Source organism: Camarhynchus parvulus, chromosome 12 (genome assembly GCF_901933205.1).
Source record: "Camarhynchus parvulus chromosome 12, STF_HiC, whole genome shotgun sequence".
Classification (NCBI taxonomy): Eukaryota; Metazoa; Chordata; class Aves; order Passeriformes; family Thraupidae; genus Camarhynchus; species Camarhynchus parvulus.
In genome coordinates, this window is record NC_044582.1 from 8,691,777 (window position 1) to 8,762,542 (window position 70,766).

Consider the following 70,766-nt stretch of genomic DNA (forward strand, 5'->3'; position numbering starts at 1 on the left):
ACAAAACCCAAAAACCCCCAAAAGTCCTGGATAAACATGAGAGTGGAAGCAAGATCCCAAGGAGAACAGAACTAGGCAAGCACTGGGACACAAAGTCCTCCCAAGCAGCTCTGTCACTGGCACTGTGGGTCTGGCTCAGCCCCGGGGCTGGACTCAGTGCACTCCACATCTGTGTTTGGGCTAAATAAAGTATTTAATTAGCACTCCAACTAGCAAAGAAAGTATCACTACCTGATCGTGGGGAGCAAGAGGTATTTTTAAAAACAACCTATTTTAATCCTTGGAGCCATAGGGAAATTACAAACCAGTCACCTGATGATCAGAGGAAAATTAAAAGTCCAACTTCAGTGACAACAAAAATAACACAAAGTCATGAAGTGCGATAAACAGCATGGGGACCAGAAGGCTCTTTAAACAGGTTTTTTAATCTCCTCTCCCCTCTGCTCATAATATTGCCTTTATTATTTTCTGATGTGGAACCTGATTCTCACAAGTGCGGTGGATGCTGACAGCAGGGTAATGGAGCAGCAGCAATTTCTCCTGGGCAGACCTCGGTGATTTAATATGCCTGCAGAGAGAGAGAGGAGGGCAAGAGGCAGCTCAGGAGGAGAGAGTGAGCTGGCCAGGAGGTGCCAGCAATAAACCACGGTGATTAAGAGCTGGCCGTGCTGAGCAGGGTTCAGCAGGGAAGGGTAAGCGATGGCCACTCACAGCAGCACCGTGTCCCTTCCCAGTGCTCTGCCATGCCTCCCACAGCCCTGGCACTGGTGAGGAAGCTGCCCCAAGGACAGGGAGGGGTAAAGGCAGTGAGAACTCTGTGCTGCAGCCCATTGCCCAAGTCTACCCATAAATGAATGTTTCCAGTCCAGGCTCATGTTCCTGGCAATCCAGGAGAGCCAGGTTGTTGCACAAGTCCCCCTCGCAGCCAAGGCCCCATTTATTTGAGAGGGGATTTAGCAAGAAACCCAGAGAACAGAGGAGCAGGATGGATCACTGGGAGGAAGGTGTCCTATTGCCTGCCCAGCACACTGTACTGACTGCTGGGCCTTGGAGCCAGTGGGAAGGTCTCTGCTGGGTTAATGTAGCCATGATATTTTCTGAAAAATCCTTTCCTTAGGATTTTTTCTCCTGAGAAGCTGAGAGGCCTCAGGAACAAAATGTAAACAATGATTACCTGCTGCTGTGGAATGCAACAGGTGGATCTGTGATTGGTCTCATGTGGTTGTTTCTAATTAATGGCCAATCACAGTCCAGTTGTCCGGACTGTCTCGGTCAGTCACAAGCCTTTGTTACTCATTCTTTTTCTATTCTTAGCTAGCCTTTTGATGAAATCCTTTCTTCTATTCTTTTACTATAGTTTTAATATAATATATATCATAAAATAATAAATCAAGCCTTCTGAAACATGGAGTCAACATTCTCGTCTCTTCCCTCATCCTAAGACCCCTGAGAACACCACCACAGGTTTGTAAGGAGGAAACTTGGGATCTGAGCAGCAGCTTTCCTGTTGCCATCCCACATCTGGCCTCTCCGAGCTACTATAACCATCATCTCTGCTATGTTGAGCTTTCCATGGCCATTCCCAACCACCCAGATTCTGACCACTGGTGTGACTCCAGCAGCAGTGACAGACCCTGAAGGAGAATATCTAATGGTGGGACGTTGGTGGAACACAACAGAGAAGGTCTGAGAGGTGAAGGGACCAGGAGAGAGCTGATATCCATCCAGCCCTGCGCGAGAGCACCCACTGAGAGGGAAAGCCCTCTGGTGCTTGCAGTCCCCGTGCTGCTGTGCCCTCCTGGCTGACAGTGGGACACATGACTGTGGCTGGAGTGATGGATGGGCTGGAGTCCCTCTCTGAGAGTATCTCGCAGTGGTTTCCGTAAGTTGATGGAGATTGCACAACACTGCCAACTGCCATGCCGGATATATTTTGCAACCAAGGCTTCTATGGCACATCTGTAGGATGATATGCCAGGGTCTTCTGAGGAGGTCTGGGGAAGTTTGAGCACAGGAAGAAAAAAAAAAAAGAAAAATAAAAGGAAAAGAAAAAAGTCAACAAACCTCTTTCCATAGCAGCTATTTTGGTGAGGCACCCTGGGGTGAGAGAGGCCAGCTTTGGAGGCACAGCAGCCCAGCAGGCGTGCTCAGAGCTCTGCCCACTCCCAGCTGGGAGAAGGTCCCTTTCCCATGGGTGGGTGGCATCATGAGACACCCAGACAGGAACTGCACAGTCTGTGCTCACCAGGAGTAGCTGCAAGGCAGGGCTTGAGGTGGCAACAGCAGTGGGGAGGTGTAGGACAGCTGCTGAGGGTGGCTGTGGGCTGTCCCAGCTGATGGCCCTGGGAAGTGCCATCCTTGTCATGCTGGTTCAGCAGCTCATGCCAGAAAGTCAAAGCCCCTAGAACTTGAGCTCATGCCATCTCCCATCTTCTTGGCCTCTTTCCAGAAGAGCAGGAAGGACTTCAGGATACAGGACTGGACTAGAGGATGCTGGAGAAGATGTTCAAAGTGCCTAACCTAGCTAGTAGCTCATGTCTTGGACATCGGCAGCTCCCAGCAGTGACCCAAAGTAACATTGACTCTCAACATCAACCTGCGCATCAGCACCACACCACAAACCCCTCAACAATATTAATTAAATTCACAGCACAATCACAAATGCAAGCTAGCACACCCCACTGCAGTGTCTCCACAAAATCACCTTTGCAAAAAAATTTGGGCCCAGCAGAAGAGGCAGCCTGTTGATTCCATCAGGTTAAGGAGGCCAAGCAAAGAGAACTCTGGGAATCACTGTGTTCCTGGACTCAGACATGAAACCATCAGCTTCTGATTTAGGAGAAAAGAGATGATCTCTGACACAGGGAACATGTAGGACTTGGTAGAGCAAAGCAGGCCATGGGGACAGGACAAAGACAGGTGCTGAATTCCCTGTGCAACAGCTTCTCATCAGCAAGGAGATGGGGATGCAGAGGGATGCAGGGAACCAAGGCTTCAAAGATGCTCAGAGTTTAACTGTCTCAAAATTAAAGTGCTGGGACATTTTTTCAGCCTGCACTTAACAGTGGGGATGAGATAATGTCAGAAAGCTGAGCAGAGAGCATCTCTTGCAAAAGATTGATTATGCCAGCAAAGAATAAAGCTGAAAACTTTATTGCAGTGCCTCCATCACCTTGGAGCCAAGCTCTGCCCTGTGTGGGATCCCTAAATGCTGATCAGTATGGGTCCAGCCACATGTTCCCCATCACTGATGAGAAATGGTGCTGTTCACATCACCCTGCCTTGTGATGGATGTCCCTGCTCCCACTCCCACAGGAGCAAGCAGCTCTTTTGTCCCCAAATCTAATGGGTTGGAGACTCCTCCTGTACCAGTGAGTCTCCTGTTCTTCATGGGCACTTAGAAAACCTTATAAAAACCCAGTAGGACAAAACACAATGGTAGATCTTCTAAGGGCTCCCCAAGCCTTTTACATCTCACCTATTTTCCACACCTCTGCAAACAGACACCCTCAGTCCTGCCTTGGAATAGCCATGGCCTGACTGTAACCAAAGAGAGGAGAGTTTATTAAGCAGAGATATCTCACTGCTGTAGGATGGGGAAAGTCTCATGAATTACCCCTTAAATCGGATGCAATGGAGTCCTGGCCTGCTTCTCTAAGTCTCACCACCCCAGTGGTGCCCTGACAACCTGGCCAGTCCTGACCACACCACCTGTGCGTGGGTTCTCGCATCTTCAGTGTCTTGGTGCCACCTTTGGACAAGCAGGTGTCCAGCTCTTGGGCTGAGTGAGGCTCCCCTCTCCCCCGAATTGCATGGGTGAAACGAAGCTGGATCATCCTCGCTGTAGCAACTTCACCCTCATCTTGAGGAGCCACCTGGGAACACCCAGGAGCAGAGCTGCCCACGTGGGCAAGCTCCAGCTTCTCTTTGATGCCTCTGTCCAGCCTGGTTTCAGTCTGTTCAGAGGCACAGATAACACAAACCTCGCTCCCTGGGCACTCAGGGTGCATTGCCCAGGTTCTTCATTCAGGGCCAGCCCTTCCCAGCACCACCACACCAGCATTCCCCATCCCACGCTCCTTGTGATGCCACCAGCAGCACCCACAGGTTATTTGTTCCTGCTGCTGCTCTCTGGTGCCCTGTAAGCAGGTTTAACAGCCAAAATGCTCCCTGGGCTCAAAGCAGCAATAATTGTGTATGTCTCAAGCATAAGCACCAAGATCCAGCAGGGAGTGGGGACCACAGACAGACCCTGTGGCACAGAGGACATTGGAGGATTAACATGGAAAACACTCCCTTCAAATTTCCATACACACCCTCACTCCTGGGAGAAAGAAAGGAAAGAAAAAAAAAGGAAAGGGAAAAAAGTATCCTTTTCAAAGCAAGGATGTGGTAAGGCCCAAACATTCTCCCCTGACACATGAGCCAGGATGCAGAGATGCTGATTTTCCCAGGAGGAAAGCAGGGGTCTTGCTGTATCCTCCACTTAATGAAAAATTCATCTTACATCTCCACAGGCGAGGGCAGCTTAGCTCCACATCCCTGACTGCTGCCCCATGCCTCAGTTTCCCCACCAGTAAATCAGGCTGACACTCACCTATGGCAGAGCCTTAACCTGGAGCTGCAAAGCCCTTTAGGGCCTTCACAGGCTCCCCCATCCATCACTGTCCACAGCACCAACACTGAGCTTCTGTAGTGCCAAGAGCAGGTCCCAGACAAGGAGAGACTCTGCCCTGTGGGGCTCAGGCCCTCTCCCCTCTCCTCTCCTTTCCCTCGTCTTCCTCCTGCACAGGCCAGACACAGAGCCAAGCTAATAATTCAGATAACAGAATTAAACTGATCCTGATTAGGAAAAGCCTTTCCCCTAAAGAAAGCAAACTCTGGCTCGGTGCTGCCTGTAATCCAATAGTCTCCCACGGCAGGCAGCAAACCCGAAACCTGCCTGCAGGCAAAGGCACTTTGTCTTGGAAGGAGGGAAGTTAAATGTGTCTTAATGGGAATTTTGACGCGTTTTGCTTTGATTTCACTAATGTTACAAAAGTAACTGTGAGAAAATATTTCAGCCCCCCATGAGGAGTCAGGTCCTCGTGTGTACGGACCAACTGCCCAGAGGGGAATTTGGAAAGGGATTGTGGCTGTGGGGAGATGAGGTCTTGGTGTCAAATCCCTTCACACTTTCTGGGGGGAACTGTTCCTGTATGGGTGAGTCAGGAGGCAGGGAACCCTTCAGCTCCCCCAGTCTGCACCTGTGGGGCAGCCAGCATCACCCACGGCACCTCTTCTTGTTTGCACATACAGACAAAAACCAGAGATAATCCAGGCTGGGGGCCTGTGACTGCCAGGATGGTGGGTCTGGCACAGTCTCAGAGGGCACTGAGGATGAAGGGCAGCTGGGTGGGCATCCCATGGGGCCCACAGAAACACCCAGCACAAGATGCAGGATAAAAGGACATACACTGGAATTGCTAAGAGGGAGATGCTAAACCAGCACCCACCTGCAAGACCTGTCAGGAGGCAAAGATGGGCTGTCTGCAACACGCCCTGGGGCAAAGAAGGATCCTTCTCTGTTTATTTTCCACTTCACTTGGGCTGTTTGGGTATGATAGGGCAGTCATTCCTTGCAGAAGCAGCACCAGCTCCTGGGCTCTCTTAAATGCCATCTCCCCTCTCTGTGGAATGGAAAACTAAGTCACTGGGTGCCCTTCTGCTCAGGCATTTGTCACTGTTAAGGACAGTAAAGGCCACTGCCATGTCCCTGAGGGGGTAGGAGAGGTGTCTCCCCCCCAACCCCCTGCACTGTTTCCAGCCCCAGGCTCCATTTCATCAGGCCCTGGCAGAGCAGGGTAGGACTCAGTGTGGGCAGGATGGTGACAGGAGCCCGTTAGGAACTCCCTGAAGCCTCAGCTGCTGCTTTTCATTTGGCACCAGAACAGGACCTGGTGCTCCCTGGCCCTTGGGGCTGGGGGATGTCCTGTGTAAACAAACCCCAGGGACATTTTGGGTGCATTTGACTCTGAAGCACCTGGGGAAATACAGGAAGAGGGAACCAGATGCCTCCCACAGTGAGGCACTAAGGTTTAGGTAAAAACCTGGGGGAGCAGGGGCAGGACATGCTCTCCCCAGTGTCCAGGTGCTCCTCCACTCCACATTCAGAGACAGGAGCATCCCTGATGGATAAAGTCTGGATCTTTACTGCTATCCCAATGAAATGTGCCGCACAACCCCTAACCCCAGATATTTAATGGACAAGAAGCAGAATTTCCTTGGCTTTCCAGCCCAGTGGTCATTCTATGGGCTTGCAGCACATACCTGGCTGAGCTTTAGGGTGGAGAACTGGGGTACAGTACACAGCAAGGCTGCTGACAGCTGAGCAAAAAGTGGAGAAATAAACCTGGTGCAGTTAGGACAGCACTAATTTTAGCAAGGCTGAATACAACAAGCAAACTGGAATAAATCAGACAAGCAGCCAGGGCTGTGGGGCTGCAGGAGGAATCTCTGTGCCTCCATGGAGAGAGTGCTTACTTGCAGCAGCTTTTCCCACCCCTGCTCCAGTGGCCCCATCTCCACCAGGCCTGACACAGCCCACATTTGAAAGTTATTTTTTGTTGTTTTAACGCAACGCTGCAATTCTAACCCACAGCCTCAGATTGTCAAGCAGTTTTTCTTTTCTTTCCTTCAGAAAAAAAAAATACAGCTGAACTAATTTGATGAAAGGAGAAAATAAAATGTAAGCCAGACTAAACACATGCAGTTCCTACCTACAGCCAGGGCCTGGCTTCTCCCAGGCCAAAGTCAACACATGTCAATTTTTAACATGACAGGGCTTTAAAAGGGAGGTTTGAGCCCTGGATGAGAGGCGGCTGGAAAACATTAATAACAAGGTCTGTCAATTAAAGGCAGGCATGACAAGTCACCAAGACAAGAGCTGAGGGGTTTCCCTTCCTCCCCTTCTCTTCCCTCTTAGTTTGGTGGAAAAAAAAGTGATTTAAGGAAAAAAAAAAAACAACTCAATTCTGAAAAAAAAAGTAGCCACATTATCTAGTGAAGGATGGGTTTATGGGTTTTGTTTAGGAGCCTTGAGAACAGCCCAGCAGGCAAGGGCTGAGATCAACAGGTTAAGGAAAGCATTGCTGTGAGGGATGCTCCCAGTGGCTCCACCCATCCCTGTGCCATTGCTCCCCATTCACCTGGGCATGCTGGGCAGGAGCAGCAGCCTGGCTGCCTCCTCCAGAGCATCCAGCATCACCATCCAGAGGGATTTGCAGTCACTGCACCGAGGTGACCTGGTGGTGATGTATCTGTTGCACTGGAAAGGGCTATTTTGGGTTCTGGTCAAGGGAAAAAAAAAAAAAAAAGGGAAAACCACCACCCTGCTTTTATCAGCCCCATAGGAAGTGTTTCTATGGCTTTCATGAGCTGGGCAGGTTTCTGTCCCAAGCCACCCACTGGGCTCCAAAACAGTTGGGGAAAACAAGGGAAAGAGGCAGAGCAGCGGCAGCCCCACCAGCCTTTGGAAATGAAGGCAAAAGTGGGTGAGGAGAGGGGTAAGGGGGAAAGGGGGAGTGAGTGTTGGCACTGGGGGCTGTGGAGGGAAAAGGGCTTTACTCCCAAAACCCAGCAAACACCCCTCTGAGCTGGGAGGACATTCCCATGGTACAGAGCAGCAGTGCTGCCTTTCAGCTGGGAGAGCAGGGAAAGATTGAGCCCAGAGGGAATGGCAGGGATTAATTTCACCTCCAACACCTAAATAAATACTGCACCCACAGTCACACACTCTGCACATTTTGTGCTGTGTGCATCACACAGTCACAGCAGAGGAACCAGCTGGTGCAGCAGCTCCAGCATCCCCTGCTGCCATGTCCTGTGCCCAGCCAGATGCTCCAGCAGGTCTGAAGAGCCCACAGCAGTCAAAGGCAACGTGCTCTGCCTCCCAGCATCAGCTCTCTCAGTCTCTGAAGGGGAGAGGGCCTTCCTGGAGACCCCCCAGTTACAGACATTGCATCCCCCACCCGCCTGGCTGGTGGCTGTGTGGGGCTGGAGCAGCACACCTCAAGTGGCTCAGGCCTGCAGGGCTTTGAGGGAGGAAGCTCTGCCCCTTCATGAGCCATTTGCCTGAGTGTGGCAGGTGAGCTGGGCTCCTGCCCTGCTCTCAGGCTGTGTTCCACTTTTTCTGGCCCAGCAAACAAACCCTCCCTCTGGCACACATGGGGCTCACTTTGCAAGGACAGGCAGAACATGCCAGGCTGATTTATTCCAACAAGCCCTGGGCCAGGCCCCTGAGGCCGGGAAAGGCTCCTGGGCTCTCTTATTGCTCTCTACAAGTGCCATCTCCCCTCTTTGTAGAGTGAACAGCAAAGTCATTAGGTGCTCTTCTGCTCAGGGATTTGCCACTGTTAAGGACAGCAAGAGCAGACCAAGACCAACATGCTGAGTGAAAGCAGTGGGGAAGGTGATGCTTTCACCCCAGCAGAGATTCAATGCACTGGGATGGAGAAAGCCCACAGGAGAGCCCACCCCTGAGCTCCTGCACTGTCAGTCCTCTCCATTTGGGGCATGCTGGCCTCACTGCCCAGCTCTGGCCACTGCCACAGCAGCACAGGCCACCAGCCCAGGCAGTGCCCACCATGCTCAGCACCAGAGAGCTGTGATGATCTTTCACAGGAGCCACTTTCATCATCAAAAGCATTTGAAGGCAGAGCTCAGAAAGACTTTGCCTGTCCCTGTTCTGTGCCCATGGCTTCTGGAAGCTGCTTCGTTGATGCTCCCACTGCTGTGGTCCTGCTGGGACAGCTCTTGGCAGCACCACTGACGAGTCCACAGGCAGGGGCTGGAAAACATTGCTCTGAGCAGTGCAAGCACTGTGGCTGAAGTCAAGAGCAGCTGCCTGTGCTCCTGGCCTCACTCATGTAAATCCTTGGCTCTGGTGGCTGCCACCAACCCCTCTGCACCACCCACACTGCTGAGAGCTGGCTCCCAGCTCCCTCAGGCCCTGCACAAAGCCAGAGCACTCTGCACCATAACTGGGGCACAGGTAGGCGGCACCTGGCGTGATTTGTGCCTTTGCTGCTGAGGCACTGCTGGGGCTTGTGGAGACAGGCTGTCAGTGCAGCTCAGAGGAGACTGAAGCAGGGGGATGATCCCTCTGTGGCCTGCAGGGACTATCTGACATCTCCATCCCCATGGCTGCCTGTTGTCACTGTGCTGTCCCCACACCCACATCTTCTAGCACACAGGTCCCACATATCCAGCACAGCCCATCACACTGTCCTCCCTCCTCCCCTTCCCTTCCAGGCAGGGAGAGCAGCCCCTGCTCCCCAGAGAATCATCCAGCACTGGGGAACAAAAGTGAAGGAAAGCCCTTTTAAATCAAGTTCACACCTAGTATCAAGCAAGGTGAGTCTTCCACTCCCCAGATAATGGATACAGGTGTTACACTGATGCCACATTTGATTTCAGCCAGAAAGCCAAGCGAGTTTAAAACATTCATTCATCTCAAACTGTAAGCAAAGCTTATTCTTGCTAATCTCAATAATTACTGGACTTCTCCCACATCACAAGGAGCAGCCATACAATGGCAAGGTTTCCTTCCTCCATAGGACCCTGCTCAGAGCAGGAATCAAAGATTTGCAAGAAATTCCCTCCTTAAAGAGACATTGCTGGGGTTGCTGAACTGGATTCAGCAGAATTGCTTAAGACTCAAAGCAGGACTGGGGCCCAAACTCTTCCCATTCAAGACCAACATCTTTGGTCCAAGAGCAGCAGGGCTGTTGGTGCCACTGTAGGACCAGAAATGTACAAAGTCATGAGGGATCAGGAGCACTGAACTCCCTCTCTAACTCCCCAGGATCTCTTTAGGCATACAATGGGGACAAGGATAAATTAACATCTCCAGTGCAGTATCAAGTGAACAATTAGCAGAGAAAAGCTGCTCATGAGGGCCTGATGGAACAGAGCAAAGGGATTTTCTTCCGAGACGTGTCTGCTAGAAACAGCCTGAAACATTTCCATTTCTGTTGCCTTTTAATAGCAAGGTCAGCTCCTTTCTTCCTACCCTGACATCCTCCATCAGGGCCTCTTTCTGGGAACTCACAGCAATGCACCAGATGTCACTGAGAGACAGAAAAACAACAAGGGGCCAAGCTGGGGCATTCACCATGGCCCTGAACGAAGCACACAGCATTTGGCTCACGGGGAGGGGAGCAGAGAGCACCCCTTGGTGGCACTGCCAAGCCTCCCAAGGCCCTGGGGCTGGAAGGAGCCCCCTTGTCCCAGCAGGAACAGCCACCCTGCTCCTGGAAAAAGCCAGCAGCCCACATCCTCCAGGCTCCCCCCAGCACTAACTGGGCACTGGAAATAATCTAAATATTTGCAGCCCAAAGGACTTGTTTTGCCCATTTTTGCTGGGTTTGAACAGCACTCAGCACAGTACCCAGCACTACTCCAGTTTCCAGCAGCCCCAGTGGGCACCAGCACACAACCATCCCCACTTGCTGGAGGACAGGAGTGCTCACAGTGAGCTCTGTCACAGACCCTCCATAGCACCCACACTACCAGCCCTGGGGCAGCTTAGCCCCACCTGGCACAGCAGCAGCTACCACAGGAGAGCCAGAGCTCTGAGACAAGACCAACACCACCACCCCAAGAAGAGGGGGCTAACACTGTACTCAAACATGGTTTTTTAGCTGAAGGGTGCAATTACTCCCAGATTTCTAAAGGCTTTCTCAGGACCACAGACCTCAGGTATGCAACCACCGTGTCAGCTGCTGACCGGGAGGGCAAGGATGAAGCAGGGGAGAAAAGAAACCACAAGATTTAAAAAAGAAACCCACCTGTGTTTGGTGATGGGCTCGGTTCCTCCTTAAAATATTCAGCTCAGGACACATTTCCAGCCTTCTTCTCAATAGTCCAAACTTTGACACTAAAAAATACATCTATCTTAAAAAACCCAAACCACCAAACATCCAAATCCCAGGATCCAAAGTTTAAAAATCTGTGGGTTTCTATTCGTTCTAAAAACACAGCCATCTGGTCTGCCCCCAGAGGAGCAGAAGGAAGCAGAGAGCAGAGGAAGGGGAGGGGAAGGTGCAGGTGTGGGTTTTTATGGGTGCACAGGTGCCCTGGGTTAGCAGGTGCCCAGCTGGGGAAGCCACCTTGGCATCCCCTCCCAGGTGTGCTGCTGAGAGCAGGGCCTGCTCCCTGCCTTCACAACGTGGGCATGGCTCTGGCAGCTGCTGTGCAGCACCTTCCTGCAAACGGCTCATTGAGAGCACCCCTGGGCCTGTGCTGACCTCTGGCAACACCTCTGTGCCCTCACCCAGGCTGGGGGAAACTGAGGCAGTGGGGGAACGCGGGGTCAGGCTGGGATTTGGCTTTGCCCATGCCAGCTCCTGTCTCCCAGTCCCATTGCAGGTGTAGATCATCTCCAGGGATAGCCTGGAATACACCATCCCTGCTAAACCCCCCAGCTGGCCCCTCCAACAGCATGGCTGGGACCCCTGGGACACCCCTGTGGGGCCTCCTGGAGATGGGGAAAAGAAGGAAAAAAAAATCTTCCATCTTTTTGCCACCCTCGAGCTTCTCCCCATTTCCACATATTTCCAGAGTGTCTATTTTTCCCCATTAAAAGGGGCTGGAATAAATGCCACATTGCAGCACATGTCTGTGAACAAAGCCACAAGTGTGAATGGCCACATGCACAAATTCTGTCCCCTGATTTCCCAGCTTTTCAGGAGTGACCTTGGGAAAAGAGTGAGCTGTAGTTCTTCATGGCACGGGTGATAACGTGTTTGTCACCATTCAAACTGTCTGAAGGCTGCCCAGGTTTTACTTTATTGCGTTTCCAGGTGTCACCAAGACCTGGTTGAATTACGTTGCCAACTCCTTCATAAAAAAAGAAAAGTGACTTCACTTTGCTGCAAAGAGATCAGGGCTCATGGGAGCCGCTCAGTTGTGTGTAACGCTTTTTTTTCCTTTTTTTTTCCCTGCAAGCCTGCAATAGCTAAAACTTGCGGGTGAAAGGCTTTGGGAACCTACCTAAATAAAGATGTTTAATCACGGCGGAAAGCAGCAGATGCAGGCTCAGAGTGCTGCAGCCCGCCGCGGGGTTTTATGAATTGTCGCGATCCGGGCAGAGTCGGGCGGGGCCGTCCCGGGGTAGCCGTGAGGAGCCCCCGGAGCCCCGGGCGGGCCCGGTTTGTGCCGGGGATGCGGAGCGGGCCCGTGCCCGTGCCCCGGCTCCGCCGCGCTCACCCGCCGCTGCCAGAAGGTGCCGCCGTCCGCCTGCGAATCGCTCCCAGCCCAATTAGGCGGCAGGTATCGGCTGCAATCACGGCTGCTGATAGAGATAAATGGGGAAGGCACTATCTGCCCAACAATAGTGGGGTTTTTTTAAAGAAAAAAAAAAAGAGAGAGAGAGAGGAAAAAAAAAAAGGAGAGAAAAAAAAAACAATTGAACTTTTCATCAGCTGCTAATCATGATTTTTTTATTGCTTTGCTTAGCATTTTCTGGGGAATAAAACCTCAGAGGGGCCCAGTCTTTTGTGGAAAATGAAAGGGCATATAAAAAAATGAATGTACATGGATTCTAAATATTTCAGGTTGTATGACTTTGTGTTTGACCTTAGCAGAAGATGAACTAATCCTGCAATATAATAGACTTTCATAGAGATATGGAAAATGGCTGCTTTTTTATCTCAGTTGCCATGGGAACCATCAGAGAGAAGGCCTAGCTGAGATGCAATAGAAGGTTATTAAATGTGTGCTTGTGTATATTGGAAAAATACAGCTTTTTGTCATCTTGTGTCACTCATAGGTCTTTAATGCGTAATGTTTAGGTTATTAATAAACTAACACAGGTCCATTTTTTACAGAGAACAACTGTGAATACAGCCATACAAAATTAGTACAAGTTGAACATTTGCAAAACTTTCAAGCGCGGGCAGGGGCTGCTGCTTGCCCGCAACATCCCATCAAAGTTTCTCTCTCTTTCCAGGCAGGGATGAGATGAGCTTTGCTGGACAGGCAGAGGGAACCAGGAGACTGTGGGTGTCCTGTCCCCAAGCCGGAATCTTGCTGTCCCCCCAGCCTGGGGGTGCAGGGCAGTGCTAGCAATATGTCATGGGCTGCAGTGGTGCAGAATAAAATGTTTCCTTGTCTGGTTCCTGGCACAAGCTCAGGTAGTGCCAGAGGAGAGAAGGGCTGGGTGAGCCAAAGGGACATCTGTCCCTGGCTCTGGGTTGGGGGATCTCCTCTTCTGGAGCTGGGGGCTGCACACCCAGACTGGGAGGCATTTTACTGTTATATAGATAAGTTTTGGGAGGGAAAAAAAGAAAAAAAAAGAATAAGAAACAAGGAATAAAGAGAAAATTAAAGAAAGAGAGAAAGAGAGAAAGAAAGGAAAAAAAAAATCTGATACTGTCCTGAGCTGGAAGGGACAGACTTCACACTAACTCTAGGAGCAAATAACTCCCTTTCTGTAAGGTTTGTTTTTGTCTCTCAGAATCACCAATTGCTTCCCGAATTTGGGCTGTCTCAGATGCCCTGTTCTGCCTGTGGCTGGGAGGTGGAGGGATCGCCCAGCCCAGCCCGTGGAGAGCTGGCCAGGGTTTGGGGGGAACAAGCTGGGGAAGCCCTGGGGGTTTTCACTAGATTGACCCAGCTGGACCCTGAGGGCTGAGGCAGGACTGGGGCACAGCTGAGCCTGGCCGTGGCTTTCTGCGTGGGGACAGAGGTGCTGCCTCACACTTGATCACTCCTGCAGCACGGACTGCCCAGGGATGCAGGTGAAAGAGGCTGTGGGTGCAGGAGTGAGTGTGAGCGCCAGCAGGTGCCTGAGGATGATGTTCACAACTCCTCTCCCTTCCCTGCAAATCCACCAGTGCCTCAGCAGAGCAAGCCCAAATTTCCAAGCATGCTGTGTGGCAGCACCCTGCACGCTGAGCTGCTGTCCCACCCGGCTGCCCCGGGTCGGGGATGGGCAGGGGACACTCCTGTCACTCCACAGAATGCACAGCGAAAGCCGCGTGTGCCAAGAGCCTCGGGGGTGTCCTGGGCCCGGCCGGGGACAGCCCCCGCGCACAGCAGCCCCGAATCCATGCATACTAAGTAAAGCAAGGAATACATAGATTTTGCCTATCTGCCGATCAAACGCGGAGATCTGCTCTGGTAAATGATGCATTAGATGCGGTGGCTGTATTTGTTGTGTGAGTTTTGAAAGGGTTCCGATAATCTGGAAGCGAGAGATAAGGAACACCATTTATTCAGCAGCACTTTGGAACCAATTTTCAACCCTGTTCAACCCCATTCTCCAGCAGCCTCCAGGAGCCCAGGAGATAAGGATTGGGCTATTCATTATCTTCACAAGGAACAAAGATTAGCTAGCAGAGATGAAAAATTACCCCTGGATAGTAATAATAAGGAAGCTAACCTGGAGAGCTGCTGAGCCTATATTCTCCTTGCTGCTGGTGCTGCTTCTTCTCTTTTAAAATTCTCTCCTTTTTTTTTTAATCAATATTGAAAAGGTTGGAGTTTTTTTTTCTTTTTTTTTAATGGGGGAGGAAATCTTCCCCCACTGTCTATCATATTTTTCAATATGATATGGTTGTTACCGTGAAAGAGAGCAGAGCACGGTCCCCCTTCCTCCCAGACTTTCAGATGACATCTTTAGTACGAAAGCTTAACAGGAAAGAAAAACATCCTTCTTTTCCAGCGGGCATGAGGGGAAAATCCTGACTCCCTGTCCGTGCGACCCCCAGTGTCCCTGGTGGCACGAGGAGGGGTGACCCCGGCTGTCCCGGGACAGCGCGGCTGGAGGGCAGGCAGAGCGCGGTGAGCTCGGGTGGGCACCGCTCCGCTCTCAGCCCCCTGAGCCCCCGGCTCGCACACCCCCGCCTGACCCCGCTTGGGGAAAAATCTGCAGCCTTCAAACCCCGCTTTTCCCGTAGTTTTTCCGCCTGAGCGACAGTTCCTCGTTTCGGAGTCGTTCCGTGCCGGGCGATCCCAGGACGCGGCTGCCGACAGCGTCTCCCTCTGCCTGGGCACAAGGGAAAAAAGAGGGGATATATGCATGTATGTATTTTAATACCACATTCTTTTGTATTTTTCCCCTGCATAAATCTGGCGATGTATCTTCTCTCAGAGGATGAAGGGTAATACAGGAGGAGTAATTAAAACACTTACTTTGGAAATGGGCTGCGTGGGGCTGATAAGAATTATCTGCCGCATATCAAGGACCCTTTTTCCCCCGAACCATATCACAAAGACAGACAGAAAATGCCAGCAGAATAGGATCCCCCTCCTCTTTTCCCTGCTCACATTTTTACCTCCATTATGATGATAATTCCTCTCCCGCGAAAGTTTTCTCCTTCCCTTCCCGAACCATATTTCGTTACCCCACCACCCGCAGGGCCCCCACCGGACGGTCCGGCCTTTGTTTCTGTATTAATATGGTTTTCCTGCAGCCTCGGGCGGGGGTCCCGCCTGTCCCCCCCTCTCTGGAGAATCGCGACGCGGTCCCCGCGCCCCCGTCAGCCCACGGAGGCAGCGGGGCTGGGTGAGGGAAGCCCCCAGCCCTGCACACGCACGCACCGGCAGGGAAATACCCGGCAGGTGAGGGCTGCCAAGCCAGGGCTGGGGCGAGCAAACATTTCCCAAAACATTCGTTCTGGCTGCATTTCTTAGTGCTCTACGAAATGTGTATTTTACCGTCTCTTTCCTAGCTATAACAACGACTCGCAGCGTAATATCTGCTTATGCCTCTTCCAGCTTCTCTGCTGCCTCACTTACGTGCAGGTGCATAGCCTGAAAGGCTGAATTTGGAAGGGAAAGGTGTGAGAAGAAACATGAGGTTATGCAAAAAGCAGGCTGGTCAATGGAAAAAAAATCCAAGACTCCCAAAGCATTTCCTTCACTGGAGGGGGAAAGAAAATTAATACGACTAGGAGTAATTTATAAGAATAATTGATCCTACGAAGGGTCTCCCCCCAGCCCACCTTCCCTGGGATCAGAGGAAGAAACGAGAGGCTCGGGAGAGGCTGGGGCTGCGGCGCCCGCCGCGCCGGAGCCCGGTTTCCCCGCGCCGGGGATGTGAGTGCGTGTTGTTGGTATAATATCAATTCATTTAAAATATGAAAGTCAAGTCGCGTAGACTGTGACAGCAACCGTAACAAAAGGTGCAAGCAACAGACAATGTGATGTGCTTGTACAGATATTGTAATGATGCAAATGAAGTGGAGGGGACGAGCTGCCGTATTATGTACATAAATACACAGTGGCTCGCCGTGCCATCCGTGAATGCAGGAGAGTGAGAGAGAGAAGGGGAGGGAAAGAAGGGAGAGAGGAAAGGAGAGGGAGGGAGGAGGGAGGAAGGGAAGGGGGGAAGGAGGGAACGAAGGAAAAAAAAAAAGGGCTCAGCTCGGAACTGCTGCCAGTTTTCAGCGGCGCTCTCGGCGGCAGCCCCTCCGCCGGGCTGCGCGCACCCTCCGCCCGCCGCAGAGCCGCGCTCCGGTCGCGGGCAGGCGGGGAGGCTCCGGCGGCCGAACCCCTCCCCAGCCCGCCGAGCGGCCCCGCCAGGAGCAGAACTGACGCTTCCCATGCACCGTGCGGAGAACTGAAAGAAAAACGAGGATAGGCGAGAGGCAAGGTAAGGAGCCGCGGCAGCGCGGCTTTGCGCGGCCCTGCCGGTGCCGAGGCGCGGGTCCCGTTGCGGGAGCGCTTCTCTCGGGGCAGTTTTCCCCGGGGACAAATCTGGCAGGGTTTGTAAAGAACGAAAAAATGTCCCCAGTGCGGCCGGACCTCCCGGGCTGCCGCCTCGCAGCCGGCCGGGCGGAGCCCGGTGCAGCGCCCGCCTGCCCGGGGGCACCGAGGGGCTCCCCCGGCTCTGCCCGCGGCGGGGCTCTCCCCGCATCGCGCCCCGCGGGGAGCGGGGCCGCCGGGCCCTGGCTGGTTGTTTTGATTTGTTTTTTTTTTTCTTTCCCATTGTCACTGGGGTGATTATTTAAATCTCCATCTTGGAAAGTTGCATTTCACCCAGGGCGGCCAGGCAGAGATTTCCCGGAGACAGGGTGTGCAGAGAGCCCTGTGTCCCCTCCCCGCAGCTACATCCTATCTCCTCTCCCCCTTTGTTGGCAGATTTGGGCATTAAAAAAAAAAAAAAAAAAGATGCGAGGGTTTGTTCTGCCCCGAAAGCCGGCAGGGCCCGGCCCCGCTCTCTCTGCACCTGCCTGCCGGGGAGTCCTCCCGTCCCAGTCCCGTGCGGCAGCTTTACGGGGCTTTGCATGATTTAAAATTACCCAGGCACATCGGGGCACGGCCGCTCCTCTCCGCCGACTCTTTCACCCCTTCGCCTTTTTTTTTTTCTTCTGTTTTTGTATGTGCAAAGTTCCCCTCTTTATCCTCCTTTTGCTTTGGGGTGCTCAGGCTGGAAGGCAAGAAAAAAAAAATAAAAAAAGAGAAGCGTCCAGGAGCGAAGCCTGCTTGGTTTTGATGCGATTTCAATAAGAAAAGCGATTTCACTAAGGGAGTGCGAGTTTCGGTCGCGGGGATTGTTCTTCCCCGGCGCACGGAGCATCTTTATTAAACGCAAATATTTTTTCCTCGGAAGTCTTAAGCTCCGGCCTGGCTCAGCCCCGCGGCTCGGGGCAGGCGTGAGTCGAGTCCCGTTCACCGTACCGGGTCAGTCTCTCCCCACCAAAGTTTTGCCTGAGGAGAAACAAATCAAACCTGCGGAGTCGGCCTTGTTCTTCCCTCCTACAACAGCTCCTTCCAAAATAACCTTGAAAGAAAAAAAAATATATAGATACATAAAATTAACGAGAGATCCTGCAAACGAAATCTTTCCTGGCAGCACCTGAAAAAGAAAATTATACCTTTTTCTGGACAAATCTGCGCGTGTCCAACCTCCCCCTTCCCCACGCACGCATTTCTCTTCGGGAACTTGCACAAAAGGCGGTTTTGTGGGCAGGCTGGGGTCTGCTTGAGGCTTTTCCTCCCCTTTATTTTGCAGCCTAGCCAGCCGGGGGGCTGCGGGCACCAGGCAAATTGCGGACAAAGCGCAGGTGAAGGCGCGTGCGGGAGGTGTCGGGAGCGAGAGTGGGACCGAGGTTCCCACGGTGGGGTACAAACCCCGCAGAAATCCTCTGCGGGATGGGGGAGAGCGTATTTACCAAAACAAGCAAAAAATTAAATTTTCCGTGATTTATTCCCCTAGTCACATCTCTAGCGCTTTTTTTTTTTTTTGTTTTTCCTTACTGCAGTTTAAGTAAGGGTCTTGTGGTTACGAGGTAACTGTGTCACTTTATAACCCTATCAGGAGCCATTAATACGATTTAGTAACGAAGGACGGGGGAGACGAAAAGCAAAGTGGAGACAAGACCGGAGGGCCGAAAACACCGAGAATTTTTTTTTTTTTTTAAGGCAGAAAGCAAGAACTTTCTCTCCCCCAAAAAGTCCAAGGGGATACACCCGATGCGGGTGTGGGGGCTGCCCGCAGGGACGGCTGCCCGGGGCGCTTACCCGCGGGGCGGGTGGGAGCCGCTGGCAGAGCCGGCTCCCCCCATTCTGAGGGGGAGCAGGGGCGGGACGCCCACGGCAGACCCTCCCAGCCCCTTCCCCAGCCCGCCCGGGGCTCTCACACCGCCCGCCGGCACCGGCAGCGCCGCGGCCCCGTGCGCCGCTAAGCACCGAGCACTTCTCTCTCTCCCTCTTCTTCTTTCTTTTCGCGGAGTTTTCCTGCCCTCCCTGCTGGCGTCTGTGGGCTGCACCCCGGGGAGGCAGCGGGCAATGCTGCACGGGAGGTCTCGGCCCCCCACTCTCCGTTCCCCGGGACACAGTGTGGCCCTGGGGGCCTCCGGGAGCACCCCAGGAAAGGGGCGTCTGCAGGAACGTGCCCTGGGGTCTGCGGGGTCTCCTCTGGTACAATTTTTCCCAAATCCAAATACCCAGAATGAAGGGGGAAAAAAAGAGGAAGAATCCATCCCCTCTCCGGACATGTAAATAAATGGTCCGTGTGCGGCGCCGGCTTTTTTGTTTTCTGCCTTCTCCTCTGCCCAAGAATAGGTGTCAACTCTATCACATGGCACTACTAACTGTTGCTAAAACATGTTGTCGTCTCCCCCCTCCCTTAATGATATGACATCACTTGTCAATCAAATCAAAATAACCAGTTGTGCTTCCAGATCTGGGAAAGCTCCCTTATTAAAAGAGAAAAATAAATTGCAACAGCAATAATAATAATAAAAATAAAGGTAATAAAACGGAGCCCGTAGTGCCCGGGGGAAGAAGGGGGGAAAGAAGGTAAAAAGGGCTTGGCAGGCGCGGGGTGAAGGAGTGGGGCCCGGCCGGACCCTCTCCGGGGAAGCTTTGGCAGAAAATTGAGGGAAGAGCTGCTTAACCAGCCGTGTGAGCGGCGGGCTGCGGAGCGGAGCTAAGCCGCTCGCCTCCAGCAGCCAGCGCAGTTCGCTGCTGCTCCCGGCGGGTGCATTAATTCAATTAAAAACCTCAGCCGTGCCGCCGGGGCGGTGAGCGGCCGAGACCAGAGCCGGCACTCGGTTCGCCAGAACCAGGCAGCGGGGACGGGACACGTCGGGAATAAAAAAAAAAAAAGGATAAAATTATAAAATAGAACAAAATAAACCAACATACTGCGAGCCGGCCGGTTAGGAAGTCTCCCAGCTCAGCCGGGCTCTCAGCAGAAATCTTTCATCCCTGCTGGAGGGGTCATTTATTTTACAATGTGTTTGAATGGGAGGGGTTGCAGAAGGCGAGAGGTGGGTGCGAGGAGAGGCGCCGGCCGCCGGAGGAGAGCACCGGGCGGCGGGAGTTGGTAGCCGGACCCCCGGGCCGGAGGTGGGGCGGGCGCCGGGGAAGCCGGTCCCGGAGCCGCCGCCGCCGCCCGCTCGCCCCTTTTGTTTTCCTTCGCCTGCCGGGCCTCGAGTAACCCGAGACGGGGGCTTCAGGGAGCCCTGGCCGGGCAGCGCCGGGGTCTGCCTCGCCATAAATCAAGCCGCCTGATTAATCTTTACAATTTGTCTTTTAAAACAAACACGAACGAATTATCAGCTCGTTAACTGCGATTTTATCACCTGCCTAAAACAAACAGCCCACCCCATTCCCCCCCCCCCCAAATAAAACCCCAAAATCTCGTCCCCGTGCTGATGGCAGGAGGACAGTAATTAAAACATCCAAATTAATTAATACGCATGTAGCGAGGAGATGGATTTCGCTGGCGGCGGGAGCCGGCGAGGCCCGGGTGATCCCGGCTGGCCGCCGCCCTGCTCCGCCGGCCGGGGCTCCACGGGCACGGCGCACCCGGCCCCGGCCGCCTCCGGCGCTGGGCACAACGAGGCGCCGAGGGGATCTACCTGCAAAGGTCCGCGTTTATTTTATAGTCATCATTCTTTCATAACATTTAAAAATCTATTTTCGCCTGATACTTGGGTGATTTTAGAAAGAAAATGCTTCGGAGGGAGAAGCCGGATTCTTGGAAAGCTCGCTTGGTTTTCTCTTTGCTTTTTAACTTTCCCTTTTTTATTTCTTTTAAAAAAAATTGTTTTGTTTCCCTTTCCTCTCGGTCACCACCGGACTGAGGCTCCCGGGCACTCTCCGCATTTGCTCTCCCGAACCCCGGCCCCTCTCCCACCAAGCCCGGCCCAGCGCCTGTCCCCGGCCTGCCTGGGCCAACCAGCCCGTCCCGGGAGAAGCCCGGCTCCATCCACCGCCCCTTCCGCGCCCGGCAGCCGCCGCAGGAGCTGCCCGGCCCCGCCGCTTGCGACCCCCCCGCAGCGGCAGGAGGGGGCGAGGGGCGCCGCGGTCCCGGCGCCACCGCACAGCCCCGAGGTCAGGGGGCCGGGAGGAGCGGGACACCCGGGCTTGGGGTGGAGGAGGCGTCACAGGAGAGCATGAGGAGGGGGAGGGGGGCGAAGGGTAATCGCCTCCCCCCGTCCCAACCTTTAGGTCCCCCAGTATGGCCCCCGCTCCCGCGGGCAGCGCTGTGCCTTCCCCCCGGGGGGCTGCGTTGAGGGTCCCATGGGGGAAGGTTACAGGGGGACAACGAGTGGTGGGAGGGGGAATAGTAAGAGAGGTAGCCCCGTGTCGCTCCGACCAGACGTGCTCCGCAGCGAGGAAAAGGAGCTTTATTATTATTATTATTATTGCCATTATTATTATTATTATTATTATTGTCATTATTTTTTAAAAAGTTCATTTCCTGGCGAGTTTGGCAGTGACGGGTGACGTCAGTGCCCCGGCGTCGTAGTGACTGGGGCGGTCGGGCCGGGGGAGGCCGGCTCCAGCTCCCAACCCCCAGCGCTGCCCGCCGCGGGGGCGGCCCCGGGGGCAGCAGCCGCAGCAGCATCCTCGGGGCTGCCCCCACCCGCAGCCCCCGGTGGGGCCCGGCGCAAACCCGCACGGCCCGGACGCTCCCGAGCCCCCTGCCCCGGCCGCGCCGTCGGGCTGGAGCCGCGGCCGCTGCCCCGAGAGCGGAGAGGCTGCTCCGAGCCCCGGGCAGGGACGGTGTCCTCGCCCGCGCCCAGCCAGGAGGGCTGGAGGGTTGCGATCAGCGTTTCCCTTTTTCCCCGAAAGCAGCGGCTGAGGAACGGGGCAGGAGCGCCTGGGAAACGGGACACGCAGCAGCGCCCGGCCTCGCTCCGGGGAGTTGTTTGTGCCTTTCCCATTATTATTATTTTCCGCCCCAAAGGCGGACCGGTTTATCCGCACCTTCGCGGGTGGCGAAGCCAGACCGGCGCCCCGGCTGCTGCCGCTGAACTGCACCACAAACTCCGCAGAAAACGCCTGTTGATTCGGGATGCACCTCCGCTCCCCGCCCCAAAGCACACGAATAATTGCAAATAGTAAAACTGTGATGTTTGATTTTTGTTATTAATTAAGAAAAACTTGTGAGGTTGGGGAAAAAAGGAAAGCATTAACGATGTCGCAGCCCCACTGGGAAGGCTGCACTCCGTCCCAGCGTCCTTGTGCCCGGCCCGCCTCTGTTCGGCTCCCCGGGCCCAGGGTTGCCAGCCAGCCCCGGCCCGGGTCCGGCCCGAGCACTACGGGCCGGGTCCGTCTCTGCCCTGCAGCCGGCTCGGAGCGGTCCCACTGCCCGGGCCCTGCTCGTCCCGTCGGTCTCCGGGGTCGGCGCGGAGCCTCGCAATTATTTGTTTTTAATTATTTTTTTCCCGATCCAGACAGTTATTTCAAACTAATGTGACTGAGGTTTGTCCCGCTCCCGGCTGCGCGCTGCTGTGCCTGATTTAAGGGATTTTAGCATATTTATCTCCCCGGTGCCGATTTCCAGCCGCGGGCATCCCGGCGGCGGCGCTGAAAGTCACGGCTCAGCGGCGGGGCAGCACCCGGCGGAGTCAGCCCCATCGCCGAGCCCTTCCCGCACTCCATCTCCGCTCGGTCCCCCCTCTCCCCGCTCCGCATCCCCGCACTCCCCGGCGGGACCCCCTCCGTTTTGCCGTCCCCGCCCCGCAGGGGCGTGCAGCGCCCGGGCGGGGAAAGCCCCCACGGCGCTGCCGGGCGAGATGCTGCGAGCGGGGGAAGAGGGGCGGAGGAGGGGGGTCTGCCGCGCTCCCCCCCCTCCCCGGGCCGGCTCCGTTTGGGGCCGGGGGTGCGGTTGGGGGCGGTGTGGGGCGGCGGGATTGGCTGGCCCGGCCGCCGGCCCTGCGCACCCCGGCCCGTCTGCGGCGCCGCGGCCAGCTGGCGCCAGCGCTCATATAGGATGCGCGGGGATGGGACCGAGTCGGCCAGAGCAGCGGCTTTGCCATCTGAGTAACACTCTCCATCCAATCTTCTCTGCTCTTCCCGCGCTCGCTCTGCCTTTGCCCCCTCCTCTCCCTCTTCGCCTTTTTAATTCCCCCTCGGTTCTCCCCCTCTTTGCCGCACTCGCATCCTCCACGCCGGCATTCATCGCCACCCAGCCTCCCGCGCCGGGTAAGTGTGGGGCGCGGGGGGGTCGCCGCGCCACTGCCAGGGCGCACTCGCTGCTTTCTCTAAACACTCTTCTCTCCACTCTTCTTCTCTACCCCCTCCTTATTTCTCCCCCTCCTTTTCCTTTTGTGTTAGTTGGAGTTCTTGCTAGAACTACGCTGTATGAGTTCTGCCGTTCTTCCTTTTTTACCCCGCTTTTGAAGCCAGCTGGAAAAACTCCTATTGACGTTTCTAGCGAGGGGGGAGAACGAAACTATTTCCTTTTTCCCCTTTTTCCCTTTTTTCCCTTTCCCGTCTTTTTTCCTTTTTGTTTTAAGTTAAGAGTTTGAAATGGATCTCTGTTTATTTTGTGGGGCAATGAGCAGGGAGAGAGCAAGGCAAGGAGTTTTGGGGACAGGATATTTTTGGAAGGGAGGAGGGGCTCTGCTTCCCCCTCCCCTTCCATGTACCTCTGGGAAAAGAAGCCGGCCGGGAGCCGGCCCGGCAAGCAGCGCACCCACGGCTGCCGAGCTCCTAAACCCTCCTGTCTCTCCCTACAGGTGCTGCCCCGGCGCTTCCCCGGACCTGCCTCCGCTACCCGCCTGTTGACGGAGGGACACGCTGACTTCAGGGGTCCTCTCCCACGCCTCAGAGGGCGCGCTCCAGTCACCCGGCGGTTTTCTTTCGAAGAAAAGCCACCCCAATCTCTTAAAACCCACCAGGCAGCGTCAAAAGCGACCCCCCGAGCAGCACTCCCCGCCCCCACCGAGCGCCGCTCGCTCCTGGCCTGGGGGTGGGTGAGAGGGGAGGCCCACGGCCATGGAGGTGGCCACGGATCAGCCTCGCTGGATGGCCCACCACGCCGTGCTCAACGGGCAGCACCCCGACAGCCACCACCCCGGGCTGGCTCACAACTACATGGAACCAGCTCAGCTCCTACCTCCGGATGAAGTCGACGTCTTCTTCAACCACCTGGACTCCCAGGGCAACCCTTACTACGCCAATTCGGCCCATGCCCGGGCCAGGGTCTCGTACAGCCAGGCACACGGTAAATCAGCGCCCCGGCCCCTTCCCCGCCGTGCGAGCCGCGGGTGTCCCGCGCGGGGCTGAGAAGTTTCTCTCGGGGCCGCTTCGGTGCGTCGGAGCCGGGGAAAAGGAGATCGAAAACAGGATAGACAGGCAGGCACGGGTGGATTTTAACCCTAGGGATAACCAAGGGCTAGCGGAGGGGAGGGAAAGAAAGGGGGGAGGTGAGAGAGGAAGGGGAAACAGTGTGCGCACGGGCTAAAACTTCTCAGACACGGCTACTTCCCGGATGCAAAATACAAACCGATTCAAACCGGCGATGGATTTTATTTGGGGGTGTTCTTAGGAGCCAAAGAGAGAGCATTACGGCAGCTCATAAAGATAGAGCAGAAAGGGGGTTGCTGCATTTTCCTAGGAATGGGGTGGGTGGAAAGGGATTGCCTGAGTGCCCCTCCTGCTCCCCTTGCTCCTTCTGGCCGGGCTGGTTGGTATGTCCCTCAGATGGAACAGGGGGAAGGGGCTGCTGCACCAGCCTGGCTGCTCTTCCCTGGGTTGTGAAGTCTCTCCCGTGGCCGCCTGTCCCCCGGCTGCCCAGCCTCGAGGAGCTTCGGTCTTCCCCAGCCGCTCCGGGCTGAGCCGGCACACGCTGACCCCAAACGCTCTTGTGTTTCTACAGCCCGCCTGACCGGGAGTCAAATGTGCCGGCCTCATCTTATCCACAGCCCCGGGATCCCTTGGCTGGACAGCAGCAAGGCGGCACTGTCTGCCCATCACCACAACCCCTGGACCGTCAGCCCCTTCACTAAGACACCCCTTCACCCCTCGGCGGCCGGAGCGCCTGGGGCCATCTCGGTGTACCCGGGCAGCAGCACCTCCAGCACCGCCTCCGTGTCTTCGCTCACCCCGGCCTCGCACTCCGGCTCCCACCTCTTCGGCTTCCCCCCGACCCCTCCCAAGGAAGTGTCCCCAGACCCCAACTCCACCAGCGCCGCCTCCCCTTCTTCCTCCGCCGGGGCTCGGCAGGAGGACAAAGACAGCATCAAGTACCAAGTGTCGCTGTCGGAGGGGATGAAGATGGAGAGCGCCAGCCCGCTCAGAAGCAGCCTCACCAGCATGGGGGCCCAGCCCTCTACCCACCACCCCATTCCCACCTACCCCTCCTACGTGCCGGCAGCCCACGACTACAGCAGCAGCCTCTTCCACCCGGGCAGCTTTCTGGGGGGCCCCGCGTCCAGCTTCACCCCCAAGCCGCGGAGCAAGGCCAGGTCCTGCTCGGGTAAGTGTCCAGCCTGGAAGGGCCGCGCTCCCGGGACTTCGTGCGGGCTCTTGGGGTGAGCATGCGGGCTGCTGCGAGGCTGGGTGCTTGTGTTGGCCCGCTTCGGGACAGAGGGACAGGTGACTGCTTGGTTCTGCTTTTCTGGGTTTTTAGAAGTAGGAGATGGAGCCTGGACTGGGCTCCTGTGGGTGCCGATGAGCACAGGGCGCTCGAGCGGGCCGCGGGGCGCGGGACCGGGGCAGGCTGAGCCAGCAGACCGCGCTGTACAAAAAGGGATTTATATGGAGAAAGAAACCCGAACCCTTTTCATCGGAGAAAAGCAGGCCTCAGGCTCCCGAGGGGCTCAGGCTCGACCCTGCTCCCTCACGTCAGGCAAGCCCCCATGGATGACACATGGGGACTTTCCAGCCATAGGTATTTCTCCCTCCGTAATTTCCACGTCTCTCCATTAACACCACCCGAAGCTCCAGTGCAAGATGAAAGCGAAACTTCCCTGGCCTGTCCCCTTCAGATCGCAAAGGGCCTTTTTCCCTTCGTGTTTTACAAGAGCAAAAGTTCAAATATAGTTTACATACCAGTGCAGAAGACTAAGGTGTCCAGTCACTGCTAACTTACTCCAGCCTAACTTTAACTAGAGAATACTTTCCCCCCGCTTTTTTTTTACCCTGAATCAGACATATCTCTGCTTCCAAACAACTGCCTGCAGACCTTTCCCATGCTCACCCTTCCTTGCATTTCTTCTAAAAGTGCGGTCCTAAATCTGTAAATTAGGCAATGAACAAAGTTTTGACCCCACTTTGAAATCACAGTAGTTATACATCTAGACACAAATTATGACAATTTATGTAATTCTACTGATCTTCTTGGTTTAGTATTCTCACCAATGGAAGGATATTAACTGCAATATATTGGGGCTGAATTTAGACAGTACTTTAAAAATAAATGGCCCTATAGGCATTTGCATATGTATTCCATTGAACATATTTGCTTATGAATTCACTACATGTTTTTATTTAAGTAGACAATAATTTAGAAATGTGATCTCTTATGAGTTTTGCAACAAAAATACCAGCTATTTTACAAGCTCATCAGTAGTATTTCAAATGATTCCTCGGAAGGGAAAAATGCATTCTTTCTCTCGTTATTTCCAGGCAGTTGCCACTATGCGTATGCATTTTTAGTGCTTAGAGAAGCTACAGGCAATGGGTAGCCCAAACCTCCTGAGTCTGGAATCTAGCTCAAGATCCAGGTGTCTAAAGACAAGAAGGATCCTGAGTAGCTTTTTTAAAATTTGTGTCCCATAGCTGCTGCTGACTTTTAGATGGGGGAAACAAGGACCTTTTTTCTTTTGTTTTACTGTTGCTTCTTTTTTTCCCCTCTGTGAGGGAGCTCCCAGTGTAAGGAACTGGGGAAAGTTCGTGACCACTTAGTGTTTTTGTAGGAAAACTAAGACTCACGACAGGACGACTCCTGCAGCTTCCTGCCCTAGGAGGGACAAGAGCTACAAAAGCAGAGCCGCAGAGCTCCCCTCATTTCTCACTCCAGACTGTGTTGTTTAAAAGCTACCCACTCCCTAGATTAAGGCAGACACGAGCCCCGCTGAACTCAACATGGCCTGCTTCAGTTATTAGCAAAAAGAATTTCCTTTCCAGTTAGATACTGTAGGATTTGCATAAACGGTATTAAGAGAGATTTCTATATTAAGCAGACCTGCCCTCAAACCATCCAAGGCAAATGAACTTTTAGCAGGAAGCTCTCTGATGCAGAAACAGATATCTTGGAGTTACATGTTGTGTTTTATTTAATGCAGCCGTTCTACAATGCTATGTTTACCACATTGTACTAAAACTAATAATGAAGGTAAACTGCTCCTTACCAAATCCAAACTGGATTGTTGAAAAATCACAAAAACAGAAAAGAACTCAAGCCTCTTTTTTACAGTAATGTCCAGTGAAACTGGACTTTCTCAAAGAACAGCATTAACAGCGTTTTTATGCCTTTAGAACAAAAATCATAACTGAGACTCTGGTATTTTGTATCCATTCCCAGTCTGCTCGGCTCTACTTTCTCATCCCGTAGCGTTTGGAACAGAAAAGAAAGTGCAGAATTGGAGGTCTTTTTGCTTAGATTTATTTCTAGAAAACCTCTGACTCTGACTCTAAGGTGTTGTGTGTTTGCAGGTGTGTGTGTTGGTGTGCATGTGCACGGGTGTTTCTGCGGCAGGGGAACACGGGATTTCACCACCGGAGTGCAATAGGTCCGGGACGGGAGCGGTGCCCAGTGAAGACCCAGGGAGTTCTGGCTGAAATGATAACTTCCATCTGACACAATGAGAGTGTCAGTCTTTCTCACTTTGCAGAGAGCGCTGCCTATCCCTGATCATGACATAAAATACTCGCTGGAGCCTGGGAGTTCTTGAAACACCGAGCTCCTTGCTGCCTGTACTGTAGATGTCACTGCTGTCTGGTTGTGCTTAATTAACAGAATTAACACACTGTTTTGACTTCTGAAAAACGCCTAAAAGACAATACAGAAAGATTTTGTGAATTTGTTTTTAAAGAAAGAAATCTGTTTTCTTCATGTTTCCATTTAGAAGGCAGAGAGTGTGTGAACTGTGGAGCCACTGCTACCCCTCTCTGGAGAAGAGACGGCACCGGGCATTACCTGTGTAACGCCTGCGGGCTCTACCACAAAATGAACGGGCAAAACCGACCTCTCATTAAACCCAAGCGAAGGCTGGTAGGTGTCTTTATTCCTCCTGGGTTTGGGGATAAATAAGGCAGCGGGACCACCCACAGGCACGAGTCGGTCGTGCCTCATCTCTGCTCAGCCCCTGCGTGGAGCCGAGCTCTGTACTGTACCGGGGGTCAGTCACGGCGAGGTCACTGCCGTGCCTCGGGGCACATCTCCCCCTCCGCCCGTCCCGGCAGGAGCCCCGAGCCTGCCGCTGTCCCGAGCCTCCCTGCCGCTCACAATGCATGCGGGATATCGTGTGTCCTTCGCCCCGTTTGTCCTCAGATGACAGCTTTTAATTTAATTCCTCATTTACTTGGTCTCTTGGGACGGTTTGGGCGCACACTGGGAGCGAAAGGGTTATGAGCGTGAATGTCCTCCACCATGGACTAAAAAAAAGTTCCAGCTCCAGAAAAGCAAAACAAATCAGATGAGTCAAAGCTACTGCTCCCCACTCAAAAATTATTTGTATAAAAGCCATGAAGTAATTTTCACTCTTATAGTCTCTGGCAATATTAATATTGGTTCCCTCCCCAGACAATCCCCTACTGTTAAAAAAAATCCTATTATTTTTCCATGGAGTCACCTATACTTTGTATTTTCATTTGACTGATTAAAAAAAAAAAAAGTCCTTTCTAAGCTCCTGGTAGTAGTTTCCTATCCGGATATCTGTACGTTAAAGATAATGAAACTTTGTGTATCTGTTTCCTGACTCTAAAAGCTTTAGAGAGTTTCTATAGGCAAGCCTTGCCAGTCATGCTTGCTGTTTTGAAATTTCTAATACACTCTACTCCGCAAATAATGCGTAAAATGCTAAGAATAATAAATATATTTTTTGGAGCTTTGTGATTTATGGTGCCTAAGTCTCCTAGCTATTCGTGGGCAAATATCAACGAGGTTTAGAGAGCAGAAAATTGGCATTACTGTTCTAACACTGGGATGGGATATAGAAGATTTCTGTCCTGAGTCAGAATTTCAGCTATGTAAGCTTCTTAATGACTTGCCTTCTAAAGTGACTGACATATAGAAAAATGTTAAGACAACAGTGTAACATTATCGTCTCTCAAGCTCAAGTGCTTTCCAGACTGAATGGGACAGGCCATAGAGTTAAGCAGCATAGTTGAGTATCAGTAAGCCATCTCAAATATGCAAACATAGGTCTCCACCTTCCAGTGTGTTGGGAGACTGTTATACTTAGCTCACTGTGCAGGGTTTGGGGGGCACTAGAGAGGTTTTCTTTTGGTGTTTAGCTGTTTAAATGTTTAGTTTTAATTGATTTACAGCTTTGTTTATTGCCCCTTTTTCCACTGTAGTTTGCTTGTTTGCGGGGGAGAGGAGGTGGCCATCTTTGGGAATTTGTTCATCTGCCCTGCAATAACAAAGTGATCGTATTAATAATGTCAGCATTTGGACGTCTGGCATTAATTGTGTCTGGGTTGCATGAGTGCATTTGCAGTAGGGGGTACCCCCTCTTTCTGCCTTTGGCCTGTTCTCACAGGCGAGTAAGGCACCGGAATATATGAGTCTCCGAGGGCCTGATTCTTGCCTAAAGCTGCTGATCTGTCCATCAGCTTTGGGAAAGTTACAGGGGGCCATGGCATAAATCAGGAGCAAGTGAGAACAGAACCCTGCGCTCCTCTTGGGTGAGCGGGCCGAGCTGCGCATCCAGCGGTGCCCGCTCCCCACCGGAGCTGGCGGGCAGGGAAGCACACTGAATTCCCTGGGAATCCCACTGCCCTGGGACTGGCCCTGCTCATGGAGATGCCCTGTGCATTCCTGTGAGCTTTGCTGGGCTTCACCCCACGGCTCTCCATGGCTAATTGCAGAAATATCCAGGGAGCAAGGCCCCGGGGAACGACCGCGATTGATACGCTTTAGGAACTAAACTCCAATTTAAAAAAATACCGAGTCCTCAGCATTAATTCAGTAGCACAAAACGGACTTGGTGTTTTGACCAATTCTAGAGGCAGGGCTGAGGGTTTCTAATACAAAATAATTTCCCAAAATACGGGGTGCAGTTAGTCTGTCCGTAACACAGTGTCCATGCACAAAGGACTCTTTATCATGGGTCTGCTAGACAAGGGCCCGTCCAGGAATCACGGGCGCCTGCAGTTCTACTTTTCCTGTTCTTGTTTTGGGAGGTGGGTGAATGTTTGGGCTTTTCTCTTTCCCCTCACCTTGGTTTCAGCAGAACAATAGTTTTGTGGAAGGGTGGTGGATTTTTTGGTGGTTTTGTTTAATTTTAAGACAGTTGTTTGAGGGCTTGTCAGCCAAGGAACTAAGTAGGGACAGAGTCGGCAGACGGGGGTCAGCGGAATCATTGCTGCAAGGCATGAAATTTGGTTTGCTAAATATTTAAAGAAAGTTGGAGCCGGTTTTGTTTTCTCCCTTTCACTTGTAAATGCAAACTGAATTGCCAGTGATGGCTCTGATAAATACTGCACCCAGCTAAGTAATGTGGTTCATTTTCTTTTGTGTCCACCTTTCAAGGGCCAGAGTAGGGGTAAAAATCACATTCTTAAAGATTCCCTATTTTCAAACCCAGTCCCAATATTGACAAAGACTAAAATTCGTCATTGAAGAAAAAGGCGAATGCATTTTCATAACGGATGCATTCTAGAATTCTGAAAAGGGAAAATTTGAAAAAGTCAAGATTATTTTTTCCCCCCTCTAAAATTTTTGTTTGTGGAATCAGAGATTCAATGTTTCTCTTCTTACTTCCGTTGCACACAGAGTGCTATGGGGCTTTAAAGTTTGCATAGGATAATATTTAAATTCGAACAAAAACATAACATCCATAAAACTTAAAACCGACAGCAGCTTTCCTCCAACCCTGATACTCTGTAAAATCTTAGTAACAAGTTCTCCCCAAACTAAATATTGAGTCCAATTTGACCTTTCTCGTGATCTCCCTCCACCTGGTGATACATTTTAATTTTCTTTTTCTTTTGGTTAGTCAGCGGCCAGGAGAGCAGGGACTTGTTGTGCCAACTGTCAGACAACCACCACGACCTTATGGCGACGTAATGCAAACGGGGACCCAGTTTGTAATGCCTGTGGACTCTACTATAAATTGCACAATGTGAGTATTTACTCATCTCATGTGTCGCTGCTTGCCTAGTGTGGATTGATGTCTTAACTGCATGGTGCTCACTGGGCTTTTATTGGTTTCAGGGGTTTGGTTGTTGTTTTATTCCTTGCCCGTCTCTAAGGTTCCCCTGGGAAGTGACAGCCGTTCTTTGTCAGCATAGTGATGCTAAGTTCAGTGACATTACAATGTATTAGCTTGGCTTCTGGCTTGGGCAAACCAGGCAAAACAGAGCTGCCACACTTGGTTTTAACTAAGTGGGTTTTGTGTGCCGTTTCCCTCCAGAAACAGAGGCCATTTGGAAGGGGCTCTGTGCAGAAATTAATCCTGATGGGCTATCTTCATTTTGACTTGTAAAAAAAATAATTGTATCTAAGGCTTTGTTGTGTTATTTAATTTTTCTAAAAGAAATTAATCCTAAGCAGGAGCACTTGATGCGTTGGAACATTATTTACACTGTAGGTAACAGAGGTTACTGGTACAAGATTGCTCATGTCTCAGGACTGAGTTTGGGTCAGCATGAGCCTCCTAGTTTGATCTTCTATTAGGAAATTAATGAGGACTGAGGGTAAACCTACGGGAAAGAGAGTCATCAGCTGCCAAATTCAGTTCAATTTGTTTTTCATGTCTAGGGTTTTTTTGTGTGTGTGGTTTTATTAAACAAATCAATATAAACAAGTTCTGCAGAGAGAAACACCATTTTTTTTGGCCAGAAAAAGGTCTCCATCCAGGAAAAACACATGGGGGCTGTCCAAATATTTTCATTTTTGCACAATAAAGTCATTTTGTCTGCATGAGCCTGATTTTCTCATTTCTTGCAGGTGAACAGGCCTCTGACCATGAAAAAGGAAGGAATTCAGACCAGGAATAGGAAAATGTCCAACAAATCAAAGAAAAGCAAGAAAGGCTCTGAGTGTTTTGAGGAACTGTCCAAGTGCATGCAGGAGAAGTCGTCTCCCTTCAGCGCTGCTGCCCTTGCCAGTCACATGGCACCCATGGGGCATTTGCCCCCTTTCAGCCACTCTGGACACATCTTACCAACGCCTACCCCCATCCACCCATCTTCCAGCATCTCATTTGGACACCCACACCCATCCAGCATGGTTACAGCCATGGGATAAAACCTGATGACCAAGAGACCCATCCAGATATTAGGAACATGGGACTTTGCCTAAGATGACAGCAAGTAAGACAATGTTCTGCCAAGAGGAGAATGTAGGGATGGCAAAAGGAGACCTTTGCTCCCATGTGGTTAACTTTTAATGCTGGACTAAAACCTTGCAAATGATGGGTCTTCTGCAGAAATGTGTAGTGGTGCCTGTAATGCACTTTGCCCCCTCAGGTATAAGAAAAAAGAACTCACCTGTTCGATACTTAATGGTCCAGCAGGAAGCAAAAGATGGCAGAAGCTGAAAGAGAAGGCTTGGAACTGGTTTTCCTTTCTCTCTTTGTTATTACTGTGAATATTGTAAAGAGATATAAGCAGCCTCCCAGGATGGATTTGGCTCACTGGAAGCCAGACATGCTGGATTTCTATTGCGGACTTTGTTTGGGATAGGGAAAAAAAGAAGAAAAAAAAAAAAAGAAAAGTAAAAAAAAAAACCACAAGAGAAAGAAAAGGGCGTCTTTATTAAACCATAAGTTTTAAAATCAGACACAAAGTCATATTTATTTTGTTTTCCACAAAGAGCCTCAGCCCCTCTGATTGCATGTTTTTGTGCTGTCATTTGCAATGGCTACCCTGTAAGAAAAGCTGCCTTCAAAACAAGGAGAGGGGAAATGTACTCAACAGCCCTCTTGGATTAGCTCATCTATCTTCCATACCAAAGTTACCAGGAAGGGGGGAAAAATTGTGAGGGTAAGGAACAAAGCAAAAATGTAGCCATAATACGGGATTTTAATATACCCAAGATGGTGATTATTTTGACACAATTCCTTCATTCTTCTCCCTAACATAAAAGATTTATTTAAAAAAAGAGCCCCTCTCCCAACTACCCTATTGTTGTTCCTCCAACCAGACAACCTGGGTCAGACAAACTGTTGGGGAAAAACTCCAGGGAAGGCAATCCTGCACTAGCAAGAGGTGAGAGCTGCAACACAATTTTGGTAAATGCCTGTAGAAGTTCTAGCACAGCCAAAACTATAATGGGGCACAAAAACCATCCTGCTCGCAGACTTTGGAGGTTGAAGCATTTTGTTCTGTTGTGTTGGCAGCTGTCGCTTAAAAATGCAGATTAGCTGCTTGGGTAAACTTTGGGCAGTGTGGCCACCACATCCACATGCAGCCAGCGCCTGCTGTCTCAGGCACCCACCCCGGTGGAGTCCACCGGGAGGAAGGGCAGAAATGAGGCTGAGATCACTGGAGGGGGAAAAAGAGAGACAATCAGTTTGAGCTTCACACATCCATCAAATCCCAGACACAGAGACAGCTGAGGGAAAGCATCGTTCTAAGGGGAACGTGTGTTTTCCGTAGCAGATTTTATATGAAAACAAGAAAAGAACAAAAAAAAAAAATTAAATCTCCCATTATGAAACCATATTGTACGTAAATGACCGAAAACAAAGCTATTGCCAATGTGAAGTGTGTTCTATTGATTGTTATGATCTGATGCCTCTCGTGAACACAAGCTCCAGTATAACATACGGTGTACATATTTAGGTATACTTCTGATGAAAATGCCCCAATGAACAGAGGGGTTTGATAATGTAAACCACGTAAGCTTAACTCTGTGAAAAGCTTTTTATTTTATTTTTTTAAATTTTAACTATTTTGTTGTTGGGTTTTTCTTTTTTTTTTTTTTGATCAAGCCAAATTGTATCTTTACTGCAAAAGTCCTGCTTTAAAGAAAAAAACAGAATGAAACAAAAAAAGGATGTATGTAAATTTTTTTAAGCCTGTAATTTTTAAGCCTACTAAAATGTAGTATTTTATAATTAAGAACCAAGCAGCCATGAAAATCCTGCTTTCCTCTTTTTTTTTGGTCTGTGTAGGCATATAGGTGCACTTTGTAAAGAAGTGGAAATAAATGGGAAACTAAATTGGTTGGGAGAAATAATAAGAATTTTTAATCTACTGAGGTAAAAAATTAGGTCCTTTTTACTTTTTACCTTTTACAATGGTACAGTTGTACATTATTTGTACCCAACTCAAATTTCTGTAGGATTTGGGCAGAGGGGAAGGGGTGTGGGTGAAAGACAGGGATTACTGATACAGTTGACAAAGTGCAATATATTGTCAGTCACTGCAGCATAGACAACAGCAGTTGAGATTTAAATTATTTTGTACTTGTATCAGCATAAAAATTCTTCAGTATTTTCTGTTTTTATTTTAATTTTTATTTTGCTTATTTTTGGATTAGTGAACTAAATTATTGTTAATTATGTACAACATGTTTATATATTGTCTGTAAAAAGTGTATGCTTTCCTCATATTCCTTCAAGGTGAATATTGCTAAGAATAATAAATACCTTTTTTGTGAAACTACCTGTGCCCTGCTTCATGTCATAAAAGCTGCTTTTAGCAGGGAGAGAGGAAAAATTATCGTCATTGTTGCCAGTAGAATTATTAGCTTATACTTTATGAAGAGCAGGCTATGATATTTTGAAACCCTAACAGGGTAGGACAAAAGAGGGTAGTTCAAGAATGATTTAGTATTGGAAGCACAGGTACAAAAGCTCATTCTCCAGTGTTTTGGAGTGATGAGGTTAAGCAGTTAAGTGGGCCTAAGTTTCTAAGTGAGTTTAAATTTTGAGGGAGCAGCTACATTGGAGATGATGAACTGTGGTTTCTCTTGAATTTTTTTTTTTTTTTTTGTGTTTTATTAAAGTGTTTGGAGAAATACTTTTACATTAAAAACACATTTTAAAAGCACTGTAAACATAGAAAAGAGGCCAGCTACCTCATGGATTTCAAGGCAGGACCTGTATTAGACCAGAGAAAGTTCTCCAAAGGAATACTCTCCACCTGGAAACCTGTTCCTTGCCATTTGTCATTATCAGTGGTGGGAAGGGAGCAAGGGGGGATGGCCAGCCTGGAGCTGCTCAGTGCTGTCCTGGGAACAGGGATACAGCCTTGAGTGCAGGGAGGTGTGCACATGGACTGGCATGTGAGGATGGAGAAAAGGGCTGACCAAACACATCTTCCATGACACCAAAACTTGGCAGCTGCTTTCATCACACAGTCGAGTTTGACCCACACAAGGAACCCCTTGGGGCCCTACAAAGTGAAGCAAAGTCTTGCAAATTCACCCTGCCATGTGTAGGGGCGGGCATTGCTGCTACAACAATATTTTTAAGAAAACTGCTAGTGAATTTTGGGTTTCCTCCTTTGACCCCCTGTGGAAACCAGCCTGGGGATAACTCTACTCATTAAGGAAAAAAATGACCCGGGTTCCTTTTTCAGTGTGTGTGTATGTGTGTGTGAATTCCAGCCCTTTCTAGCAGTGCTTGTCTTTCTCCCTGCAGCCTCCTGCCCAGCCCTAGTTGCAAGCCCTGCTTGTGAATTCCATGGAGCTGCAGCAGCTCTCCATGTGCTGAAGGAAGAACACACAACTGGGACAGGGCCTTCCTGCATCATTTCAGATGAGTTAATCATCTCTCTAACTTGTTCAGCAAGGCTTAGTGCAAACACCCATTAAAAAAAAAAAAAAAAAAAAAAGGCAGTTTATAGCATACTGTGAAAGCTTCATTTAGAAAGAAAAATATTTAAAAAGAAACATGTTCTTTTTCAGACAGGTTTAAAATAGGATTATAACTAAACTCAGCCTCTCTCCCTCCATCTTTGAATAGCTGAGAAACGAGAACTAGCAATACCTCTTTAAAATTTGGAATAATCAAGCTGTTTGCTTTGGTTGCACAGTACACATCCCATTCAGGTTGTGATGGTGGCTTACCTGGGGGCTGCCTCTCTGCCTCTTTGCTGGTTTGGTTGGATCCACTGACAGAACTGGGGCCTTAATCCACCAGGCTGTCAGGAGGGGTGGTGCATCCCCCAGCGCCCGGAGGAGCGTGCTTCTCTGAGCAGGGGCTTCAGCAGTTCCTGCAACACAGATAATAAATAATCCCATGTTTGTCAGGTGGCACTAATCTGTGAAAGATCAAACCATCTCTCTGCAATGTGTGTATTGTGTTTGTCTCCAGACATTTCGCATAGCAGAAGAAAAACAAACAGCGGGGAATGGAAATGGAGCAAGTGTGTAAAGTTCAACGTAAAGTGTAAGCACCGAGCAGATATCAAGGCAACAAATTGGGATTTATAGTCCTGTCACTACTACCCAACACTGGGGGACAGGATTTTTGTGAGGGGGGAACCCTGACATTACTTGGCTTTGGTTCCTGTTGTTGGGATTATTGTTTTAAGCGGTGCTTAATTGTCATGTCTCCACGGCCACATCAAAAGCCAAGAAGATTAGGTTACAGGGAGTGTTTGATGTCAAAATACAAAATAAATAAAAGGCAAGCTGAAAAGGTACTGTATTTTCCATGATGTCTACTGAGGTTTTTGCTTCAAACATCCCTCTTTTTATTATTATTTTGCAAAGGTTGCACTTTTAGTGACAAGATTTTATTTACTTACTTTCAAATGGCTCCACTGCTTTCCTGCAGCAGCTCGAAAGGGTTAATTTCCCCTCTTTGATGGCAAACATGGTATAATTAACGCAAAGTTCTTAAGTATCCTGGTGACCTGTAGATGGCCGCATGAGAATTTTGTTATTTACTGACTTGCCAAACGTTTATTGCTTATAGAAGGACAAGTGGGAAGCAGGCATTAATTTTGATGCTGTTATCTGTGATTGTATGTAAAGTTCATAGCAGAGAGTGCCTATATGTCAACTGCAATTAAGCATTTTCCCATTTTTTAAAAATTAATTTCACTTTGGTGGAGGGGGTTGGGGCAGCAGATTTACAAACTGAGCTCCTGCCCATCCGCAGAGCAGGCATGACAGAGCCAGAAATAGGACAACTTCCCCTTACCTGCAGGCTGCAAAAGAAAACAGTCTGGCGCCATGGAGCATTTGATCCTTGGCTTCTCCGCAGAGACAGTCAAATCAGGACCAACTGTGGCAGGGCAGAGAGGGACATTTTCTGGTGAGGCATCTCCCCTTGGAAATTAGCCTGAAAAACAAAAATGAAGCCAAAAAAAAAGTGGCTATCAGGTGAGTATGTTTGTTTATCACCAACTTGGACTGGATTAGAATGCATGACCTAGAAGTAAAATGCTTTGTTTAGCCCAATTCCCTGGACCATCTGGTCCTTGCAAGTAAACATTTCTGAGTGAGAGTGACTGTTCTTTAAGCATGGTGATATGAGTGCAAACCAAACTGCTCTGAGTCTAACAGATCAAACCTCAGCAGCAGGGCAGCTGGCTGGTGCCAATTCAGAGACACCATTTGCTTCAACAGCTTTGGGTGCAATTCTTTGTGGTGCCAGCTTTGCAGTCAGCCCTACTGGTTCAGTCTGATGTGTCCCTGCCAGATCCAGAGCTTGTCCTAAATCCAGGGCTCACATTGCACCAAGGTGCTGCTGGGAGGTCTAGGACCCCTGTCAGAGGAAACTCAGGGGAGACACTGCAGAACTGCCCTGCGTTTGCAGTAAGATTGAAGTTGCATTTCTGAGCGCCGAAAGCGCATCTGAACAAGATGCGGTTGCAGGGTGAGAAACCCAGCAGAGAAAATTTCCAGCAGGTAAAAAGACAATAGTGAAGTAACCCCACCTTCAGGGAAAGGCTTCACCAAACCACTGAGGGAGGGAACTGCTACTGTTTGGTCTATAAAAACCTGAATCAGGGAAGTATACCGTTAACCCAGCCTGTACAGCAGCACCAGGCAGAAAGCAGCCACCTGCCTGTGTCCTGCACGCTCCTCTCTCTGTGGTTCTGCACTCTGGGCTGCAGGGAGTTATTTGGGGGAAAGTTGACTCTGGCTCAGGAGGGTCAAGAGCCTGTGTAAATCATTTGGAGTTGGGCCTTTCAATGCCAGAGTGTGAACATGGACCCTTGTTTCTTCTAGCACCTGCTTCACCAAAGTCTTCCCCAAAGCTTTTAGTTTCCTCTGGCTCTTGATTCATCTTCTGCCTGCTCTCTGTCAGGCAGAGAGTAAACAGCAGATTTTTTTACCTGGGATATTTTGTTGTCTATTTAGTTGTGATTTTTTTGTCTCTGGCTCTTTAGTTCACTCCCACTTGCTCCCATTGGCATTCTGGTGGCTGGTTATACTGCTAGGGTGATCTCAAGGCAATTCCTACTGGATTTTGCTGTAGAATACATATTATTTTACCATCTCCTGCTTTAATTCAGCCCATCCATTATTTTATTTTATTTTTATTTTCTTTTTTGTGGATCCTTGAAAAATTTGGAAGCAAAACCATCCCATGTTGAGAGTTAATCATAGGTAGAAGAGAACAAGATGAACAAAAAGGAACAGACCAAAATTATTCACATAACCTTTGAGCCCACAGGCACTCTGGACTGCACACTATTTTCTTCTTTCCAAGCATTACTCCCAGCAGCACAGGAAATATATTCTTGATGAAAAAGCACATCTCCGGAGGCAGACCACTGCCTGACTGGTGCCAGGACTCGCCCCATTCCCTCACACACTCACTTTCTGATAACAAGCAGAATTACAGCACTCTGTGCCTCAGTTTACCCTTGCAGAGCAGGCATAAAGAAGACATGACCTGCCCTATCAGCTACACACAAGTGTTAACTTGCTCCAGCCTAGCAAACTTCAGGGCAAGTTCTGACAAATGTCAGTATGTGGTGTGTACTGATAGGCACAGGGAAAGGGCACAGCACTCTCTAGGTTAGAAGCTCCTCCCTGCCTCTGCTGTGGAGCTGCTGCACTGCTCTTACTACCTCCATACAGCTGTTTGTGGCACAGATGACGCATTGGAGACATTAGTCATTGGAGTGCATCCCCTGGCTGATTCCAAGCACAGACCACAGTGCCTCAGGGAGAGCCCCATGCACACGCAGAGCCGCACGCAGCACCTCCAGCCCGGGCTCATTGTGAAGCAGCCCTCTCGCCATCTCCCATGCTGTCAGCCCCTGACCTTCCTTTCACATGCTCTAATGGTCACTAGAACACTGCAGAGAGAACACAGCCCTGGGATTAAATAACCCTAATTTGTCTCCAGGCCTTTCCCCCTCCTTCCCCTTACCTCAGTCTCCCGCGACTTAACGTTTAAAACAGCTGAAATTTACAAAAAAAATCAAAGCTCCCAATAGGCCCAGCTTGTCTAAATACGGAAAACAGGAAGTGAGTAACCTTCAACGGGAAATTGTTCATCCGATGGAGGCCAAGACCCAAGGCCTGGCGCTCTGCAGTCCTGCCCAGCCCCGCAGACACAGCGTGTACCGAGCGCTCACATGGAGCCTGGCAGGAGGGAGCGGCTGGGGGAAACTTTGGCTTCTCTGGCCATCGTGTCACGGCTGCCTCAAGAAAGGACATGGTGTTTGCTCCCGTTCAGAGCAGTAGAAGGGCAGCTGGAAGGGTTATTTTTAAGAAGGCCGGGGATGGGATGGAGAAGCAGACAAAGGTCGGAAGGGAAAACGGAGAAGATACATGAGTCCTAACTAAAACGGTCTCTGGCTTCCTATGAGAGTGAAGATGGCAAGAGACCTCTGCAAATGGCATTGGGCTGCTTCCAGAAGGGCGGGGAGAGATTTTGTGTGACAGCCCACTTGATGATGAAAAGGAGAACACTTCATTTCCTACGCAGTGAGAATAATTTCTTTTTGTTGAGTAACTTGCCTGCTTCCCCTCGCCAGGAAAGATCCCAATTATTTTACCGGGTGTTTATCTAAGGCTTATATTATTCGCTCCTGAATTGCAACCATTAGTGGGGTGGAACACAGCAGCTGTTTAAAAACTCAAAACAATGCCCCTTTTTTCACGGAAGGTCATATTAAGATCCTCTCTAACTGAAGGTGAACTTCTTGCTACGTGCTGCATCCACTGGAATAAAACTTTGCTCACAATTACACTTCTGCAAGAGTCACCAACTGCCAAAGAAACTAAAATGCACAAACACACCCAAGCATGCCTGAGTCCTTCCACTCCAGCTCTGGATTGGGCTAATGAACCATGTACCACAAAGGCCCCTGTGTCATAGGCAACCTTCTTCTGACCCCCTTGGAACTTGCACCTGCGCTCATATGCCAGTTTTCCTCTGGGCAGCTTATGGGATAAGCACCAGCAATGAAGCCTGGTCTCCAATTTGAGAAACAGGCAGAGAAAAAAAAAAAGGTGTGGTTTGGTTTGGAGTTTGGCACCACTGTCAAGGAGATGAGGGTTGTTTGGTCCTGTCCTGGTTTCTTGCCCCACGACTGGAGTGCTACAGATAAAAGGCACTCCTGGGCAGATGTGCACACATGGGACAGACTCCAGAGGACATTCATGCAGAAAACACATTGGACCTGCCTGGCTGGGATGCTGCATCTCTGCAAAGAGAGGGGCTACAGAGAAATGTACAGAAATCCTAACTGCTGTGTCTCTTGAGGAAGACAAGCTAGAGATGAAGCCTCTAGATAGATCTCTTTGCTGCAGAATTTCAAATACTGCACTGAAATTACCCTTTAAAAATATTTTTTAAAATATTTGGTTTAGGCATAAATATTTTCCTTCTTGCTCCTACATCCTTTTTCTGCAAAGACTTCCCCACATTTCTTGTGGTTTATATCGGTGAATAAAATGGAACTCATGGCATTTGGTCCACAGAGATTTCCTCTCTTGCATAAAGATGAAGTCTAGTTGGTTGTTTTGCTAGCAAACCAGCTGGCTGGGAGAAAGATGCTCTTAATCAAACAGCTCTGCTGCCTCTCTGGAGAGAACTCTGTCTTTTTTCCCATCACAACAGGTTTCTTCTTTGTTCTCTGGTGGGCAGGTGTTGTCCCTGTGGGATGTGAAAAAGGGCAGGCTCTGATCCCATTAAAGATAGCCTCATTGGTAATAGATCAGAGGGGCATCCCTAGGTTGTGGGAGAGTATGCCTGTCTTGCTTCACTGGCTAGGGAATAATAGAGCTGGCTCTCAATGATACTTGCAGGGTTTTTAACAAGAGTCCTGTTCTCCAGAGGGACAATGAAAGGGAAAGGAACCCAGAGTGATGGCTGTGTCTGGCATTGCATTGCAAGAAATCACAGCTGGTCCTGCAAGTGATGGGAATGGGGACGATGCCTCTACCCAGGAAAGATGCACAGAAATGCTCCCCCACTGCATTATCTTCTTGCTTTACTCTCTTTCTCCACTAATTCCACAGCAAGCTGACTTTGAGGGATATGAAAGTGAATTTTGCTCCAGCAGAAGGCAAGACATGGGTAATCCTGAGATAGCAACACTGTTATCCCCTGGTCTCAGCCACTCCTTGGACCTTCCATCTTGAGGGTTACAGCAGCTCTGATCTGACTTCCTGGGAAGAAAGATTGGGTGTGTGGGCTGAAGGAGGTCAGGGAGTTCCAACCACATCCCTGGCCTGGATGAGCTGGTCACGGAATCAGGGCTGTGGCTTGCCCAGTGGAGCCTGTCTGCTTGCAGTCCACACATAGCATGGAGTAGCTGTTTCTCTGCTGACCTTGCGCTCAGAAGAACTGAGATAGCAGCAAGGATCTCCAGTGCATTTCCTCCTTCTGTGCTTTCTAGAGTCCTCCTGGAGGCAAGTCCACTGTGCCCAGCAGCTACAGACTCCTGAGATTTAGAACAGGCTCCACACCTGCTTAACTCACATCCCTACAGTCTATGCCTGCTTAGTTAAGGCACGATTTTTCTACATCATGTAGTGTTGTGGCAATCCATTAATCTGTGTTAGTGCAGGCCTTGGACATGGTCACATGCCAATGGAAACTTGCAGCTGAATACATGCAGCAGGCAAAATATGCAGCTCTGACTGCAAACCATACCATAGGCACATTCCCAAAGTGTGCACCAGCACTATGGGCCCAGAGGCTTGTCCAGATGAAGCAACAGCTCTTACAGACAATGTGTTCAGGCACAGGCCTCTTGAATTTCCTTTCTTTGTGAAGATCCCCATTGCCAGAGTCATTCCAGCTCCAGCAAAGCTGTTCAGGAGGGACACACAAACCCGCCCAGCAAAGGCCCTGCATCACAGAGTTAACCCTGAGCTCCTGACTCACCTCCCAGGAAAGCAGCCACCCTGGGCAGTGTCACTGGGGTCAGCTTGGAGCACTGCCTTCACAGGAGCCTGCACAACTTGGAACTCAACAGCAGCTGCACACAGTGGTGTCAGGACAAGAACAGAGGTAGTACTGGAATGTGAGACAGCTAGCTGTCTTAACATTGCCTTTTTACTTTATTTTCCTATGTTCTTCCTTAGTGTCACTTGGAAATTACACTCCTTTTGCCCTATGCTCTCTGCACCACTTGGGCATCTTTTCATCTGCACCCTCATCCTTGCTGCTCTCTTTCTGATGGCTCACTCTCCCATTTACATCTTTGCTGAATTTACCTGTGTGGCTTATAAACCACCTAGAATCCTTTAAATCCACTGCACTAGGTCCTGGGAAGACTGGTCATTCTCCTTGTGAAGCCACTGGCTCAGGCCACTGCACTTGATGCAGCCCTGCCTGAAATCACCACTCCTGCTCAGCATTCCTGCTCCTGCCTTCACTTTTACCTTGATGCTGCAAAGCACAGCTCTGTGTCTGTGTATGTGTGTGTGTGTATTTATACACATGCTCCCCACCACAGAAAGAGACCGATTTTGCAGGGTTTAATATGCTCCCAGTTCTGCTGTGGACTCTTCCTCTTTTGTTGCAGCTGTGGTTTTAGGGCAGGCTTTGTGGGTTTCAGAGAGTCCTTGGATGTCTTAGGAAATGTTCTGCAGAAGTGTGCTTTCTCTCCATGCATTTTGCACTCCAGCCACCAGGTCCTGAAATCTCAGTGCACAGGATTTCCCCTATTTAGATGAACACCAAATCTACTTGACTTTCAGGCATTGTTTCTGATTGATACCACTCATTTATGCCTCCAGGGTCAGGCAAAGAAACAGAAGAGGCAGCTGGACTCCCTCCTGCATCAGCAGTGGCTCTAACTCAGCCTCAGCACAGCATCAGGATGCTCTGAATAGGCAAAGAACCACCACCTCCCCACAGCCACAGCAGCCCTGGCGTGGCTGGTGTGAGCTGCTTTGCCACAGCTCTGGGGAGAATAAGATCTCACCCATCACCCCTGATGTCTGTCCCTGACACAGGAGAAGCAGAACAGCCTACCTCGTATAAAATAAGGGAAAGCCTGCAAGTGCCAAATAACTGAAACAGAAACACCTTCTGCCTCTCCCTTGCTTGTCCTAGTTATCATGAGGGAAAAGGAACCCTGCCTTAGAAAAGCCAAGGATTAGCCCAACACACCTGGGTACCACCTGCTGCTTTAGTGTCTCCTGCTCACAGTTTTGTGACAAGCTGGGTGTTTGACAACAATATCCCTTTGAAATGGCAGTTATAGAGCTGAAGGTTTGGAAAAGCCTAGCTCCAGCACAGGGTAATTGTCAATATGCATGAAGACAAGCTTCCTGAGGCTGGCTGGGGGCAAGGAGGGGGCAGCTCAGGTGGAAAAAATGCTTAAACCACAGCACAAGGCATGCCTGTGCTCCAAACCAGCTACCCAGCAACTTGGCCCTCTGGAATTAGAGCAGCCTTGAGGTGGCTCTGACAGGCAAAGCACACGAATGCTGCGATAAGAAAACAAGCCCCAAAGCAACAGAATGTCTCACGAGGTTTAAAAGCACAGTTGTTCAGCCTTGCCTATTTGTATGGGAAGGAGGAGCTGCAGCTCCTCAACGTGGAGCTGGCAGGCAGCATAGGAAAGGAGAGGGAGGCGAGAGATATGTGGCTGAGGAATTTGCAGCCTTCAAGTTCCCTCTCTCCCGCCTCCTCCTCTCGCAGGAAATGAAAGAAGCCTCTTTTGTGGAAGGAGGCTGGTAGGTGTGCATGCGTGAGTGTGTGTTTGGGAGCAGCCTGGCCTTGCCAGGCACCTCGAGTCTCCCCTGGCCTGGGCTCATGTCTGCCCTGCCCTGGGCTCCTTGAATCTCCCCTGCCCTGGGCTTCGAGTCTCCCCTGCCCTGGGCTCGTGTCTCCCTTGGCCTGGGCTCCTCGAGTCTCCCCTGGCTTGGGCTCAGCTGCAGGAATGCTCCAGGCCAGCCCAGGGCAATTCTCAGAAGTTTCCTCATATGTCTGAAAAGGTGGACCAGGCAACATAAGTGGCAAAACCACCAAACGTGCCCAGGCCCTGGAGAACTGCCTTTTCCCTTTTTTTTTCTTTTTTTTTTTTTTTTTTTCTGTAAAACAACACCTCAAACTTCTTCCTCCTTCCCTTCCCCATTCCACCTTGCTGAACCGCAGTGCTAGAGCAGCAAAGCCTGAAACTGGAGGAAAGTAAAGGGCCCAAGAGTGGCCATGGGCTTTGTTAAGTGATGACAAGGACCAAGGCCAGCAGGACTGGCTGCGGGCATGGCCGTGGGCAGTTGGTGCTGCCCTCACCCAGGACTGAGCATGGAGTGGAGCCTGCTGTCTGCTGTAGCCTCTGTTTCCACAATAGCAGGAACAAAAGAATGGGCTGTTCATCCCCACTCACTGCATCCATTACATGGCTGGAGATTGCACTTCTGTTTGTATCTCTCTGTTAGCAGCAATATCATCCTCTCAGTGTGCTTGCTCCTGAGGGAGGTGGTAGCAGTGGGCTGAGGAATGAGAGGGTGGCCCAAGCCCCCTCCTTGTGCACCCTAGAATAGCAGGCAGGACAGGCTGTCAGCATGGTGATGATGAACATGTCTGCACCATCCCTTGTGGGGGCTTTTACCACCCCTTGATCCACAGCCATAGAGTACTGGAAAGCTCTGAGTCCACATTCAGCCCTTCTGGTTTTTTGGGTCAAAAATAAACCCTGCATAAATAATATTTTCTGAAAAATAATTTTTCTTTGCATCTTTTCTGTAGAACAAAAGGTATTGGGTTTTAAAAGAAAGGAGCTGTCTGAGAAGGCAGGAACCTCCCAAGAAGAAGGAAAGGCAAATCCAGCATTGCAAAAAAAAAATTGCATAGTGCCAAAGGAAAAAGGTGAATGAGTGGAAGTGAATTAAGAAATGGAGCAAGTAATGTGCCATGTGAGTCAGTCCTGAGATCTACACATCTGATGTGTGTGTAAGGTAGATGGGGTCTACCTGACACAGCAAGGTGGGAAAGGAAGAGTAAATAAAGAAGAAAAATGCAAGAAATAAGCCCGCTTAGAGATCTGAGGATTAAAAAGAAAACCTTTAGTAGAAATGGAAAACAGGGAGGCAACCAAACAAGAATATTCAGTCAGTTAAGGCTTGCAGGGAAAAGATAAGGGCAGCAAAAATGCAGAATGAGTTAATTATAGCCAAAGGGATTAAGGAGAATAAGAGGCCTTTTACAAATATATCAGGGGAAACAGAAACACTAGGTAGAAGGTGGGTCTGTTAATAATAGGTCAGAATAGGGAAGGAAAATAATGAAACAAGGGGGCAAATCTTGCCAACAGCACTGTGGGCATCTTCCTGTTACCAGCCAGTCCAGGATCTCCAAATAACAGGTCCATTGATGGTGACTGGTTTCAACCCAGACACTGCCCATCCACAGGGGCAGATCTGAGCTGGGTATGGAAATGGATCTCCCCATGCAGTGCCTGACACTTCCTACAAGAAATCAATATGTTTTCAGAGATGGAATTGCCTCAGCCTTTGGTGCTTTGTGTTTTGTAGGAGGCTGGAGAAAGCACATACAGCCAGCTTAGACCACGCATGTGGTGCAATGGCCTTGGAAGGAGAGCTGGTAAAACACAGCATTGAGTGATAGACTAACTGACCAACTAACTATGGGCTTCTCATCAGCTCTTGTTCCTTGGCTTGGCTATTTCCTCTGTCTGCCTCTCTTCTTCCACTGAAAGCAACAAGAATAAAAATCAGTAAATCCCCTGGGGATGAAAGCAAGGATTGGCAAATATTAGTACTTTGCAAAGCTTGCATTGAGTTGATTTATGGGTCAGATTCTCACCTCCTAAGAAATTTTGTGCAAGAATTTTAAATATTTGAAATATGCACACACTTCTGACGTCAGGATTTTGGCTTTCACCCCCTTCAGAACTAAAGTTTGGCTCCAAATGCCGGGTTTCCCTCTCAGTTTCTATTAAAACAAAAGGCTCAGTTAGTAAAACTACAGACCATTTATGTCTTCTCAAAGTCAAAACAGAACCATCAGGAGACAAAAACTGTTTCACCCAGGTCCTTCTCAGGAGGAAGCCCACCCCTCTCCTGCCTGCCCGTGGGTGCGTTTTGCATACTGGAGCCTTTCCTTGAACAAGACCCCTCAGGCACCTTCCATCTGCCAGGGAGTCACTCAGGGGAACAAAGGGCCAGCTCCTTTGTCTGAGGAGACAAGGTGAAAACCTGCCTGTCTGTCTCTGTTTACCAACGGGAGGGATGCTAGCAGGGTGAGAATGGGGGCTGGGACCATTGCAGGGCTGCGGACCATTTGCCCTCCATTCCCGGCTCACAGGCGCTTTCCCCACCCTGCTGTCTCCCTCTGATTTTCACGTCTTGCCAGCTTGGCCTTTTGAAATGTTTGAAATAGATGCTTAGGAGGCTGCTGCTTTAAGATGGATGAATGGATGAATGGATGGATGGATGGATGGATGGATGGATGGATGGATGGATGGATGGATAGATAGATAGATAGATAGATAGATAGATAGATAGATAGATAGATAGATAGATAGATAGATAGATAGCTATAGATAGATTGATTCTATTTCTGAAAGGGTCCTGTGATCTAATTCCCTACAGCTCCACCAATGGTACAGGGTTCTTAATCCATGGATAACCACGGGTGCTCACAAACAGCCCATACCTTGTCCTTTACTCAGTGCTCACCTTTTCCTGCGTCCCTACTGCATCCCCTGTCCAGAGCAGACAGTGAGGAGATATCTGGGGCCAAGTCCTAGAACACATGACAATCATCTGTTCCCCAGCCACACATTTTTACCTTCAACCATGTCAGAAATGGACAAACACAGCCAGAAAAATGTGTGGGACACCAGCACTAGAGACTTTCCTTCCATACACATCCTTCTTACCTTGGAGACCACAAGTGACAAAAACAAGTCAGCCTCCCCCCTTTTTACCTGTGTTGCATGTTACAGGGTGAAGTTAACACTCTCTATTTCCTTGCTGCCTGTGCACTTTCAACTCAAATCTATAAAACTGAACAAAGAAGAAAAGGTTAAAATAACAACAATCCATTATAAATTATATACTGTCCTTTATAGGTCTTCCCTTTACACCATTGGTTCTTTTACCAGCATTGTCTCAGGTGTTATGTTAGAGGAAGTCCTCAGAAAGATACTGAACAGGATACTGGATTTTATAAAAATTAAAATATATGCTGCTGCTTTGTGTTGCAACCTAACAAATAACACACAGGTGATGCTTTAGAGGCAGATATGCTATGTGTCCCTATATCTTGCTATATTTGCCCAGCAGTATCACAACATGAGTCTTCCCACTTCTGTCTACTCTGGCACTCCAGGGCTCAAACAGGAGTGGCAGAATTGCAAAGAATTGCTGCTTCCCTGGCTCAGCCCCTCCTAGAGCAGGGACAGAGTTCTCTTGCTCTCTGGACTCACACAGATTTTTTTCTCCCGTGCACAGAGACTTTGCCTCAGTAAATCTAACTTGCTCTTAGTTTTCTTCTTCTCCTGTGGCTCCCAGTTTCCCAGGAGATGGTTTGCAAAATCTGGCCAGGAGAGGTGGTGTTGTGAGGAAGGAAAAGGAGATAGAGCCCAAGCACTAAAAGCAGCAGCCACAGCAGAAGGCAGAGCTTTGAATGATCTCATGAATCAGCCACATTATCTACAGTGAAATGCCTGGGAAGGGGTTTCCCATGTCCTACCCTGACCTGGAAGGTTGAATCCTCAGGGGCCTGAAGGGCATTTTGATTGCCAAAGACAAAGGCTAAATTAGAAGGAAATGATATTTTATTTAGCCTCTGCATCACGATGGAGGCCTGAGGAGAGGGTAGAGGCAGGGGGGTGGTGACAGAGGCATTGGGATAATAAGGGGAATTCAGAAGAGATAACTCAGGAACATATGGGCTCTCACTATAAAGCTGTGTGTCCCACTGAAGAGCCAATTTCCCTTGACATGCTGTCAGCCACAGCCGGGGGAGGGCAGAGCCCTGCACCAGCCCAGCCTGCTCTGCCAGGGCTGTGCTCTGCCATGCCACCGTGCTGTTCAGTGCCAAGATGGAATTTCCTTTAGGGAAAGGGCTGTGGTGATTGTTTCTCTGCACAGTGCCAGACACTGGAGCCCATACAGAGGCAAATCTCCCAGGGCCACCCTGACTTGGCCTGGAAGCCAGCTGGGGCTGTGAGTACCCAGCATTATGGAGGATCAGGGGGCAGGACTGCACCTATTGGTGCAGGGACCAGCTCTGCTGTGGGTGTCCTGTTCCCAAAGTGTGGCTGGTGGCCATTAAAAAAAACAATATCACAAGGGTTTTGGAGTATGGGGTGGGGTGAACTTACCACTTTGTTTTCATGGCATTTTAGCTACAAAAGCTTTGGATGCTTTCCTCACATGACATTGCTGTAGGAAGTTGCTGTAGATGTCCTGAGGACCCAGGCAATCTGCTGAGTAGGTGGGGAAGGGCTATCTAGCAGGGAGGGACTGGGAGGGAAGGCAGGGAATGCAGCAGTGCCTCCAAGGGAAGGTGGGGCCCATACCACTCTGAGTGGTGGGCTTTATGCAAGAATGGCCCAGAGGAGAGGTGGGGACCCTGGCTGTGGAGTACAGCCTGTGGTGCCAGCAAGGTGAGACCGGGGCGGTGGTGGTGTCAGCTCTGGTCTGCTCTCAATTCAGGGAAGATAACAAGGGTATCTCAACATCTCCAATGCTTCTGTGAAATCCAGCCTTTCCAGGATTGCTCTCTCTCAAGTTTTTAGCCCGACTAGAGGCACAAATAGGGTGGGGATCAGAAAACAAGAAACATGAGAAATGGCAAAGGCCTTCACTATTGATCACCTCATCTGGTATTTCATGAGAAAATGCAGGCCTACAATGGCACCTTAGCACTTCTTTTGGGAGGTAATTTCCCTCCCTTTTATGCAATCAGGAAGAGGTTGTATTTTGCCCAATTTCTGTTTCACTGTAAGTAGAAAATAGTCATGGATGTCAATATGAATTTTTACAAGTGAAAAGACCTTAAAAGTGACATCCCCTCCTGTCTTCCCACCCTGTCAAAACATCACATGTCAAAGATCCTCCTCTGAGAGCTGAATTCCCCCTTCCCACAAAGTTCAAGGACTGAGGCTTGTTCCAAGCATTTCTATTTCAGCCTCTTGGTCTTTGACCAGATCATTGCATTTCAGGCTTGTGCTGGAGACCTGAGGACCATATTTGTTTGTATTCCCTTTGCACTTAGGGCTCCAGGCACAGCCCCATACTCAGAGATGTACAAAGGCAGCAGAAAGCCTCAGCCTTCCTGAGCAGGTTCTCCCAGATGGACGTTTCCTTAGAGGTCCTGGATACTTTGGGGACAGGTCAGGCACACACCAGTTCTCCAGCTCTGCTGTGTAGGGAACCTACAGCACAAATTGATCTGTGGGGAGCATGACCCAAACTGTCACAACAGGGCCTTTAACATTTTCCACTGCCACCAAACCTGTTTGACTGAATTGCAGGTTAAAAAGGCATTGTGTCTATAATTGTTGGGCTTTAGAGAGCATGTCTTTTCTTTTAATGAAATACCTTGCTCATTCCATTCGAAAAGGAACCAAAGACTTCTCAGGTTTATGATGAAGTTGTAAAAATTTTATTTACCCCATATTTCCTGCTGGGTTATTTACGAGGCATTTTGTCAGTTCTCATAAAACTGCCTAGTAAAATATATTTTCTTACAAAAAAAATAAAATCATTTGTGCGGAACATCTTGAGAGCAGTGAGGACAGAGTTAATGGGATACACACACGTTCCGACCCTGGGAGAAAACAAAACAGAACGAAAGCCAGGCATTGTTGTGCTGCATTAGTTAATAATAGCTTTAGAGCTGAAATCCTGCTCCCACTGATGTTACTGGAAGTTGGTCCTTAATATAAAATAATCAGAGAACCAGCTGCCATGAATTACAGAGCCCCAAAATGAACCTGAAATGCATCAAAGCACCCAGAAGACACACTTCTGCTATTGAGATTTCACAGGGAACGCCAGCTCAAGAAGTTTTTCTTTAAATTATGGTGGTTTGGGTTTATGCAAGTTGGGGATGGATGAAAATTGTCACTCAATCTAGAACCCCAGGTTGGTTGATTATTAATACAATAACTTTTACCTAGTTAAGGGTCAAGAGACATGACATGCTCCTTGATGTAAACCTGGAGGAAATCCCATCCTGGTAGTTGCCATCGAATAAACAGCCTGGGCACAGGAAAAACATGACCCACCCACTCCAGGAGCAGCTGGAGTGCATTTGCCTCTCTTGGAGCACAGTTTTTCAGTTTTGTATCACATGTTTGCATCTGCTCAGTTCTCTGTGGTCTAAACTTTTGCTTTTTATTCCAGCAGTGCTCATGTTCCCTAATCCCAGGGGGAATCTTGAAGCACGAAGTTTGTTCTGCAGTATTACCCCAACACCCTTAATTTCAACCTTTGCAGCTTCACTCCAGCCACACTCACCACTTGCAGGTAAGCAGGACACAGGTAAAAAGTCCTTTCCATGTGGCAGGCTTGGCATATCTCAGTCAGGAGTTCTGCAAACATATTCCAGCTTGGAGGCATCAGAAATATAAAGGAAACAAGAAAATAATGAATAAAAGATAAAAAACCATACAAACAAACCAGGGGAGGTTGTTTTTAGAACAAGACCTGGATGCTGGGAAGCGGTCAGAGGTCTTCTTTTCTGTGCCTGTACAGCACTTTGCACAAGTCAACCCCAAATTACGGCTGAGCTCTTGCTCCTGCTACCCTGCAAACATTAAGAAGCAGCAGCCAAGTATGGGAAACAGGCAAGGAGCCAGGTTTGCAAAGGTATTTAAGTGTATAAAGACACAGGGGGATATTTATTTACAGATGTTAGTAGAGGTCCTGTTTCCTACAGGAGCCAAGGGGCATTAGGCTCTCACTCCAGCAGTTTATCAGCACCACCAGGATCTGTCTTAAGATACAGATAGAGCTGGGCTCATCACTCCTCTCAACAAGATTTGTGTTTTAAAAGCCTCTCTTATCACGGGCTTGCTCTCTATGTGTGCATTTTGCAATGCAAGGTCCTTCCTCGGCCACAGAACCTGTGACAGCACTTAGCAGTGACAGGTCTGTGCTGCTTTGGGCATGTGCAGATGTTGGGCTGAGCTTTCCTTTGGCACAGCTGTGTTTCTCTTGGGAGCCAGGTAGGTCATGAGGTGTCTGGGTGATCCAGGGGCCTGGAGCTACCCAGAAATCCCTCTCAGCCTGCTCTTGGGGAGTAGAAGGGGGGAACTGTGTGCTAAACTGAGCAGGGGGCGCTGCCTGGAAAACACCAACATAGAGTGAGGTGTACCATACCTGAGCTTGAACAAGCAGTTCAGGAATTGGCTGTGATTTTAACAGTTTAACCAAGCTGGACCAAACTTCCTCCAGGTCAACTCTGATAGAAGTGTCTGATAGACCAGAAAATGTCCTCCAACTGCTACATTCTCCCTAGACTGAACTAAGTCCACTACACTAACTCAGCAAGCAAATTCAAGTTGGACTCACCTGGAATAGTCGTCAGTCATCTAGAAATAAATGCAGTGCAAGTCCAACGCTGGTAGTCTGGAAAGGAGAGGAGAAATGTGTCTAAAGGATCTCTGGATATGTTGGAGTGTTGAGTAGGTGGAGTTGGAGAAGGAAAGCCATTTCTATTCCAGATATCAAATAAGCTCTCGGGAAAATTCCTTCTGGAGCTTAATTCATTTTAAAAGAGAACACCTTTGCCTCCCACCTTTCAAGAGGTTTTAGCATCCTCTACAACCAGTACAGTCAGTTCCAGAATCAACAGTTTTGGTCAATGACTGACAAGGAAATGCTGCTTTGCCTCAGTGCACCAGGAAGAAACCAGCAGACATGTGGCAGACACCTTATTTGCACTGGTGGGACTAATGCCTTTGAGTCAGCTTGAGAAAGGTGAGCTGGCAGGATGTTAGCATACTGCACGCTTGGACAAACCCCTGGTGATGAGAGAGCTGCTGGAGACCAGAGCAATCTGGCCCAGGAGGAATGTTCTCTCCATTCCACCAGACCGTGCCTATAAATGGGGCAAATTCCAAAATTAAAACTACAAAAAGCATCTCCCTGTGCTCCAGGCAGGGGTCAGAACATATGGTGCTTAAGCTCTGGAGCTGGCTGCTGCTGTCTTTAGGAGGGGAAACATGAAAGGACACAGATAGTGGAGATGCGCAGTGGCCCGTGCTGAGGTCTCTGAAATGCTGCCACCGATGGGAGTCCTTGTCAAATCATTCCAATCATATGAGCACACACCAGGCTTGGAGCTGCCCCTCGTTTTTTTTTCCTCTTTGCAACAAGCTGTGTTATTTCTCTTCCCTGCTGCCAATTGGCATCAGAGACCAACTTATCCACAGCAAACACAAAGATTTGGGTTGTCTGAAGCCAGGCAGGACCCTCATCTAGGGAACACTCTGGGGCTGTTTAATAAAGTTAAGAGACCAGAGAAGCTTCCAAGCTTTCCCACCGTAGTAGAAGAAGATGAAATTCTTTAATTGTTTGTGTTTGAGTGAAACTCATATAAAAAGAGGATTTGGGATTCTGGGGAAGCTTTAGAGTGGAGTCTGACCTTAAGCCATGTTTCTGAACAGCATCGCACGCTCTCACACTGTGCTCCCTGCACCCACTCTGGGAACTCAGCCCTCACTCTCATCCCTCTCACTCAGGCACATGGAGGGATTCAGGCAGGCAATAGATATTTTATCCTATAGTTAGTATAGGATCTTTTGGGGCCTGTAGTCCAGGCAACTTAAAAGAAGCTGTGCCGCTCATGGGCAGACAAACATACAAACACTCTGCATCCCATTACAGCTCAATTATCCAGTTATGTAGAACTTATAAAGTGGTTTGGATTCCAGGTTGGGGTCCCTCCTTAACCCCAATTTGAGCATATCTGCAAAGTTTAACCTATTCTGCTCTCATTCTACTTCACATAGTCCTTATCACAGTGCTCAGACTTTTCCAAAGAGTAGTAAAAGGAATAGACAAATCAAGTTTAGCATGTGAATTTGACTTTGAATGGCAGAAATCTCATAGAACAATTGTTTTTCATAATTCTGTCATCATTTGGAATTGAAGTTCTGTGAATCTGCTAAATCAGCTGCTATTTAGACCCAAACAAAGTCTTACCTGCTAAAATCCACCCAAATTTGGAACTAGTAGTGGTAACATGAAATCTAAGGACACAGACAGAGCAGCCACCAGCCCAGATGCATACTGGAAACAACAGTAGAAGGATCTGAATCTTCCTAAACCACAGACAAGTTCATTAATGCTGTAGTCAGCCTTTGTGTCATCTCTCAATCTTGATAAAAACCAAATGGGTTTTGGTGGTGCTGGTTTTTAGTTGGTTGAGTTTTTATTTGCTTTAATTGGTAGATACAGGGACCACTAGGACCTGTTTTAACTTTTCAATCTTGAAAGTCCTTAGGGGTGAGAACTCTGCCTTCCATCCTTCACCACCTCATGTTCAGAAGTCACTTGTAGAGATGATGAGAAGCCTTTCCCTTCCACATTGCATGAATTTTGTAGTTATTAGAGATATTGTAACTTTGGATATCGTCAAAGCTGTGGCACAAGCACAGGCTTGAAGGTGAAACACAGAACCTTTCTTCGGCTCCAAAGATGCCAGCATACTTGCCTTCAAATACCATCTGGCACAGTGGACATCTCACTGACAAAAAGAGCAAGAAACCAAACTGGCAATAGAGAAAAACCCAGTTATGACAGTACTGACTGCTTACTGCTTTTTCTAAAAATGTCCCACTTTAACCAACTATACATCTATGAGGAATAACTAAAGAGACTGGGGTATTTCTGGGAAGTAAATGAGAGAGTAAATGATCACAGAATTCTATAAAATGCTGTGTGCAACTGGCAAAGGTGAATCAGGAGCAACCGTTGAGCGGCTTTTATGGCAAAGGTTGGGAGCAACTGGGGAAGCTGGGAGGAGGCAGACTCAGAGCAAACAGAAGGCAGTGTCTGGGCACTGTGTGCTCCAGCCTGGCCCCACCAAGTCTCTGTTTTGAAAAATAATCCTGACGAGGGCTACCAGCCCTGACGAAGCTGGGCTGAACAAGCACCAAATCTCTGCACGCTCAGCTGAAGGGCAGGTCTGGTCAATGACAGGGAGCCTTTGTGAGGGGTTGTCTCAACTGCAGAGAAGACAGATGCTTTCAGTCAACCCTAAAAAAATAATTGTAGCTTTTTTTCCCCTGGAAGTGACATACAAGTGCATTAAGAGCCTTCCACCTTCTCATAATCCTGGATGGCAGGAATGTTTAGCAGTCAAAGCATGGCACAGGCTGGTTCAAATTCTTGCTGCAATCCTGGTTTTACTACCAGTTTGTTGCATGGCATTACAAAACACATCCAAGGTCTTGGCATATATATGATGGGTGTCAATCAAGCAATAGACAGGGTTCTGTAGTCTAAACTTTGGCTCAACTTGACAATGTTGGTCCCTGCACTCTGGTATCCCAGGAGGGTGGGACTTCCCCTAACACTGCAAAGGTTTAAGGGTGCCCAAGATTTAGTTGTGCACATTTGAATCAAACCGAGTAAATTAACCCCAGTTTTTCAGCGGAAGTTGGCAGAAGGCAGAACAATCTGCAAATGGAGAAATGCAAATGGGGAGGAAAAAATTTCAGTTTTGCATCCTGAAAGAAACTACAAATCTTAGGGTTTGGGGTTTTTGTTTCTACTTGTGTTTCAGTGCTGGTCTTCTCTGATTCTTCACCTTGTGGCACAGGAATGAAACCAGTCTAATTTCAGTAACTGGCCAAGGAATTCTCGGGCTTTCTGAAGTCCCAGCCTACTTGGTTAGCTCTGTTTCTGAGACAGAGAAATAGCAATCTTTCTACTTTTAACATCAATAACACCAGTTATTCTCCCAAAGAATTATTATCAACAATTCCTTTGCTATATTTACAAAGAAGCGGGGCTATTCTTAGAGGAAACACTAAAAAAGCCATTTTATTTAGCTTTCTTGGCAGTTATACAAAAATGTAAGGAATGTAGTCAGTTAAAAACATCAAATCCCCAGCACGAGCCTATAAGAGCTTTCTAATGCATATTTACAGTATAGAAAGCAGCCACTTTCCTGTTTTGTAGAATAAACAGGGAACCTTCTCTTTTCCTCCTAGCTGTTCCTGAAGACCAAACATTAAGTTAGACACAGAATGTCGCTTTTAATGGTGTGGGTTGTAAACTTTTAATGCCTAGAAAATGAGATTTTATATTACAGCCTTCCTTTCCTAAAAAGGAATCGGAGGCAAATTTTACTGCTGGTTTTAGGAAAGTTCTGAATTGGCAGCCCAGGGTATCCAAATACTCCTTTAGCCACAGCTTGGTTTGCCATAGGGAACAGCAGTGCTAACTTGTTCCATGCTGGTGTTGGCCCAGGCAAGGGCATGCACCCAGAGAGGCAGGGACTGGGGGAAACTCTGTATTCCCATAGGGACCCAGCTCAGCGTGGGGACACAGCAAGGGACCGCCCCACTTCTCCATACATGCAACAGCTTCTCAGTATTTTGCTCCAGGCTCTGATTACCTTTGGGAAGAATCTCTTAGAGGCATTACTTACTGCTGAAGAAGGAGACAGGCATTATTGCCTCGGATTTTGGGGTGGGGGTTAATGAGTTCATCTCTTAGCTGGTGAAAATGGACACATTCCATTAATGATACTTGTGTGGCATAAAGCCCAAAAGATTCCCAAATAGTTGTGTCAATACCTCCCTTAAAGAATAGTCTTTCTCACTTTCTTCACAATGAAACTCAGTTGTTGGGATTTTGTAAATTAAATGGTATAGACAGCATATTGCAAAGGAAATCCTCTACAGGTAGGATTTTTTTTCCAGGTATAACTAACCACCCCCCCCATTTATTTCTTAAGTTTGCCAGTGTTGGAGACCTGCTGGTCTCCTGAGTCAGCTTGAAACTGAAGATCTGAAAAGGCTCCAGATCCCATTCCCCCTACTTGAAATTAGCTCAGGTCTCTCAGGTTAGAGGGAGGCTGGACTCATACTGCCCTAACCCAACCTCTGAACTGTATCACCATTTGTTGCTGTTCTGCTGCTAGAAAGCCTGTTGTTTAAGATATGTTTTCAGTGGGTCCCTCCTGAACCTTCCTCAGTGAGGTGACAAAAATGCTTTGAAGTTCTTTATAAGCTTTTTTCATAACTAATATTAATTGAATTTATTCGGTTTATTGTTTTTTTCTCTTCTGATCCTTATGTAAGATAATGGCTGAAAAGGTCAAAATTCTTCCTTGACCTACATTGAATCAGTGCTCCAAAACTGGAAATGCGTTTGGTTTCCTTTGCCCAAATAGCACTGGCCACAGGTCCTGAGAGTTCTGTCATCATCCTCCCAATGCAAGGTTCAGTCTCCCTCTGTGTCTCAGCCCTAACACTGCAATGGGAAACAAATATATCATGCAAATATTGTGCAGAGTTACATATCAGGATCTGACAAATTAGCCCATCACAGCACCCTGCTGCTCCATTGGCATGAGCTAAAGCCAGCAGGAGAGCAGCTTGGCTCTCACTACCCTGCCATGGAGCAAGGCAATGCCAGGTCGGAACGAATCCTAATATGGCCCAAAATCCCACTGCAGTGAAGGGATAGGACCTAGGGGAGTAATTGCTCCTTGAGGCAGATGATGCAACCCCAGTCAGGGTTTCTATGGGCTTTTGTGATTTGTACCATAACCACATGCTTCTTTTTCACTTCAGAGTGATCAGATCAGAGCAAGTCCTCACCCAGAGAAAACCAGGCAAGAAAACAACCACAGTTAAAGACATCAAGAGGAAAGGAGAGATTCTTCAGCCTTTGGCTTCCATTTGCTGTCATGTAACAGTCTCATCATTGTGAGAAGTGTCAATAAAATATCAAAAGGGTCAGAAAGATTTTCACAGAGCCAGTTAACTGGACCATGGCTGCTTCATACACAATGCCAATGCAGTGTCATTTCTAATGGGGGAATTTATACAGTGTAATTATGTCAGAATTTCCTCCAGGCTACACACTGCTGCATTATAAACCTGGCCATTGCCTGTGATTAGTCAGAGCTTTAAATAACACTGAAAGTAATTATATCAAGCCAGAGGAAGAAAAGTGGTGCATTCCAGTGCTTGCCACATAGCAGCCCCTGAAGGGGACTAGCTAACGATGATGCTCCTTTATTGCTGGAAGTTTTGATACCTTAGGTCACATCCTCATCACCCGGATCACCTCACAAACCATTTAAAGACCTTATTTTGGCCCTTGTAATTATGGAGCAGAGGACTTCATGCAAGTGACAAGATTCCCAGATGATTGGCTGTAGATGGATGGGATTGAAATGCAAAGAGATGGAGGCTGCCTCACGCAGAAGCGCATGGCCAAAGGGCCTTTGCATCAGAGAGATCTCCTGGAATGTTTGCAGGCATACTGGATGTCAGGCATGCTGTCACCCGTGACCTGAGGATTATGGGCAGCTCTGGTTGCAGCAAAAGGTCACGTTTCTGTCCTGATGGTGGCACTGGGAAAAGCAAGGCTCCTCCAGGCCTGCATGAGCATGGAATCGCTTTGCTAATGCTCTGCAAAAGTGAATGCTCCATCCAGGAGGGACACAAGAAGGATCTAAAAGAAGGTAATCGCCGGATGGAAGAGGAGCAGATTGCAGGGTTATGTGATACTTCTATTTTGCATTTTCTGTTAAAAGGGCCCTAATCATCTGACGTCTGTTGATCCCCATTTCCAAGAGAGAGAAAACAGATCCTTTGCTTTCCAAGTCATGCTAAGGCTAAGCGTCAGCTCTGTGATGGGGACAGAGCTGGCTGATACCTTCTTTACTCTGGCTCTGGCCCCACAGGACTGTTACAAGCTATTCTGGTTTGTAGCAGTCTCCTGAGGGCTGTTACAATGGTTGAGAATTGCCACCACACAGCATTTTTAGCCTCACTCAGTCCTGCCTTCATTTCTTGCTCTGTGTTGCAGGGGATGCTACCCCTTCACTTTACTTTCTCTTTCCAGTAAATGCTCACTTGGACATGAAGTAGTGCATGGAGAGCTCCAGAGACCATGGGATGAGGCATCTGAGATGTTGCAGCCAAATTGGTCTGAGTCACAATCAGAAATGGTGCTATTGCTGGTGCCTTACAGTGTCTGCTCTAGAAGAGACTGAGACACTCAAGAGTCTACAGATACACTTTTAGAAACTGGTAGGATAATTAATGAGAAATCCCCACTACTTCTGCTTCTTCCTGACCTGAAGAGCTACAGCACCAACAATTACTTGTGGTATCCTGGTATTTCTACTTTTGTCCGGGATGGGAATTAAGCCAGGTGCTAGACTGACAACAGAAATAAGAGTATGGTGGAACATTAGCCAAATTTTTTTTGCTGAGATTTTAGAAGTTGCCTTTAATTTTATGAGCCAGCATTCAGAATAGTTTTCATTTGTTCTGAACTGATTCACTCTTCCCCTTCCTTTGACCTGATGGAATGGTGACTGAAGCTCTAGGCTGTGCATCCTGTTCCAGCTGCAGCCAAACTCCATGCAGAGGTGTCTGGCCGCAGCTGCTTTTCATGGCTCTCATCCAGAGGTTGCCACCTCTTCTGATCTGCCAGCACAACTATTTGTGCTATCAACTATTTGTGTCATTACTTCCCCAGCTCTATCAAAATAGTCCTGCTTACAGAATACTGAAATTAAATGGGCTTTAAATACAGATACCACAGATGCAGATTGCTGGGATGGGACTAAGGGAAGGACTTCTGTTAAACAGCATGTTCTGGTCAGTGCATTGAGCAAGAACCAGAGCAAGCATCCACACAAGATATATAATGTGCCAGCTTTAAAGAAACAGGGTTGGAGGCAGCAGCTCTGCAGCATCCCCAGCCAATCTCTGCTGAGCACACTCTCCTACTTGGTCTCCCTCTTTTCCCCTCTTTTCACCTTACCATCTGTAAAGAACTGCCTCAGTACACTGAGCTGGCCATAAAATCTAATGAAACCAAAAATTGCTTTCATTTTGCTCCTCAGGATCCTGAACAGGCTCAGAGCAGCATCCAGTGAGCCCCAGAGCTGGTGAGAGGGGGAGGCTGCTCTGCACCCACAGCCCAGATACATTGCTGTAACTAGGTGTGTCTCTCTAGGTCTCAGTCACAAAATCTGCATTTCCAAGCTGCTGTGAAAATAAAAGATGCTGTGGGCAACAGTGTGGGGGAACTGAACAGATGTAAATCTGTGTTTTAAATGAGAAAGGGGGTGGGTTGAAGAATAAAGGGCAGTGAGATGAAGGATGGATTTTTTGAAAAAAGCACCCACTGTTTTATAGGACAGGGTTACTTGAAGTCTGATAATTTTATATCCACTTCTGGATGGTAATTCCTAGTCATTTTAGCTCATGTCATCAACTGATAAAAAAGAGCCCACCTTGTAAAATTGCTGCTGTATTTATCAAAGTGCAGTCACATCATATGCATGCATTGTGTCTATCAACTGGAAAAAGGAAGTAAAACCCAATACCTCCATAAAATTTTCCATCTGAGGTGCTTTATCTCAATTAAGCACTTCTAAAGAATAAAATACCCAAATCTTAGGTGATAAGTAAAGTGATCAGTTCATTGGCTTGCTGTGATTTATTTCTGGCACCTCCCTGGTCTGAAATACCTGGATGTTCACCTGGAACTGGTTTTCTTTTTCACCTGGAAGGGGGTTTTGACAACAGGGATGCTTTCTGCCAAAGGCTCCTTGTTGCTTGTCCCATAAATTTGTGGAAATACTACTCAGCACTGCACTGGGAGCACTAAAAGCCTGTTCTGGCTGGAGCTCTCTGTGTCTGTGCTGCTCTCCCTCTGACCATCAGAGTGCTGAACTAGCAGCCCTGGTCCATAACAGTTGTGCATTTGGCTGGTTTCTTACCACAGCAGAGCATTGAGAGGTGGTGTTGGCTTAATACTGCCAGTGCCCATGGTATCCAGCCTGTCCTGCCCAACAAACAGAATAAGCCAAGCAAGGTTTAATTCTGAGCTGTTTCCCTCCTCCACTGTATAGAATTTCTGAGCATGGCAGGTGTGGGATGCTCCAGTCCCAAACTGTGCTGGTGACATGTGGCTCTGTGCTGGCACAGTCCCCGTTCTGAGACACCCCAGGAAAGATTAAGGGATCTTCCAGGTTCCCTGCTTGAAGGAGAAAGAGAAGTTAACTTTTCTTACTTCCTTAGACTTCTATTAATAGTCACAGAAGTCACAGTGCTACAGCAACCTGGGGCGAAACAAAACCCCACTGCACAGGGCCTGGTAACTGCAAGAGCAGGTAGAACAAAAGAGAAGCCAAAGATGTGTGTGGGCACAGCTGCTCCAATGCACAGCCCTGTATTCCTCTTCCAAACACCTCAGGAAGGTGTTGGTGACTGTGGCTCTTGGATGAGAGAAGGAGGCTTTGCTCTAGGGAGTGACCCAAAGCCTGGAAGTCTGTCCCCAGCCCTGGAGTGCCACTGGGCTGTCACCCAGCCCTGAGTCCCTCCTGTTCCTCTAGCACTAATAGAAGCCTTTGCTGAGGAACAAGCAAGGCCAAGCAGCCTCTGATTCTGCCTTGTGCCAAATTATTTTGGCCCCTTTGACATGGAGTTGGAAGGAACAAATCTTCATAAATGAGGGGGAGCATGGGTTCTCAGAGGCATCATTGGTGCCAGGTGGGGAGCCAGGGACTTTAAGCCTTGCAGGTAATAAGACTCCCATCATGGATTGCACCAGAGTTCTAAAGCTGCAGAGAAGATGGATTCAGCCAGATATGAAAAGGACAAAATTTTCCTTTTGTTTGCCCTTCTTTAGCATCTCTGTCACCTCTCAAACACCAAATTTCTTGTGTTGCAGAGATGCCTGTAATATTTGGAGGAGAATCACTTTTGGGGTGGGAATCTCAGGTTTGTTGAGCTACAGCCTCACAGTCACCTGCACCAATAGCCATCAAACCTGGGGGGGACTGCAGGAACTGGGAGGTGGCATTGATTATCCTTGTGGAGTCTGGGTGCCTGTGATGAGACAGATCAAGAAAAATGAAATGGAGAAAAAGAATTCTTTCATTCTCCTATACTAACATGGCCTAAAAAGTTAATTGGCATGGCTTTGCCCCATCTCTTGAGCTTTTCTGAAACAAAACCTGTGGTTTTGAGTGCTAAAAAGTGAAATTGATGAAGTGATGAATGAAATGTGATGAGGTGGAGCAATTGAGGATGCACCAGTATGAGAGCAAGAAAAAAAGCACACCAGAGAAAAAGGAAGGAAGATTGGTGGAAGGAGGAGGCTGTGGTGTGGCAAAGAAACCCCTTCAGCAAGAGCATCCCAGCAGCAGCAGCCAGCCAGCGTGGCTTGCTCCCGGCCTCCAGCCTGGCCCAACGGCAGCAACATCTGCTACACTTGAGCTCGGCTCAGTTAGTGGCATGTTTGTTTAATTGTGGGCCTGGTTTGTTATTTTGCTTCCCATTAGGAAGCTGAAGAAAGAAGGAGGAGGGTGTTTTCGTTCTGGGGAGCATTTTGCCAGGACAATGAGGTTTTTTTCCATGGCACTGGGTAGTCAGAACTAAGCTGTACTGCTCCTCGCGACAAGGCAGACGCCTCCAAAGCCCATTGTTCAACCTGATGCATTAAGGGCTCACACTTGTAATTTTGGCACTGATCCCCCTTGCCCATTGTGTGAGCAGAATGGAGTGAAAAAGGAGAGTCTGTCCTCTTTATCTGGCAGCAAGAAAAGGAAGCAGCAGTGGTGGCAGTGACTCCTCTGCTCGCCAAGGTTTCAGCTCTTCTGTGGCAGTGGTGGGGAAGGGGGGGTTGGTGGCTTTGAAATCTTCCTTGGTCACTCCCAGGAAAGTCACCCAGCCTTCAGTCTGCTCTAATTCCTTGGCCTCCCTCCAATTTTCCCAAATTCATCACTGTCTATTTTGGAAAAATGACTTCTTCCTGCCTGAGCATTCAAGCTTTTTTGTTTTAATAAAACAGAGAATTGTTGAAAGGGGAGTTTTCTAGTGCTGAACAGCAGCCCTGAAACCAGTACCCTCTGCTGCTCCATGCACTGCTGTCAGAGAACAGCAGGAACAAACTCCCATGCCACTGTCCCCACTGTGCTCTTTCTCCAGATCCGACCAAGGTGGTGCAGAGGGTGTCCATGACATGAACATCTCCTTCCTTTGCCAGGGATGGTATCCAAGCCCTCTGAGAGATGTTGGCTTGTCAGAGGATCTGGCATGTGCAGGCATATCCTGGTGAGTTTGTCTTGCTCAGAGGCAGGACAGCTGACCAGGTTTCTGACTCAGCACAAGCACAGACCTTTCTGACAGCAGAAAGCATGTCCTAGCAGCCACTGGGACAAAAGAACATCAGGAATGGTGATGGGACAATATAACTTTGTACAGTACAGTTCTCCTGCTCCTTCATTATTGATCAAAACTAGAGACAGTAACTCAAACCACTGGACCCACTGCTGCAGCAACATGCTGAACTCACAAGTGACACCGCAGACATCTACTTAAAAAGCAAAGCAAGAAACCTCTTTCCTTAAAATTATGGCTGGGCTAAAAAATTAACAGAGCATCAGAAACTTAAATATAAACTTAAATTATTAAACAGGCAATACAAATAGAGTCCTGACTTGGCAAATATTTGCATATACAAAAACCCTGGGCACTTGGAGCTCAAGGGCAAGGATCCAGTATCTAAATATACTCATGAGGATCAGCATCTGCCAGGACACTGTAAAGGCTTTGGGGTGTTACAGCAAGGATCCACTGCTGAAGCCCAGCAAAAGCCCACATCTGACCAGAACCTCATTAACAGAAATAAAATATCTTGGATTTTAAGCAACCTGGACAGAAACATCAGAAAAGCAGTGGGGAAAAAAATTGCAGTAAAGTCAGGAGAGAGATGCAGATTTTGAAGACAACTACATAATGCTTCCCAGTTTCATTGTTGCAGACTCCAGAGTGTCCAGCCCTGCTTTGGCAGCACTGTGCTCTCCACGCCCAGTCTGTCCCCCAAGGAAGGACCCAGCCATGCCTGGGTGCATTGTGTGGATCCCAAGCCTCACCCTCAGGCCTGCCGGCTCCATGGTACCTTTAGAACAGGAATTTTCTTGATTGCATTTGCAGGACTGCAGTTGATCCCTGGGCTGAAACCAGCACTTCAGTCACACCTGGAATCTCTCTGTGCCAGCTGCATTTGGAGCTTGGTATTTTGGGTGAGCTGCCGCAGCTGGTAGAGATTTGGGCAAAGGAGTCTTGCCCCTTTCACATAATTCTGACTGAGCATGATCTGACCTGGGGAGGAAAGGGGGACACTTTGATGGGCTTCCTCCCCCAGAGCCTGAAAACCAGTTATGTGCTGGTAACTATGGCAGGAACTTTAGGAGTCTAGTGGCCAACTGTTAAGGCTCACTTTACTGAGCTAATTCCATCCACATAATTAGGTGTCTTAACTCCAATTAGATGCCTTGACCATTAGAAACTACAGCTTCCAGCCCCACAGATCAAGAATTATCCAGGGGCAATGGAGGACTTTTGAGGTTTTCCTGCTTCTAAAAGTCAACCTCCGCTGGTTTCAGCTACATTTAACAGCCATGCTGGTAGGGCAGGACTCTCTCTTCCTTCCAAACATGTGCATCTTACATTTTACACCATCTTGCCATGCCTGGCTCAGTGCATAACCTTGAGGGACAGGAGGCATCATCATACCTGCTACCTTTGCAGAGCAGCACATCCTCCTCAGTTGCATTTGAGCTCCACGAGTGTCAGCCAGGTGGAAACAGCATGTCTTTTCCTTGCTGGAGCCACACATGAACAGACTGACCCAATACAAAACTCTCCTCCACAGGGCAGAAATCCAGCCTTAGCTCCAGCCCTGCCAGCCACAGCTCACTTGACTTTGTGTACAATGTCAGATGTAGTTTGCTAACCTGTCCCAAGGCGCTGGAGTCTGTGGGTGCTGCCTGTGTGACTGCTGTAAGCCATGGGAAGTAAATTTATTTGGGATCTGGCACTAAAACAGCTTTATGTGACACACAGCAGTTCCCATGTTCTTGGCCACCAGCTTCAAACTCAGAGAGGACCATTGGCACAAGAACCTGTGGTCAGAGGCTCACCAGCCCTGCAGCTTAACTTGATTGTAAGGTCTGCATGGAGCAAATATTAAGGAGAGGTCTCCACACCGCAGGGCTGACTGCAGAGGTTACAGAGCGAGGAGTGTCCATTAGTGAGGAGGCAGTGCAGATGTTATCTGCCTGCAGCATCATCCCTCACTGTCCTAACTTCACTTTGGACAGTTAAGATCTTGATGACATTAGGAGCAGGGCTGAGGGCAAACTGTGGCCACAGCCAGATTAGTGGCACACACAGGGCCTGGCTGCTGTTGCTGCTCCTTTCCTGGGCTGTCCCATTCCTGCTCTGCAGAGCAGTGCCCCGTGGCTGTACCACGGCAATTCCTTGCAAGCCATCACACTGAAATAAGGTGAATTTAAATAAAACCACCAAGGAAAACACATTACAGGCCCAGTTACACACCCAGCCGCAGAAAGCAACAGGCAGAGAGACGTTCCCTGCTTTGCTGGGTGAAAGGTGTGATGGCAGGATAACCTCTCCCATGGGTTCAACCCAGTATCTCCCAGCAAAGCTTTTACCACCCTCAGCCCAGGGGCGGGTGATGTTTGCTTAAGCTCGGGCTGTTTCACGTTTTCACAGTGATATGATAATTGCGTTTAGATAGCCCCGTCTCTTTCTGCTGCGCTTTCACAGGGCTCTCCTGGCCTCCAGCAGGGCTCATTTAAAAGCGGCTTCTCAGTGATATGCCACAGTGTTTTCAAAAAGAAACAACCAACAGTGGCTCTCCAGAAAAATAACAAAGAGACCCAATTACAAGCAAATGTGTTGAAGGGTCCCAGGGCCGTCTGTGGGCAAATTAGGGCCAATTAAAGGTCAAAATGATTTAAGGTATAAGGACAAGAGAGAGAAGGGAAACAATTGGTGAGATTCTTGCACAGAATAAGTGTCTGCTGCTAGGTTTGAATATGTTTTAGCACCCAAACAGTGGATAAACTTCAGAGTTGAGGTTGTGCCTGATTTTTAAAGTGGGTAATTTTTACTTTCTCTTCCATCCATGCTCGAGAAAGTGCTTGGTGTGCTCACAGCCAGCAGTCTGCCTCTGATGAGTCTGTAGGACCTGGCACATGGCTGCCTGCATGGCCCTGTGCCATCCCAAACCCTTGGGCTGTGGTGAGCAGACGAGTCCCACTGGCACCCAGAAGCTGTGAGGAGGATGTGCTCTGGCTGTCCCTGATATCCAGAGGGGCAGAGGGGACTCAGAGCAATCCTGCAGGTCCTCACTGCCAGGTTACAGCTGGGGCTTGGACCTGCTGCTCCATCAAGCGTGTTGAACTCAAAGCTGAATATTTTCCTGGGGGAGTCAGATGGCTCCCCAAGGGAGATGGTGACAGCCATGCCGGGTGACAGCCCTGTCCCATCCTTCCACTTCCCCTCCCAGCACACCACTGCAGTTCTGACCTCTGCCTGTGCTCCTGCTGGCTCCATGACCTCCTGGCATGTCCATGGACAAGTGGCCATGGCTGGTTTGGGCAGATGGACTGCTGAGCCTTTACACTCACCTTCCTGCAAAGGCAGCTTGAAATGCAGGACTGGATGTAACCCTGAGGGATAAGGCTCTACCACATAATTTAAAAATTTTTCAGCAAATAATCTCTTTGGGATGATTGGAAATGTTTAAAAAGTCATACTCAAGTGAGGTGCACAACTCTTCTGAATGAAACTGTCTTCCTCCTGCTACCCCAGCATCAAAGCAAAGTGAAAAGCAGCTTTCCCCTCCCTCACTAGGATGTCTGTTTCCATGCCCTCATAGATGAGATCATCTTCACCCACTTGAAAAAGCTGAAATCTCATCCAGAAATGGTCCAGCACATGAATCTGTAAATGGGCTGGGGATCTGACACCAAGTTTCCATACAGAATCTGTTCTTCTGTCTGCAGTCACCACAAATACCCCAGATATGCTGCAACAAATACAACACGATAAATACTTTCACCAGATCTATTTAAAACCAGAGAACATGCTCAGCCTGTTTTCTGTTGAATTTCAGAGGAACCCTACTCAGGAGTTGGTTTTCTCATTGTCATTTTTATCCAAAGACAAAGAAGTCTGGGTAAGGTTTGAACTGATTGCTTCCCCTCATTTCCATTTAGGTATAGACCTAAAGCTCTAATTTTTAAATTATTAAAAAAAAAAATTCTCCCCTTCCCTGCCCAAGAACAGAGAGGCCATTTGAAAAAAGTACCCTGGATTTAGAATTCACACATTCCTCGGTGAAGAAGTGTTGAAATCTGGAGAAAGTCTCAGAGAAAAGTAGTCCTGAGGTAGCATTTTGAATAGCCCATGATACTGGTTGGCTTTTTATAAGAAAGCAAATAAAACCATTTAGGAAGAAATCACACCACAAATGGTTTTACCCAATTATTCATTATTCTGTACATCTTCATCATCCGCTACCTGGACCTTTTGGAAACAGCTTATTATAGGTGCCATATTTCCATGCAGACTTGCTTAAACAACCACAAACAAACCTAAAACAATAAGAAAAACATAGTTTAAATCCATTTTACAAATGGCTCTAAAACTCCCAGCCCTGTCCCATCTCCTCCTTCCCCCTTCCTACATTCTCCAGCTGGAAAGAAGACCATAAAGCAGTTTTGTGCAGTCACATGTAAATCCCCTGTCTCTGTTAAGGCAAGAGATTAGCCTGTTAACAAAGTCACCTTGTCACCTACTCTGCTTAATCCTTGCATTTCAAAGTGTAATTTTATTGAGCGCCTTGGAGCTGAAGTCTGGTATGTGCTATTTATTTATTTTGTTCCCTACTTTTTTTTTTCTTTTTTAATTTTAATTCACCTGGAGCCTAAAAGATTTTTTTTTCCTGCCCTGCTGAAACCTGTGACTTTTGGAAAGGCGGCACCTGTGCCATCTGTATTAATTTAAATACATTTATTTAACCCTTCGGGGACTGAGGTGGTGCCAAGACCCCCCTCCTTCTCCTCTCCCACACCTTTCTGAGACGACAGTCAGACAGTCTCCACACGGTGCCGTACGGCTTCTGGTGCAGCGGCGTATCCTGGCCATAAATCTGTCAATACAAAGAGAACAACACACACACACAAAATGTGGCTAAAACCAAGAAATGTAGCATAATTACAGGTTCATTATTGCAAACAAAAGCATCCCCCGATCCCACCCCTTTGGCAGGGACGGGAGCAATTCAAACAGGCTCATTATGTAGTTACCTAGCCAGGGTCAGAGCCTCCTGAATAGCTCCTGTGGCTCTGCTTATTATCCGGCTCCGGACGCTGGGAATGCGCCCGTTCAGGCTGTGGAGGTACAGGAGGAGCGAGGCTCCAGGTCTGCTCCCCCCCGCCCTGCCTACCTATTGTTATCTCCATCCTCGGAAGAAGATCTGCCTTTGTGCTTGCTTTAAAGAGAGTTTGGCCATGGCAAAATGTGCCAGGCTGACAGCCTTGGAGACTGAAGTCTTGTGCTCATCTGCCCAGTGGGTGCAGCAGGAAAAGGGGAGATGGGGTGCAGCAACAGGCATGGGAAAGGGAACAACATTTTCATCTACATTGCCTGCTCCATTTCCCCTCCAAACGTGCCTGCCACGAGGCTGGATGCTGGCTGGGTGAGGCACACAGCTCCTGCAGGCCCTCCAGCAAACACCTCTCTGCTTGGAAACAGCTTGTACTGACCTGGGGTGGAAAAATCACGATTTTCCAAATCATCCTCAATTCCCCAGAAGTTTGAGGGAATACATAACATGCTAAACCAGCATGCTGCCTTGGGCTAGCAGTCAAAACTTTTCCCCAAGACATCTACTCCAGCCCAGTGCAAGCCCTGTGCTCTGTCCCATCACTCCTTCCCCACACCAGCCAGGCAGCACGAGCAGCCAGGGATGCAGCCGGTGCTTTCTGAACGTTTCCAGCCCGGGCTCCCCTTCTCGCCAGGCCGGGAAGTGGTGTGAAGTCCCCTTTGACACCACGTGCCCCTTCCAGAGCCACAGCTTCCCTCTGCGATGGCCCAAGAATTGAGGAACTCCAAACGGCACCGCCGAATATTCAGGGAACCTGCCAGCCCCCTTCCCCTCTGCCTGCAGCAGCGGTGAGCGCCGCTCGCACCCACGCCGAGCCTGCCTCCATCTATAACCCAAATGTCAAAACATTTCCTCTTGCAGCCCCGTTCGTCTCGTGGAAGCCCCGAGCCCAGGTCCCAGCCACGCTGCTTTTGGGGTCTGCCTGGCTGAGCCATCAGTGCCACTGCCCCACTGTGTGCAGATAAGAATACACTGCTTCTTCTGACTCATTTAGCTAAAACAATGGAACCAACCAGAGGCCAAATTACTCCCTGGTGATTTCAGCAGAGTTACACCAGTCTAAATTTGGTCCCAAGCGTACAATTAGCACAGAGGAAAGCACAGTGTCATGACAGTGAGTCTCGGCTCTTGCTCCAGGCTTCTTTCACCAGGCTCACCCTCTCTGCAGAGCAGCTGGGTGCTCCCTCTCAGCCACCTCGCTGGTCATGTCTTGCCATTTCTGGGCACTGGGGAGGGCACCCTGCAAGGGGAAAAGGCAGCTCATCACCAGCAGTTTTTGCCTGGGAAGGCCAGATCCTGTTTCCCCTCAGTATATAGAAAGAAAAAGCTCATCTTCCACACCTTGGGCTTGAAAGGAAATGAAACCCATTCTCTGTGAAAACATGCCTGCAGGTACCCTTCCAGCACTGGGCATCCTCCTTGATGCCTTCAGCTGGCTGAGAATCTCTCCCAGTTCTAGTCTCCAGGCCCTTTTACTAGCACACCACAGGTCATTAAATTCAGCCCTGAACCAGCCTTTCATCATCGTTATCATCACCATCATCACCAGTTTTGCGCAACCAGATTCCCTCTAGTAATAGTTAAGCCACTGAACTACTCTTTTTCAGCATATTTGCATTTCAAATGCTGAGAAAAATGCCTCAGAAATCATACAGGAATTTTCTTTGGTTGCTCATGGCTGACCAGGCACTAGGAGAAGTGGAGGCATTGCCTGTGTGCTCCTGCAGGCACACAGAAATGCCGCACCCAAAAAATAGAAGAGGCAGAAAAAAACTAATTAAAAATATAAAAAAGGCAGCTAACCAGAACTTTTAAAACTCCCTAAACACTTCCTCAAAAAAATGGTTTGTGTGTCATGCATGAGCAGAGCCTGGATCACAGAGCTACTTCCATGTGCTGTTCTGAGCAAGGTGTGGGAAATGCCACACGAGCAACGCCATGCTGTAGGACTGGGACTTTGCTGAAACTGTACAAAAATTCTTGCTGGCCTATGAAAGTGCATGTGAGAGAGACAAAACAAATAAGCAATGAAAAAAAAAATCTAATAACTTAAGAAAAAAAAGGAAAAGGGGAACAAAGAGCGGAGTGTGGGTCTGGAGAAGGTCTGTGCTTGATGCCTCCCTCTCTGTGTCCCCCTGCCCCCTCTGGCTCCACAACCCAGAGCCTTTTCAAACATTCAGACTTCTCATTCCTTTGACAATTCTTCAAAGGCCCCAGGATTTGAGGGAACTTCCTGTTCCATCGCAAACCCTCGCTTTCTTTTCCTTTTCCAGACGATTAAACCCCGCGCTAACGAAGTGGCGCTTGCCGCGTGTCCCACAGCCCTGCCTGCTGCGTGACATGAAAAATACACTGCTCAAGGTGTTTTGGTCCTCACATCCCCCTTCTGACCCCTGGGTTTACTGCAGAACAAAGTCTTGTTAAGCTCGACACTGGAAAATATATTTCCTTCCTCGCATGCCCGTGGTGGTTGTTTCAGCGTTGTATAGGGTTGCGTGTATTATTTTGTTATTGCAGGGTTGCTGGTGACAACTGATCTGCACACACGGCTTTGTTATTGTAGGGTTGCTTTAAAATCCTAGACTCCTGGTCTTATTTTATTTATTTTAGGGAAAGGTAGTTTTTGAGGGTCGAAAAATAAACATGCTTAAAAACTTACCAAGATATGGCAAGGAGATGGTGTGGAGAGGAAATCCTGTCAAATCCAGGGCCTTGCCTGCCTGAGCTGTGCCCCTCCAGCATGACCACTGCTCTCACCTCTGCTCTCCTGTGGCTGTCACGACCCACTAGCAGTGACTGACTTGATACTCAGCACTTTTAGAGTGCACATTCAATGTTGCTGTGAAAACAGCCCAGCATTAACAATTTTCAAAGGCTTGAGTTACTGCAAAAATCTGCACCGGACATGAAGTTTAAAAGTTCGCACAAAGGAAGAGATGGGAGGGAAGAAAAGGGCAGGGAGGAAGAGAGGAGTGAATGATGGCATGTGCTGATGGACCTTGGTGTAACAGGCAGGCATCACCCCAGGCAGGATCCCCTGTGCCGCCAGGGAGCCCCTGGAAGGGCTGCAGGAACTCACTTC

The 70,766-nt window shown here is 49.0% G+C and overlaps 1 protein-coding gene across 3 annotated transcripts; it reads left to right on the forward strand.

Annotated features, from left to right (window-relative positions):
* Positions 1 to 16,446: 16,446 nt before the first annotated feature.
* Positions 16,447 to 34,512, forward strand: GATA2 (GATA binding protein 2). 3 transcript variants are annotated; one of them, XM_030957006.1, is made up of 6 exons: positions 16,447 to 16,639; positions 23,469 to 23,956; positions 24,611 to 25,210; positions 27,804 to 27,949; positions 30,900 to 31,025; positions 31,853 to 34,512. In XM_030957006.1, exons 2-6 carry the CDS (start codon positions 23,728 to 23,730, stop codon positions 32,150 to 32,152), a joined length of 1,401 nt encoding a protein of 466 aa, XP_030812866.1. In that variant the 5' UTR covers positions 16,447 to 16,639; positions 23,469 to 23,727; the 3' UTR covers positions 32,153 to 34,512. The 3 variants fall into 3 exon arrangements, with proteins under 3 accessions (XP_030812866.1, XP_030812865.1, XP_030812868.1); XM_030957005.1 differs by lacking the exon at positions 16,447 to 16,639 and adding an exon at positions 22,745 to 22,932; XM_030957008.1 differs by lacking the exon at positions 16,447 to 16,639 and adding an exon at positions 22,745 to 22,932 and having other exon boundaries at positions 31,861 to 34,512.
* Positions 34,513 to 70,766: the final 36,254 nt, after the last annotated feature.

Bases quoted from the DNA above. Each gene is read 5' to 3' on its own strand.
- GATA2 (XM_030957006.1), top strand. From the start codon at position 23,728: ATGGAGGTGGCCACGGATCAGCCTCGCTGGATGGCCCACCACGCCGTG. The intron at 23,957-24,610 runs GTAAATCAGCGC...GTGTTTCTACAG, and splicing joins CTCGTACAGCCAGGCACACG to CCCGCCTGACCGGGAGTCAA. The intron at 31,026-31,852 runs GTGAGTATTTAC...CATTTCTTGCAG, and splicing joins TCTACTATAAATTGCACAAT to GTGAACAGGCCTCTGACCAT.